Genomic DNA, 71,761 nt, shown 5'->3' with positions numbered 1-71,761 from the left:
TTGTTAATTCTGTTCTCTTGGTCATCTGACACCCACCTCCATCCTGCCTCACTCAGGCTGCTCTCTGCTTACAAGGCCTCTTCTTCCTGTCCAGCAAGCTCAACTCCTCCCCATCTGCCTCCAGGATACCCTCACCAGCAGCCACACCACCCAACCTCTCTCCTGCACACGCCCACATCTGAGTGTCCACTTGTCACATGGCATCAACTGCCTACAGGGTGTCCCTCTCATAGGAACCTAAGCTTCTCTAGGAAGGGAGGACTCAGACTTCTCTCCTGCCTCCAGCTGCTGAGCACAGAACCTGGGACAGATTAACAGCTCGAGTACTTGACAAGTTTTTTTTAATTTTATTTATTTCAAAGAGGAAGATAGAAGAATAGAGAGATAGAAACATCAATGATGAGTGAGAATCTTTGATTGGCTGCCTCCTGCATGCCCCTCACTGGGGATTGAGCCTGCAACCCTAGCATGTGCCCTTGGCCGGAATCAAACCTGCAGGGACCCCTCAGTCTGCAGGCTGATGCTGTAGCCACTGAGCCAAACCAGCTAGGGCAACAAGTTTTTTAAATCATTTACATCTAGGAGATAAACCTTACTACGGATACAATTTAGAATTTATTTGCAGTGGTACTGGAGAGGTGACAATAAAATGTTTGAGAACCTTTAGATAAAACACTATCCTGAACACACTTTAGCAGTTTCCATTGATTTGAGAAGTATCCATTGATTTGCAAAGAGCCCAACAATTCAGCAATAATCAAATACTGACATAGCCTGAACTATGTTTTGACAATTCTATTCCTTAAAATAAGGCCAATAACTACTCATTGTAAATAGTTGAGAATAACAGTAGCATTTTTGAATATCAGAAAATACTAATAACTTTAATATGCTTGGTTTTGTTGTTTTTAAAAACTAATTCAGATGAGCCACCCTTCCTCATTTCATAGAAAATAGCCTTCTTCATGCTGTCACACTTCCCCATCAGCATCACCCACAAATGCACAAAAGATTGGGCAGGGGAATAATCTACTTGATGCCTTTTAAAATACAGAGCATTTTAACATTGCCAGTAGCGTATAATCAGAAAGATCCATATTTTGTATAAAACACCATTTTGCTTGTTTTAATGCTTTCACTGCAAAGCCACTTTTTCCTTATCAATCAGAAGTTCAGGACCATATATATTTTTGAAAAGTATCACTATTTTAAGGAATAAATCCTCCTTCAATCTAGAATAATTAGGAAACTAGAAGAGGTTGAGAACACCTACAAATGAGGTCCATGCTATTGGTATCCACCCATTATAGTTTGTAGGAATCACAGCAGACAATTTAATATCAAACTATTAATTTCTTACTTAACTCTTCAACTGTTACTTACATCATCGTTCTTCCTCTTGTCTTGTTCTAAGAAAAAAACAAATTAACTGATCAATTCTGATACAAATGCCATAGAAAATAACAGTGGCTGATTATCTGAGAAACTACCACATACAAAAAGAGCAAAATTTTATTTCATTTCAAATACTTTACAATAAAATTTATAATTTGGAATACCTGGAAAGATGAGCCCCCTAAAGTAAAATCTAAAAACTTAGTGTTACTTTTTTACCTAACGTATCACCTATATTTGGTACAAATGAGAGGCTCTCCATGTACAGAGAAAAAGGGCAAATCCATTCAGACCAGGTGAGAAATGAAGCTGATGAAAAAGTTTGCCTGTAGCATATCTGAACCTCTACCCAGGAGTGGCGTCTGATTGTACATTTATACCCACCTCACTTGAACCACCAGGATCTAAGAGTTGATGCTCTGAGAACCAGGTTCTGGCCAGGCACTAGTCCCCAGGCTCATGAGCTTCCCTGGAAATGTCCAGAACCACTTTTTGGTAATCAACTAAAATACCTCACTAAAAACCAATGTGTCTTTACTCAATTGGAAAGTAACCTATTGAAATGTACATTTTAAAATGAGTGCTGCCTTAGTAGTCCTGGCTGGTGTTGCAGTTTGTTGGGCATCGTCCCTACACCCAAAGGTTGCCAGTTTCATTCCCCGTCTAGGCCACATGCCTGTGTTTTGGGCTCAGTCCCTGCTGGGGGTGGTGTGTAGGACGCAGCAGATCGATGTTACTCTCTCACATCAATGTTTTCTCTCTCTGTCACTCTCCCTCTCCCTCCAAAAATCAATAAACTATATTTTTTTCTTTCTTTTTTTTAATCCTCACCCGAGGATATTTTTTCCATTGCTTTTTAGAGAGAGTGGAAGAGAGAGGGAAAGACAAAGAGAAACATCAGTGTGAGGGAAACGCATCAATGGGTTGTCTCCGGCACAAGCCCTGACCATGGCCCAGGCTGGGGGGAAGCCTGCAACCGAGGTATGTGCCCTTGACTGGAATTGGACCCGGGACCCTTAAGTGCAGGCCAATGCTCTACCCACTGAGCCAAACCAGTTAGGGTTCAAAAAACTATTTTTAAAAAATATTTTTAAAAAGAAAATGAGCATGGTAACCTAATTTCCTGTGGCTACAGCACCCAGCATCATTTTGCTCTCACAAAGGCCAGGAAAAGAAGAAAAGCTCTGAATAGGGTCTTGGCTGTGCTGTTCCCCACACCGCCTCCTCTGGTGTGGGGTGGGCACCACAGAAACAGTCCCTTATGAGTGAAGAGAGGGCCAGGGCATAGCTTTTCCTTTACTGTCTCCACTCTACCGTGAGGCATCCATGGCTCTGGAAACAACTGAGAAACATAGCCATCCTAACCAAAAGCGATTAGCTTAAAACAAGAAAAACACACACACACACAGAGGACACCCCATGCTTTATTGTGCGGCATTACTTCAAATACAATGGAACCCTCATTCCTTGTACTTCTGTCCTAATCAACTGAAACACCTGCTCACGTGTGGCATTCCCAGCAGGTAAACTCAATCGAACAAAGCACTGAGGAAGGTCAGCAGGCAAGCAGGAGGGTCAAAATGCTACCTTGCTGCTCAGGTAGTAAAGAGGGGAAAGATCCGGCCGCAAGGGCGAGAGCAGCAGGGGTGGGGGACCAGGTGCCCATCCCTAGGAAAGCTGGCTCCACCTGGAAGGAGCCCCAGGCAGTGAGTCCCTCCCAGGGGAGTGTGGGGGCAGCGGAGGACAGAGGTACCCCAAAGAGCAGAAGGGAATTGCTGCCTCTTACCTTTGGGCGTCGCCGGGGCGCTGATGTTCTTCAGGTGGTGGCGCTTGAGGGCTCTGGAAGTTGACTCAGACTTCGGGGTAGCAGGCACTGTTTCTACTGCCCCTGTGTCCCTAGCAGCCGCCTCATGAACCTCAGACTCACACTTGGACTTAACGTGCCTGGAGCCCCGATCCAGCTTGGGGCTGGCACTGGGACTGCGACTGGCCTTCAGGCAGCAACTCTTGGAGTTGCCCATGGTTCACCTCCTCTCCTCCCTGGTGTTGCTGATTCGCTCCCACCCCGCTCCCCGCCACCCCCCACCCACAACCCTCAGCAGTCCCTCCCCCCAAGGAAGGTTCGGCCTGCAGGCAACCCCAAGGCTTCACCGCACAAGCAGATAGGGATCACCCACTGTTTGCTTGGCCTCTGGGCTGCCAGGCCCCAGGTGGGGCTCAGGGCCCAGCCACCCCCCCGAAACTGCACCTCTCTGGATGACTCCTTTGTGAGGACAGCAACCAACACGACTTGTTGAAAACGGATCTGGATCCGACAAGCGCTGAGAGCTACAACCACAGTGGGAAGAGAGCACAGCCAAAGCTCCTTCTCCCTCCACAGTTGCTTCTCAACTGAAGTCTGTTGTCCTGGCTGCTGCCAGCCAATCAGAACACATTCCGCAGTTGCCTGGTTACAAGGGACCAATCAGACCCAATGTTCCACCATGCTGGAACCCACAAAGAAGTCAGAGATTTAATTTACAACCCCTTCCCCTAGACTTGGGTTTACATTCATTGCATGCATCCTGGAGTTCTCCATTCCTGAGGGAAGTGCAAGCAGGCCAGTGTCATTAGCTCCTGGGTTTCACCAGGTCTGACAGCCGACTCATTGATGCATTGCTCTCTGGACTTAGTTACACCTTCATTGTTGACCATTTTTGTAACTAAATTCTCCTTCTCTATCTACATGTTAGCTTTTGCCTGCACCTTGCCCTGGTCCTACTCTCAGTACAGAGCTATGACTGTGTGTCTTAAATGGGACTCAAGGAAACATCACCCCTCTCCTGCCTCATAAGTAAAATAGGAACCAACCCATCCATCCAGTTCAGCAACACAGGGCTTCACCAGTTTGCTTTCCTACCTCTGGTTTTCCCTCTCATGGCAGGAGTTTCCTGATTCTCCCCCCACCCCCCGCCCCAATAACAATGGTTAAAATTCAACTGTCACATACACAATTGGGAACCTCAAAGAGGGGTACCATAATCCTAATTTGATGAAGATGATGGTGTTATGCCCAGAGTTCGGGGTCCCCAATAATCCACCACCAGGGAGCCTTTTCCAATGCAAAAGAAAAGGGTCTTTTATTCAAGCCCGTGACTTGGTACCCCCCCCCCCCCCCCCCGCCCCGCCTCCATTACTGGATGCAAGAGAGAGCCCCGAGTTCCAAGAGAACAAAGAATTTATAGGGCTTGGGGTTGGGGGGTGGGGGCACACTCTGACCACTGATTTGGTTGATTCCAGTTGGTTGAGTGAGGGCTGGAGGCTATTGACCCAAGGGCAGTGTGCAGCTAGGGTCTGGTTACACAAAGACAGGGGCGTGGCTAGCATACTCTTGGCCTTGGGCTAGTTTTCCCCACTTTCCCATTGGCAGAGATAAGGGCAGGCTGAGTAACTGATACATTCTGCGGCTTTTTCTTGGAAGAGGGGTTAAGGACACAGCTATCAGTCCTGTTCTGTCCTTTCAATGGTAATGATAGTTAACATTTGCCCAAACCCATTCCAAGAGAGGTATTCATTTTAATGTCCAAAAACAATCCTCAGTTTACAGATTTTACCAAAGAAGTTGAGACACAGCAATAAAGCCACACTTTCAAGTTCACACAATTATTCAAGGACAAGGCCAGGATTTAACCCCACATCCCGTGGATCCCCCCAGACACTTCCTCATGTTTATCAGAAAATAATGGCAGAAGTAAAACATGAGAGGTAGTGACATTATGTCAGGAAATTGTTAAGGAAGAACAATTTTCTTGTGTGTGTGTGAATTTTAAAATATATTTTCCTTCATTCAACATTAAGTCTCCTCAATATGCCAGACACTGTATGTGTGAAACACTTGTGCCCTCACTGCGGCCAGAGGGAGGACATGTTTTTCATGGACACAAAGACAGAACCAATTCCACAGGAGTTGTCCTATGCAGTTGGATATTAGCTCCCTTCCAGGAGAACTTTCTTGACCTTTAAAGCTCACCCAACCTTGCAGGGGCTGACTGGCATGTGTGCGCGCCCTGTGTCTCAAGGAAACCAAGTAGATCTGAGATTGTCATTGGTCAAGGAGACTGCAGAGGCTGATGGGGGTGTTGGGGCTGAATCCGTCTGGGCTGTCTCTGAGCATGACCAATTTTCTTTGTCCTCATCCCCTGCCGGCTGTTTCACAAGGATTTTTGCCTCCATCTCACCTTGGTCCATTGGAGTTTTCTCTGTGGGCACAGGAAGGTTCAGCCCAGCCTTCGTTATGTCTTCTCTAAAGAAACTTGAGCAGCAGAACAAGTTACTCTGCCATCTGCCCCTGGGTTCCCATGGATGCATGGGGAGTAGTGGTTAGGAGGAGCTCAATCCAAGCCACAGCAAGGAGGGACCTGGGCAGGGACACTCAGCCTGTCCCTTCTCTATGTGACCTTCAGACCATACTCTGTATTGTTCCTGGTGCATTTTCTGATTTTGACTTGGACTTGAAGGACTCCTGGGCTAAGTTCCCTGCATTTACAGTCCAGCTGGCCCTGGTTCAGTCATCTCTAGGCTGGGTCACAGTGGGTTTCCCTGGGCCTGGGGTAAAAAAAGAGCAGAAGACGGCTTGAACCAAAAGACATATGAAAACATGCTCAAAGTCACTAATTATCTGAGAGATGCAAATCAAAACAACAATGTGGTACCACCTCACACCTGTCAGAATGGCTGTCATCAACAAATCAACAAATGACAAGTGCTGGAGAGGATGCAGAGAAAAAGGAACCCTCGGCCACTGCTGGTGGGAATGCAGACTGGTGCAGCCACTGTGGAAAACAGTATGAAGTTTTCTCAAAAAACTAAAAATGGAACTCCCATTTGACCCAGTGATCCCACTTCTAGGAATATATCCTAAGAAAACAGAAACACCAATCAGAAATAATGTATGCACCCCTATGTTCATAGCAGCACAATTTACAATAGCTAAGATTTGGAAACAGCCTAAGAACCCATCAGCAGATGAGTGGATTAGAAAACAGTGGTACATCTACACAATGGAATACTACTCTGCAGTAAAAAAGAAGAAATTCTTACCATTTGCAACAGCATGGATGGAACTGGAGAGCATTATGCTAAGTTAAATAAGTCAGTCAGAGAAAGATAAATATCACATGATCTCACTCATTTATGGAATATAATGAACAACATAAAGTGATGAAGAGAAACAGATCCAGAGACAGAGAAGCATCGATCAGACCGTTGAACCTCAGAGGGAAGGTAGGGGAGTGGAGGGGTAAGTGGGAGAGATCAACCAAAGAACTTGTATGCATGCATATAAGCCTAACCAATGGACACTGACAACAGGGGGTGAGGGCATGAGCAGGGGGGTCAGGAGGGGGTAATGGGGGGATAAGGACACATATGTAATACTTTAATCAATAAAGAAATTAAAAATAAAAAAGACGGCCTGAAATATGAACTCCAGAATCCAGGGAGGCCCATGTGGCCCCAGTCTGTAGCTGAGGTGAGGTGCTGGGGCCAAGGTGGAGGCCTCACTGTGGAAGAAAGGGCCCTGTAGGTTGTCTGTACCCCACCCCAGCCCCATTCTAGACCAAACAACTGAGCTAACTATTCACCCCAGGCCTTCAGCACTCACTGAGTTTCCTGCAGGTGAGAACCAAATCATCTTCCTAGTCACCTGACTTCTGTTGCTCAAATCTGAGAGGCATTTCCATGTAATATAGGACACAAGGATGAGCCCAGAGAGGGAGACCCCCACCTTGGCCTGACTCAGAAGCACCTTTGTTGGGAGTGGGTCAAGAAATGGTGGTCTGGACCCCTCCAGGGTCAGTTCCAGGTCCTGGAGGAGAGTCCAGGAGTAAACTAAGGGGGCAGGGCTTTTAGTTTCTTAGCTATGCAGCGCTTTCCTGAGCAGGCATCAGAAGCTGAGCTAAACTTGGCCTGGAACGTGCTGGAGCCAGACACTGAGTGAATGCCTCACAGCGCAGGGCCAAGCTTAGGGAGCACAGAGAGGCACATAGAGGGATAGATGGAGACCCTGGCCAGGTCAGCGCTTGTGTCCTATAGCTGCTGGCCTTTCTCATGTCCCAGCTCTTGGTCTGCAGTGGGGCTCCACGGGGCCCGAGGGCCTGGACAGGGGAACTGGGCCAGCTGTGCTTCTGCACCTCTGGGCACACAGAGCTCCCAGTGCAGACCTCCTCTCCAGAGACCTAGCTTCCACAAGCTGGCATGGGGTTGGGGCCTGGCCAAGCAAAGGGCCCTCTCATCTTGAAATGCATAGACTGGAGAGTACACACTGGGGCTCTGTGCAGCGCCAGCATGGCCAAGGGTAAACCCGAGGAGGGGCAGTGAAGGACTTAGAAAAGACAGACAAAGAGAATACAGCTGGGGCTCGGTGGATCTTCCATGCCTGGATGAGGACACAGAAAGATGCTGCCTGTAAGCTTAGCCTTTATTTTATAGTCAGAAACAAACAAGATTGTGGTCAACATAGTTACAATGTTCTTGTGAGTTTTACTTGTTTTGTCAGCACTTGCTGCATCTCCCACAGCCCCTTAGCTACCTAGGAATGATCTAGGGAGCTTCATAAGGTCAAGCTTAATTATGCTAACAGGACCTTGCCCTCTAAGCTGGACTTGTTTGTGGCTCTGCCATAGGTCAATCCGAGGCTTAACCCTATAGCCACTCCCTACAGGGCTCAATGTGTTTTTACCCCTCAATTCCTTGGGCGCCCCGGAGTGAGGGACTCCCTTATTTGCTGCCCACCACCATGCTTCCTACAGCACTGCAGGCCCAGCTCTTCTTGTTCTTCCTAACATGGCCCTCTCCCAAAAGGGTTCCCCTGAATCCTGTGTCTCCTGCTGCACCTCCTGCCTGCTGGACCCGTTGGGAATTGGCAGTTCTGGGGCCCAATGGCCCTGCTGTCCTGCAGGATTTTGTGTGTGCTGTGTGAAATTGAGCCATGATTGTTGTTGGCAGGTCAGGAGATGGGACTGACCCTCAGGCTGACTGGTTGTGAGGACTGGCTGTGACTACAGTGGATGGGCTGTTGTGGGAGGGCTAACACCAAGGAGTGGGATTCACCTTAGTGGGGCTCTGGTGCCAGCCTAGTCCACTCTTGTATGTGTCACTGTGGCGCTAAATGGCTGGTGCTCTGGAGTGCTCTAAGCTGGCCACCCGGTGTGTTGGTATTTGGGCCTCTTGGGAAGGCCTCTGGTGAAAGCCAAGGTCAGCAGATTTCTGTACTGGGCCTGGGGCTACATGGTGGGAGCTAAAAAGCAATCTACAGTTGGTAGCTGCCTGTGCTGGGCTCGGATTTGCTTGGGCGAGGCTCTGCTGCAAATCGATGCCAGCTGCCACTTGTGCCCCAAGCTTGGACCACTTAGCAGGACATACAGTGCACTGTGAGGCCAGCGGCTGCTTGTTTGGGCTTTATGACCTTTCAGAGGTTTTAGGAAAGCCCACAGCACAGGCAGAGGCCAGCTGTGTGTGAGGAAGAGCTGGTGAAGGAGGTTCTGGCCTGTGTGAGTTGCATGGAGCCCAGTCTCATGGAATCACCAGGTGAGGCAAGTGGTGTTACCAGGTTGATGGAGACTCAGACTTGGCACTGCCTGTGCCTGCAGGCAGGGTGGGGAGAGAGCTTAACAAAGAAACCATGGCCTCCACCAGCACTTCTGTCCCAGACAGAGCCGTCCGTCCTGCCCTCACTCTGAAGCCAGACAATTCAGTTTCTCTCTGTTTGTCCGTTATGCTCTTTTCAATCTACTGTCCCCTTGGTGCTGCTTAGAGCAGGGGTTGGGAGCCAGTGAGACTGTGCTCTGGCCCTTTAAGAGGACACCTGAGTCTCTAGCAGTCTCCACCTCATCCATACAGAATCTCCATTGATTTTCACAGCAGGATGTTGTGGGGACTCCTCTTCTTGGCACTGGTGCTCCCGGATGGGAAACCTATTGTGGGGCTGGGACCCATCACTCAACAGGAAAGACCTCCGAAGCAGATTCCCCAGCACCACATGTGGCTGTGGGACCAGCCTGATTATGTCCCTGCCCCTCCTACCAGTCTCCATATGGCTTCTTCTGCATTTCCTTAGTTACAGGACTTCTGTTCAGGAAGTCTTCAGGATCTTTCAAGGGTGGTTGTTCCATAATATAGGTGTAATTTTGATGTTATGGGAGGAGGCAAGCACAATGTATACCTTGCCATCTTGAACACAAATCTCCTTACCTACTATTCTCTGACAGGTTTGTCAGTTTCTGAGAGTGATGTGTTACACAATAACTGAGTACCTATGGCATTTCTATATTCCCTAACTTTAGGTACTTTTCATTGAACCTTTCTCCTCTTTGTTTCATCTAACTAACCATCTTGAATTTTGGTAGAATGTGTATTTAATATCTTTTTTTCAAATGAATACTAATTTTTATATACTTTGTTTTTATCCTTCTCATGACCACTGTTATGATTTTCTGGGTTCACATTTCTAATTCCTGATGCACATTTTTTATTGGTTCTCTCAATAAAGGCCTAAGGGAGGTCAATTTTGAGACTCTATATGTTAGAAAATGTCTTTATCTCTTTCTTTGATGGGTAGCTTGGGTAGGTGTTTAGTTTCTTAGCAATTATTTTTCCTTCCTTACTATTTAATATTTCTTAGCCTCCATATATTTATGGGAACAACATGGAATTAAAGCCCCAAGGATGGTAGTATAACTGAGACAATGCATTCTGAACATGTCAATCATGTTGCTTGGCAGATATGAAGTTGTCAATAATGGTAGCTCTTATTATCATTATTATAATCTATAGAAGTACATTCTCAGAGGATGACTGCTATAAGACTGAGGAGCAGAAGTTCACACCAAAACATACATACATACATACATACATACATATATAAATAAATGGAATGGTTGGCATCAGTTGGGAATTAATTTTTAGCCCTTTGGTATCTTCAGCTGCGGTCATCTGCAAAAGGTGTAGAGATCATACAATCTGTTTCTACAAATGCAGAACAGGATGGCACAGCTGGCCCCATACCTGCAATGCTTTGATCTGCTTATTGGGGGTGGGGGGCACCTGCTATATCTGTCTTGTTGAATTCTGTGCATAGAAATATGAAAAAAGACTCATTCTCTCATATTTCCCCCGAGTTTTATTCACCTGTACATCCAAAGTAGACAGCATCTTTCTACTACTAGAGTGTTACTCTAAATTCAGTCTTCCTAGAAATCTAGTCATCTCAGGTTCCAAGTCCCAGGGCTGAATGCAGAGTTATGTCTAAGCCATTCCTTCCATCCTGGCTTATTTTCCATCTTGGAGAACCATGAGGAAAGGGGTTCCAGAGAGGCAGGTTGATCTGGAAGTCCTGGTGAGTCTGAACTTCAGAGAATGAAGTGGAGCAAAGGGCACTTGAGATGCCTGGGCGTCAGGGGTGGGAAAATGGAGGCACAGAGGTAAGTGTGGTTGCTGACACAGGTCAGGGGAGGTGTGCTGCAAAGTTTCCTAAGAAGGGAAACCTCGCGCTGAAGAGCATGCAGTGTTATACTGCGGCAATTTCTGCTCCAGTTTAGCCAACTGTGGAGTTCCTGAGAGATAAAGGGACATGAATCCACAAGACAAGCCGGAGCTAGCAGTTGCCTTCAGGACTTAATGAAGGGGAAGAATTTTATCTAGTTTCCTGTGAACCAGACAGGGGCCATGTTAAGACGGCCCAGAGAAGGTGACAGATCAGTGTGGTTGATTTCTGGTCCAGCCAAGCTCCTTTGGGCCTTGGATGGGAACAGGGGCCTCAAGCAGATCTAGTCATTGCAGCTTCCTCAGGTCTAGGTGTGGCAGGTACTGGGTATCATTGCTGAACCTCAAAATCTCCCTCCTTCTTCCGCAGGCACACGGTGACCTGTGAAGGTGAGGACGGGGACTCAGAATGGACTGTCTGGCTGTCCAAGTATGAGAGAATGCTAGGGAACAAGATGTCCAATTCCACAGAGAGCAGACATGTTCCTCTGCTTTAAACTTTAAAAAAAATTGATTTCAGAGAGAGGGAGATAGATAGAGTGATAGAAGCATCAATGATGAGAGAGAATCATTGATCTGCTGCCTCATGCACAACCCCTACTGGGAACTGAGCCTACAACTGAGGCATGTGCCCTCACAGGATTCAAACCATGACCTCCTGGTTCCTAGGTCGAAACTCAACCATTAAGCCACACCAGCCAGGCTTCCTCTCCTTTTTAAATGTAGTTTTCTCCATCAGTCTTTTTCCCCTTTCCCTTTCTCCTCTTTTAACTCTTTCTGTCTTTCTCTCCCCCTTTTCACTCTCATTTGTTCTACCTTTTCCCTCTAGTATCCATTTATAATCCTCCTCCTTCCCTTTCTCCTTCTCCCGACACTGTAGCTTAATTGTTATAATTGATATACAATAAGCTGCGTACATTTAATGTGAATGATTTGATAATTTAAATTATAACTTATTGAACTGTTACCACATTCAAGGTAAGGAATGCCCATCACCCCAAAGTGTCCTCAGGCTCCTGTGTAATTCCTCCTCACCTGCCATTTGCAGACACATTCTTATTCCCAGGCGACTGGAGACCTGATTTCTGTCCCTATAGAATAGCTAGTATTTTGTAAAGGTTGTTTATACATGGGATCATACAGTCTGTTCTTTACCTAACTTCTCTCTCTCGGCATCGTTTGAGATTTACATGCCATTGCGTGTATTATTAATTCTGTCCTTTTTATTGCTGAGGAAGATCACATGGTGGGCTGTGTCACGGTTTGCTTATCCTTCACCTGTTGGTGGACATCTTGGTTGTTTTCCATTTGGGGACCAGAACATACAAATCTCTCATGGGCATCTGTGTACAAGTCTCTTTGCCTAGATGTATGGTTTACTTCCCTTGGATAAATTGCTAAGAGTGGAATGGCTGTAGGTGTATGTAACTTACAGAAGCAGCAGCACTAAGCTACTTTTTATAAGCACTACATGGGCACAAGCCATTCTCACATGTAGTGGTAACTCTACCACCATGATAAACTCAAGACTTTCAGTTACATTTTCCCAAGGACTGCTGTTGTTAAGAAAAGAAATAGGCAAGCCACACACAGACTGGGAAAATATTTGCATAATATGTGTCTATCAGAGGACTTGTATTTCTAATATAGTCATACAGCAAGTAACACAAGGGTATGACCTGAGAAAGGTGCCCTTGGGGGATTGCTCATACAGCATGTTACATTATAAAAAACACACACAATTAAATCAAGCACAAGCAAAATGATGAAATCAAGAGATGTAGTTAACATGGATGTATGAGGCTGCTGCGGGTGTGACAAACCATACTGCTTTACTGCCAACATTTTTATAAGTAGAAAAGTTCACTCTAAAATAGTAATAAAGCCCTGGCTGGTTTGGCTCAGTGGATAGAGCGTCAGCCTGCAAACTGAAGGGTCCCAGGTTGCATTCCAGTCAAGGGCATGTACCTTGGTTGCGGGCACATCCCTAGTAGGGGGTGTGCAGGAGGCAGCTGATCGATGTTTCTCACTCATCGATGTTTCTAACTCTCTATCCCTCTTTCTTCCTCTCTGTAAAAAAATCAATAAAATATATTAAAAAATAAAAATAAAATAGTAATAAAAAGTATGGTATAGTAAATACCTGACCAGTAACACAGTCCTTTATTATCATTATCAAGTATTATGGCCTGTACACAATTTATACTTTGATGCAATTGGAAACGCAGGAGGTGTGTTTGCCTCAAACGCTTGAGTAATGTGCTTTGCCAGAACCTTATTAAGGCTATGATGTTACTAGGTGTTAGGAATTTTTCAGCTCTATTATAATCTTACTAGAGGCCCAATGCACAAAAAATTGTGCACTCGGGGGGGGGGGGGGGGAGGAAGGGGGTCCCCCCCAGCCCGGCCTGTGCTCTCTCATAGTCTGGGACCCCTCGGGAGATAATGACCTGCTGGCTTAGGCCTGGTCCCGGGTGGCAGATGTCATGCCCAATCCCTAGGTGCAGCCCCTGGTCAGGCTCAGAGCAGGGACAATTGGGGAGATGGGGCGCTGCCCTCTGTCATGCTCAGAGCAGGGCTGATCGGGAGGTTTCGATGCCACCCTCAGTCATGCTCAGGGTAGGGCCGATTGGGGGGTTGGGGCACGGCCCCCTGTCACACTCAAGGCAGGGTCGATGGGGAGGTTGTGGCATCACCCCCTGTCACACACAGAGCAGGGCGGATCAGGGGGTTGGGGCGCTGCACCCTGTCACTCACAGAGCAGGGCCGATCAGGGGGTTGGGGTGCTGCCCCCCATCACACACAGAGCAGGGCCGATCAGGGGGTTGGTGTGCCGCACCCTGTCAAACACAGAGCCGCAGGGTGATCAGGGGGTTGGGGATCTCCCCCCTGTCACACACAGAGCCACAGGGCAATCAGGGGATTGGGGAGCTCCCCCCTATCAGGCACAGAGCAGGGCTGATCAGGGGGTTTGGGCGCTGCCCCCTGTCACACTGATCCTGGTGCCAGGAGCCTCGCTGCTCTGCTGATCCCGGTTCTGGAAGGCATATTACCCTTTACTATATAGGATAGAGGCCTGGTGCATGGGTAGGGGCTGGCTGGTTTGCCCTGAAGGGTGTCCTGGATCAGGGTGGGGGTCCCCACTGGGGTGCCTGGCCTCTCTGGTTGAGGGGCTGAGGGCTGTTTTCCGGAAGCGGGTGACTGAACCTCCCAACCGCTCCTTTCTTTCTTTCTTTTTTTTTTTTTATTCTGGGCCAGCTTTAGCTCTGAGGCCTCGCTGCTGAAAACATCGATACAATGTTGTGGTCCGGCTGGCTGAAGCCAGGCTGAATGAAAGCCGGTTTCTGGGGTTTTGTTTAGCATCTTATTTGCAACATAGTACATAGTTGCTTAGAGTTGCAGCTGAGAGGCCGGCAGTGGCAGGCAGGGAACGTTGGAGTTCCCTGTCACTGGAGCAAGCAAGCCTCCATGTTCGCTTCAGTGCACTGCGGCCGGCCGCCATCTTGGCTGACAGTTAATTTGCATAAGCATATGCTGATTAGCCAATGGGAAGGGTAGTGGTCGTATGCTAATTACCATGTTTCTCTTTTATTAGTGTAGATGAGGTCTTTGGCAAAACAACTTCAATTGCAACATAGTCTAGTAGTTTGAAGAACTATGCAGGGACCACTGATCTTCAAACCCCAAAATATACATAAGCCAACCTGTGTTATAATAAAAAAATCATATTTTTCTTGGCCGTTGGCTCATAACCACAGGTGGACCACTGATGGCCAGAATGCCACCCAGGGGGCTGCCACTCAGTACTGAGGCTGAGGCCCCCATGCTTAACAGTCAAGGTTCACACACAAAATTACAGCTAGACAAACAGGAAGGAGCAGGCACCTCTGTAGCAGTATGGCTCCTATGCAAGTTTCTTCAAGTAATACTACTTCAAATCAAGAACACGATTAGTAAGACACCCCACAAGAGGTGGGCAAGAAGAAAAGCAAACAATACACCAAATTTCAAATACCAAAACCAAAAGGTGCTCCCACCAAACCCCACACCTGGGAACTGGGGTTTTTCTTAGTCCCTGAGCCGTGCCTGTCACCAGGCAGTGCCTACTGATCCCCAGGGAATCGTAAGGATTCAAAGAACCCCAAATGGCGAGCAGTGGCTCCTGGTTGTGCACACCAGACGTTACCCAGCTCCGGAGTCCGGGAGACCCCCGTTTCCGTTCACCAGCGAAGCGTTTCAGGTGCCAGATGCCCTGAGAGGGAGAGCAAGACGTCCATGAGTTGAAGAGCTCTTGGCAGCTGCTAGGAAGTTCCTGCCACCCCTGCCATGGAGTCAGCCTGCCACAGCCCTCTGGGACCCAGGCTGGGCCCACCGTGACTTACCAAGGTCCTGGCCCGATCCCCATATCACCTACTTTACCAGTTTTAACCATAACACAAGTTCAGGAGCCTGGGGCCGCAAAAGCCAAACTCACGAGACAGATGTTGGTAAAAAAGGAACGTGGTATATTCAAGTGCAGACAAATAAGAAGATGGGGAGGCTCTTGTCACAAAGTCTGTCTCAGCATCTCAGTGCAGGCTGGGCTTTTCATGAGGAAGGAGAGGGAAAGCAAACAAAGATATCAAGGGGAGGGGACGGAAAAGTTCTCTGCATGAGTCCTGCACAGTCCATCCAGCACATCTGGAAACTGGTCAAGCGATGGTCTTGCGTGTGTCCTCCTGGTCTCGGTCCTCCTGGTCTTGGTCCTCCTGGTCTCCGTCCTCCTGGTCTCGGTCCTCCTGGTTCTGCGGTTGAAGGCCAGCAAAACTCCTGGAACTGGGATGATTGAAGGTCGGCACCTGTATCTTCTGAAGTTAATTCCTAGGATTTTTTTTTCATCCTCACCCACAGGTATGTTTTCCATTGATTTTTATAGAGAGCGCAATGGAAGGAAGGAGCGGGAGAGAAAAATAATCAAGATTAGAGGGACACATATATTGCCTCCTGCACGCACCCCAACTGGGGCAGGGTTCAAATCTGCAACCCTGTCACGTGCCTTGACCGGGAAATGAATCCATGACACTTTGGTTCAAGTGTGGACGCTCTAACCACTGACCAGCACCAGCCAGGGCAGTTCCTAGGAATCTTACACAAGCATGCTGTTAGTCTACAAGCTACGTATTAGGCGGAGTCAGCATTTATAGAAACAATGCCAAAAGGATGGCGATACATGTGGGAAATTCAGTAGTGGTGGAGGTGAGACATGAAGGAAATGGAATAAGAGGGCTAGACCCACCTATTGGGCAAAGACGAGGAACATTTAGAAAGTAACACTGAATCGAGATCCTTGGTGAAAAGGGAAACTTGCATGAAGAAAGGTCTCAGATCAGTGCCAGCCTGGATGCTCCAGGTGTGCCCAGCGGACACCTGAGGGCCTGTAGTCCTGGGCAGCTTCTGCTGTAAATGAGCGACAACTCCCCACCCTTCCCTTAGAAAACGCTCTTAAAGCCAATGATGTGACAAGTGACAAAAAGAGCTTAGAAAGTCTTGGTTATGTCCTATACAGTCAGACACAGTGTTGTTTTTGAAAGATAATTCCTACCATTACCCTGTTTAGGGGTCATATAATTGAGGGAACCTCATCTAAGAGATGTAGATAGATATCAGAACCTGCCAATGAATTGCCCCTGGGCTGAATTATGTATTTGAAGAAACTGTACTTTGGAATTAATGAAAATAAAATTTCGGAAAAGATACAGAAAGGAAGTGTCACTTTCTGCTTGTTATAAAGCACAGGGATTACTTTTAAAGGTGAATTTGATAATAACTGTGTGGAGGGTGCCTTCCGATGACACCTAAGAAGGTGATGATGACAGTCCAGAGTAACCTCCTACTTCCTAGCTTTCTTTTTTTTTGCCAAATTCAACACACATGAAAGATAAGATATTTAAAACATTTCTACACATACAGAATTTCATAAAGTGAGAATCATGTTGTCAAATAGGAAGAGATTTGTGTTTACTTTAAAAGGTAAAAACTGAAAACATTGATGCTCTAGGAGGTGTTAATGGCTAATGTCTGTGCACGGCCTCAGAACAGATGGCGACACACCAATTGTGCTAATAACATGGTCTGAGAGTCCTGTTTAGGAAACTTTTTGAACTCAAAATGCAGCTGAGGCCACGCTCCCCACTCCAAAAGCTTCAAGAGCAGAACTGCTCCCGCTCCCAACAGTAGGACTCTGGATAGAATGCAGCAAGTTTGTTTTCTGAAAAGAAACACCTGGGGGTCATCACAGAAGATGGAACTCAAAACTACAGTTATACCCGTATGAAATGATGTCCAAGAATTCCCGCGTGCACTGATGCGGACTGAGGTCCGAATGACCATGGGCTGGAACTCTAGTGTCCATACCAGGATGGAGGCCACAATGAGGGCTCACACCAGGCAAGTGGCCGGACCTCAGACCGCTGGTTAAGAGCAGCATCCTGGGAGAGCTGGCCCCGCTGTGACAAGAGCACTAGACAGTCCACATCCAGGGTCTAAAAGAGTTTGTGCCTTAGGAGCTGTGTGCATAAGAAGGGGTCTCCTCTGAGAAATTAAAACCCGACGCCAACGTGTAAGATCTGAACTAGTACTGGTCATGTGGTTTGAAATTCTGAAGGCCAGATATTAGTATAAAAATGTGAACTGAATGGGATGGAAATCCCAAGAGCTGTGACAGAAGCAGATGCACAGTCTCTCTAGGGGACACTTTTATGAGTCAAGGCACATGGAATATCTAAAACACCAATGCACCTTGCTAAAGCTGTGCTCACAATTAAATCTATAGACTGCATGAGGGAATGATCCACCGTGCGGGAGATTCAGGACACAATATATTGGAGATTGGCACCCCAAGAACTTGAGATGATAGAGAATAAAATAATCAAGGGATGACAAATAAGAAAACACAAGAAGATAAAGATGAAATGAACCAGTTGCTTAGTAAAGGAAAGAGGAGTTAGAATGTGATATAGACATATTCCCACAACTCGCTAACTTATAATGGATTCAAATAGAAACCAAAAATTGCAGTTAAGTTTTTTGATTGTTATACTTTGGAATAAATTACCTATAGGAGTTATGGGAACTGAATCATCTGACTCTCCTAAGAGTATATTTAAAACCACCTGATGGATTTAGTTTAGAGCATAAATGCATACACTTTTTGTAGATTTTGGAGCTGCGGTATGAATACATTTTCCATAGAAATGTTTTGCTAGTTTTTACCTTTCTTCTCATTCTCAAAATAACACCTCTTTATTTTTTGAGACAAATTCTGAAATGTGAAAATGAAGAAAAAATAAGCATAGTCTCACTACCCTGAACGATGATTAATATTTTACTACATACCCTTCCATTCCTTGCTGTACAGCGTCTTCTTCTGGAGGTGAAATTACAGTAAAATACAATGTAGTATACCCTTTATTTTATAAATTTACATTTTGGCATAATTATTTCCCGATACTATGAAAACTTATCAATAAAATTTAAGTGAATACATAATATTCCTCATGGATATACCATTTATTTCATTTTGCATGTTTAGATTGCTTCAATTTTTATTATTAAAGCTATGTAGGAAATATTGTTGCATAAATTTTTATAGGGTTGATTATGTCCTTAGGCTCTATCTAGGGATTTATTTTTTATTTTTTATTAAATTTATTGGGGTGATATTGGTAAATAGGATCACGCAGACTTCAAGTGAACATCTCTATGATACATGATCTGTACATTGCATGTGTGCCTACCACCTAAAGTCAAATCATCTTTTGCCACCATGTATTTGGTTCCCTTTACCCTTTACTATCCCAACTCTGTTCCCTCTGGTAACCACCATACCGTTGTCTGTATCTGCTTACCTGTATGAAACTTCAGAAAAGGAAATGAACAGTTAAAACAAAAAACAACAATTTCTTTTGCAATTGCAATCAAAAGAATAAAATACCTAAGAATAAACTGAACAAAGGATGTGAAAGACTCATATACCAACAGTATTATTAAAGGAGATTGAAAAAGGTACAATAAATGGAAAGATAATTCATATTCATGAATTGGAAGAATCGACACAGTTAAAATGGCCATATTACCCATAGGAATATGCAGATTTAATGCAATTCCCATTAAAATCCCAATGTCATTTTTTAAAGAAATCGAACAAAGCGTCATCAGATTTGTATGGAACCACCCATGACCTTGAATAGCCAAAGTAATCCTGAAAAAAAAGAATGAAGCCAGAGGATTCATGCTATGTGACTTCAAATTATATTACAGAGCTATGATCATCAAAACAGCATGATATTGGCAGAAAAACTGTCACAGAGATCAACGGAACAGAATTCAGAGCCCAGAAATAAAACCAGGTGTATATGGGCAAATTTTGGCAAAGGAGCCAACAATGGAGGAAAGAAATCTTTTCAATAAACTGTGTTGGAAGACTTAGAGAGCCACATGCAAAAGAAAGAAAGTAGATTGCAGTTTGTTCTCATGCACAAAAATTTATTCAAAGTGGATCAAAGACCTAAATATAAGACCTGAAACAATAAATTATAAAGAAGAAAACATAGGCAACACATTTATGGAGCTTGGTTGTAGAGAACATTTAATGAATTTGACCCCAAAGGAAAGGGAAGTGAAGGCAAAAACCAGTGAGTGGGGCCGCATCAAACACAAAAGTTTCTGCACAGCAAAAGAAAACAACAACCAAACAAAGAGGCAACCGACCAAATGGGAGATGATATTTGCAAACACAGCTCCCACAAGGGGTTAATACCAAAATACATAAAGAAATCATAAACTCAACACCAAGCAAACAATCCAATTTAAAAATGGGTAGAGGACCTAAACAGACACCTCTCCCAAGAAGACATACAAATGGTCAACAGATATAAGAAAAGAAGTTCCACCTCATTAGCTGTTAGGGAAATGCAAATAAAAACGATAATGAGATCGCACCTCACACCTGTTAGGATGGCTATGCTCAACAAGACAAGTAGTAAGTGGTGCAGAGGTTGTGTAGAGAAAGGAACTCTCACTCACTGGTACAGCCACTATTGAAAACACTATGGTGGTTCCTCACAAAATTAAGAATAGTTACCACATGATCCAGGAATCCCTCTTCTGGGTACCTACCTGGTAACCTGGTAAAGGGATGGAAAAAGATATCCCATGCAAATGGAAATAAAAATAGAGCATTTTATCCAAAAGCAGAAGAATAACAATCTTTTCAAGTGCACATGCAACATTTTCTAGAATACACAACATGTTAAGACACAAAACAAGTCTTAATAAATTTAAGAAGGTTAAGATTATATCAAGCATCTTCTCTGACCATAATTATATGAAACAAGAAATCTGCCCCAAGAAAAAAATGTAGAAAACACACAAAGTCATGGAAGTTAAATGACATGTTAGTAAACACTGAATGGGTTAACAATGAGATCAAGGAAGAAATCCAAAGTTACCTTGAAACAAATGGAAATGAGCACACAACAAGCCATAATCTACAGGACACAGAGAAAGCAGGCCTCCCTCAGAAACCAAGAAACATCTCAAATAAACTTAACCAAGCAGGTAAGAGACCTGTATCGGAAAACTATAGGGCACTGCAGAAAGCGACGGAGGAAGATGCAAATAAGTGGAAGAATACCATATACCATTTCATGGGTTGGAATAATTAATGTCATTAAAATGTCCACAGTACCCAAAGGAATCTATAAATTCAATGCCATTCCTATTAAAATATCAATGGCATATTTTGCAGATCTAGAACAGACATTCCAAAATTATATTTGGAACAAAAAAAGATCCAAATAGCCTTAACAACCTTTCGGAAGAAGAACAAATTGGAGGGATGATAATACCAGATATCAAACCATACTACAAAGCCGCTATAATCAAAACAACCTGACATTGGCACAAGAACAGGCATAGAGATCAATTGAACTGAAACGGGTGCCCACGTCTTTAAGGGCAATTAATATTTATCAAAGGAGGCTAAAGCACACAATGGAGTAAAAAGAGTGTCTTAACAATTAGTGTTAGGAATATTGTAAAGGCACAGGCAAAAAAAAAATGAAACTAGACCACTAGACCACTAACTTACACCATACACAAGAATAAACTCAAAATGGATAAAAGACTTAAATGTAAGTTACAAAACCATAAAAATCCTGTTACATAGGCAGTAACACATTTTTCCTATGTGTCTCCTAGAACCAGGGAAACCTAGGGAAAAATAAATAAATGGGACTACATCAAACTAAAGAACTTCTGCACAGCAAAAGAGACCATCAACAAAAGGGAAAGGGAACCCACTGTATGGGAGAACATATTTGCCAATAATATGTCTGATACGGGGTTAATTTCCAAAACATATAAAGAACTCATGCAACTTAACACCAGGAAGACAAACAATTCAAATTAAAAATGGGAAAAGACCTGTAGAGACACTTCTCCAAAAAGGACATACAGATGGCTGATAGATTTATGAGAAAATACTATAACGTCACTAGTTATCAGAGAGATGCAAATTGAAACCACAATGAGGTATCACATCACACCTGCCAGAATGGCTATCATCAATAAATCAATAAACAAGTGTTGGCGAGGATGTGGATAAGAGGGAACCCTTATGCACTGTTGGAGGAAATGCAGACTGATGCAGTCACTTTGGAAAACATTATGGAGTTTTATTAAAAAAACTAGAGCCTGGTGCACGAATTCGTGCACTGGTGGGGTCCCTAGGCCTGGCTGGTGATCAGGGCCTATCAGAGCTGGACCGATCGGGGACTGATGGCCAAGGGCAGGGATGGGGCATGGGAGGTTAGCTGCTGCCATAAGGAGGGAGCCGGCCCTCAGACTGCCTGGGAAAGAGCCGTGTCCCCTACCACCTGCCCTGGTTCCCTGTCCCAACCTGGGAACGAAGGCCCTGGCGGGGTTGGGAGAGGAGGTGATGGTCGCTGGCTGGGCAACAGCCCAGGTGCCCCTCAGTAGATGAGGGGATAAAAGTGTTTTGGTACATTTACACAATGGGACACTACATGCCATGAAAAGAAGGATGTCTTACCTTTTGTGACAGCATGAGTGGACCTGGAGATTAGTACGCTAGGTGAAATGAGCCAGTTAGAGGAAGACGAACACCACATGATCTCACTTACATGTGGAATCTAATGAACAAAATGAACTGATGAATAGAAACAGAGGCATGGGTACGTGGAACAGACTGACAGCTGGCAGAGGGATTGGGGGAGGCGGGACTGGGTGAAAGAAGATGAAGGTATTAACCTAAGAACATATATGCATAACCCATTGACACAGACAACAGTGTGGAGATGGCCAGAAGGAATGGGGCTGGGGGCTCAGTGAAGGTGGGCAAAGAGGGGAGAATGGGGACAGCTGTGAAAGTGTCAACAATGAAATTAAAGTAAAAAAGAGCTACCATTTAGTCCTTGTTAAGTGTACAATTCTGTGGCACTAAGTATATTTATAACGCCTTGACCTCACCACTGTCCATTTCCAGAACTTTTCATCATGCCAGTGTTGGCGAGGAAGTGAATAAAGCGAACTCATTTTTTTTTCATATTTTAGTGCCATTTTAAAATGAGAAAATGATTTTATATTTACCCATCTAGTTATTGTTTCTAGAGACGTTCATTCTCTCGAGTAGCATCAGATTTCTCTGGGTCCCATCATTCTTCTGTGGGAGGGACTTCTTTTCACAATTTTGTGGTGGTTTTGCAGGGAACGAATATTCTGAGGTTTTATATAACAGAAAAAGTCTGTATCATTAAAAGATTTCTATGTTAACATTTCTCCTTCAGCCCTTTATAGGTGTGGCTCCATTGTCTTCATTTTGGTTACTATCTTGAAAAACATTTTGTATCACCATTTCCTCCTCCTCCACCCTGCTTTGGGGATTCCAATTGTATATATATTGGGCTGCTCTAAGTTGGCCATAGCTCACTGATACTGTTATTTTTTTCTTCATCTTCTCTCTTATTTTGTGTAGTTTTCTGTTATGTATTTACATTCACTAATCTTTTCTTTCTATGGTATTTAGTCCACTGTTAATCCCATTCCGTGTTTTCATCTCAAGCTCTTTCATCTCTGGGAGTTTGATTCATGTCTTTTTATTCCTTCCCTGTCCCACCTTAACATGCCCATACTTTCTTATATGGTTCTAACAACTCTTTAATGTCCCTGTCTGCTGTCTTGTTCAAGTGACTGATTTTTCTTCTCATTATAGATAATATTCTCCTTGCTTCTTTATGTGTCCAATAGGTTTTCTTTCCTTTTTTTGTTTCTTTTTTTGTTTCCTTGTTTGTTTCTTTTTTATGGGTAAGCATGTTGTCTATCTTTAAAATTTATCTTTATTGTTGAAAGTATCACAGATGTCCCCTTTTCTCTTCCATTGCGACGACCCTTTTCCCCCACCCTCCACCCCCTCCCTGCCTGGGAGTTTTTTTATTGGCTGACAGACATTATGAATTTCACATTGTTGGCGCTGGATATTTGGGTGTGTGTGTGTGTGTGTGTGTGTTTAATATGTTTTTGAGTTTTGTTCTAGGTCTATTACTTTCAACTTGTTTGCTGCAAAAAAAATTATAACATGCAATACCTGACTATTTAATAGGGAGCACTGACCTCTTTCCCCTTAGATTGTCAAAATAAAATCAAATCAAAATAAAAGGCAACAGTCAACAGACTGAAAACTGTCTGGAGTGAGTGAATAAAAATTATATATGTTGTTTTTGTCAGATAGGCAGAAAATATGTTTTTTAGTGTGTGCGCAGAATTTTTGAAATTAGTTTACGTATTCCATGAGTTGAAAATGTTTGAAAATCGCTCCTGTATATTTTAGTTATAATTCCAGTTTGGTCCTCGGATCTCCATTTCAAAGAACTATTTTTAAAAGAGGACATTTCCATAAAAATACAAGGTATTCCCTTAAAGTCTTAGTGAAATTTAATCTTTGGCACTTGTAGAAGTATAAATGATACAGATTTATAAGACCTCATTTGGAAGTTTAAATTTTTTTAAACTTGTTTAGTTTGGTAAATTTTAAATATTTAGATTTAATATTAATCGTTTTGGACCCCTCTTAAAGATGCAAATATTGGCAGAAACAAAAATGTTCACTCTTAAAATTTTAATATTTTTAGCCAATTGTGGCTGAAACAAAAATTTAATATTTAAAACTAAGTATTTTTGTTTCAAACAAACATAGCTGAATCAAAAATGTTTGATATGTTTAATATTTAAATATTAAACTATTTTGTTTCATCCAATGACGGCTGAAACAAATATAATGTTTAATATTTAAATATTAAATTTCTTTGTTTCAGCCAATCGTCGCCATCTCCAAGAGGGGGCTGAAACAGAAAATTAAAAGCTTAATATTTACAACTTACAAAACTGAATAACTTTAAGAGAAATGTAATTAAACTTTTATTATTATTTTTAATTTTTATTGGTGAGAGTATTTCAGATGTCCCTTTTATCCCCCCATTGTCCCCTTTCACCTGGTTCCTGCCCTGCCCCAGGCCTTCACCACCCTATTGTCTGAGTCCTTAGGTAATGCATGTAGGCATGTAAGATCTTCAGACAATCTCTTCCCACCCCCACTCCCCCCTTGCCTCTGAGTTTCTCCAGTCTGTTCCATGTTTTCATGCCTCTGGTTCTATTTTATTCATCAGTTTATTTTGTTCAGTAGATTCCTTGTTTGTTTATTTTGATTTTTAGATTCAATTGTTGGTAGGTATGTATTTATTGCCATTTTATTGTTCATAGTTTTGATTTCTTCTTCCCTTTCTCCCTCTCCCTCCCCCACCCCCTCCTCCTCTTCCCCCTCCTCCTTGGTGGGTAGAGAAATCTCAGTTGTAGATCCTTGTTATTCATCACTCTGAATATTTCTTGCAACTCCTTCTGGCAAAGTTTCTGTTGAGAAATCAGACAGTCATATGGGTGCTCCCTTGTAGATAACTAACTGTTTTTCTCTTGCTGCTTTTAAGATTCTCTCTTTGTCTTTAACCCTTGGCATTTTAGTTATGATGTGTCTTGGTGTGGGGCTCTTGGGTTCTTCTTGTTTGGGACTCTCTGTGCTCCCTGGACTTGTAAGTCTATTTATGTTTCCAGGCAGGGGAAGTTTTCCGTCATTATTTCTTCAAATAGATTTTGAATAACTTGCTCTCTCTCCTCCTGCAGCCACCCCATGATGTGAATGTTCGTACGGCTGAAGTTGTCCTAGGGGCTCCTGACACAATCTTCATATTTTTGGAATCTGTTTTCTTTTTGCTCTTCTAATGGGTGCCAGGCCATCCAGTTCCATGCCTTTGTCCCTCCTACCAGTCTCAATCTTCTACTCTCTAGATGTAGGACTTCCATTCAGCCAGATTTCAGGTGGTGCTGGCTGACGGTTGTCCTGTAACTTAGTTGTAATTTTGCTGTCGCTGTGGGAGGCGGCGATTACCCACATTTTCCTGACAGCCATCTTGGATCTCTCTGGCAAAGTTTTCTAATTAGATTTTAAATGGTGTTTTATAATTCTGTAGCATTTATACTTCTGCAGGGGTGCCTTGGATGCCAAAGCACACAATATCAAAGTTTAAAATTTCACTAAGATTTGCGGGAAACCTCTTGTTTATTCCTGGTTTTTATTTTAATTTTAATTAATTAATATTTATTTGCTAATCCTCACACTAGGATATTTTCTCCATTAATTTCTAGAGAGAGGGGGAAGGGAGGGATGAAGAGAGGGAGGGACAGGAGAAGACAGGGAGGGAGGAGGGACAGAGAAAGAGAAACATCTGTATGAGAGAGACATTAACTGTTGCCTCTTACATGGGCCCGGACTGGGGTCAGGGATCAAACCTGCAGCCCAGTTACACACTCTTGGCTGGGAATCGAACCCAGGACCCTGAGGTGAATGGGCTGATGCTCTAACCCCCGAGGGAAGCCGGCCAGGGACCTCCTGTATCTCTTTAACTGCTTGTTACCACTGCTTTTGAGTAGGAGAGGTGGCATTTCTGTAGTTTTTGTAGAGGAGGGTCTCATGATGTTACAACCCTTCATTTTCCTTAGAGTGCTTGGCTTTGGTGTGTTGCATGCCAATAACATTGTCGGCGCTAAGAGATCTTTCTATAGCAGCTCTGCCCAGGTCTTTTTCTTGACCGCCTCTGGAAATAGCCTAGGAAAGGAAACCCAATACAAAGAAAGCACAATTAAAAAATAAAAGGGTTCCAAGCTTTAAAAAAAGCATCATTGAGAGCCACATGTTCACACTCCTTCACATAGTGTATAGTTCCTGCCCCTTTGGGTAGCTGAGGTCTACACTGCTAGGTTCTGTGGATGCCTGTTTCTGCAAATTCACAAAGGGAAGTCCTTTAAGGGCTATAATTAGATTGCCAGAGCAAGGGAATTTAGAATTATTTAAATTTTGGGTTCTCAATGTTATCAAAGAACAGTACCATCTGTTGCCTGAACATTTGTTCCGTAAACATACTAAACAGACGCTTGGGCACAATCAGTGTTTTGTGAGGTATTCAAATTCTATGCAATCTTCACTAGTTACTATCTACTCCCAGCAAACTGTAATGAATGGGCATGTGCTGAACTTCACTGGAAGGTAGGGAAGGTCTAATGACTGAAGCATCAGAAGGACCTATTTCACTTGCACGATAATTATGGTAGAAACACATTTTACTCTAAAGTGCCACGAAGGTACCACAGAAAGCATCCATTTTAAATGTGTCCATTTCAGTTGTGAATAATTTTTTCAAGAAAACCCGACTGAGAGACCTAGAGGGCTCCTGCCCTGCAGGGGCGGGTTTCAATGGTGACTCTTCTGGACATTCTGAGAGCAGCACCCTAGTAAGGGAGGTGTTGCAATAGTGCCCTCTTGTGGACATCCTTAGAACAGCAACCTAGTCATCAATTGTGCCAGCCTGAAAAGAAAACCCAAATGACAGTTCTAGAGGGCTCTTGCCCTGCAGGGCAGTTGAAATAGTGCCCTCTTGTGGAAATTCTGAGAACAGCACCCTAGTAATGAATTCTGCCAGTCTGAAAAGAAAACCCAAAGGATAGACCTCAAGTGCTCTAGATCTTGGACGGAGGTGTTGTAATAGTGCCTCTAGTGGACATTCTGAGAATCGCACCATAGTAATAGGTTAGTTGCAACAGTGCCCTCTTGTGCACATTCTGAGTACAGCACCCTAATACGGGAGGTGTTGCAATAGGGCCCTCCTGTGGACATTCTCAGAACAGCACGCTAGGAATCAATTATGCCAGTCTGAAAAGAAAACCCAAACAATTGACCTAGAGATCTCTAGCCCTTGCAGGGAGGTATTGCAATAGTGCTGTCTTTTAGACATACTGACAACAGCACCCTAATAAGGGATTAGATGCAATAGTGCCCTCTTGTGCAAATTCAGAGTATAGCACCCTAGTAAGGGAGGAGTTCCACTAATGCTCTCTTGTGGACATTCTGAGAACAGCACCATAGTAGAGGAGGAGTTGAACAGTGAAAAAAAAGACATATGATGTGAAAGAGATAAAAAGCTCTTATTTAATGTATTAATTTTGTAAAGCTTTTCATTTTCCTAATCATTGTTTAACAGAATTTATCAACAGATATTGGCTTAGGTGACAGACAGAAAACCCCACTTAGTGATTCCACAGCCTTACCTCTGGATTCTGTGCTCTACTTGGCAAAAAGGTTCAAATAGATCGTGCACATTTTTTCTCTCGGCTATCATTAGAAGTTCAAAGTAATATCTGGCATACACTCTGCCAGTGATCTGAATATTAAACCGAATTAAACGTAAAAAATATATTTCTATCTTATTCCTAGGGGAGGAGGAGACAAAACCGACACAGAACATTTTAGTCATCTGGGCTACCTTCAAAAATGTCACTCTGCGCTACAAGAATGACTCTACATTGTGTTTTGAAACAAGTAAAGGTTACCCAGCTGTACTAAGACTCTAACCATCAAACCAGGTGCAGCTCTTTGAGGTCCCTCCTGCATCCCAGCACTTGGAGTTGGGAGGAGTGTGAAGGGGTGACCACCCCCTTTTGCTCTGCTTCTGCTGACTTGGGGGCTCAGAGTCTCTTGAGTGCGACTGTGGATTCATGCTCCTGACTCACTGACCAGGGCCCGCTGTAGTGTTCAGATGAAAGGAGTGATGTATGCTGCTCCTGGGCCCTAACCAACTTGCAGGCATTTTCACCAGGCCCATCACAGGCAGGGGCTTGTGGAAGTAGAGAAGTACCAACAAATGAAGTGAGCACATCACCACCGCCGTGAAGGGACCCATGGGAAGCCACCACTACTATCTGAGGGGGCACCACTCTTGAGGCAACAAGGATTCCTCAAGTATTAATTAATTAATTAGTTAGTTAATTAATTAAATCAGCCACATTTGATGGAAAGGGGACCCATCCCCCACCCAGTGCATGGGACCAACAGCAGAGGACAAAAGGGAAGTTTCTGTTCACCTTATTCCTCCTGACAGGACAGGCTGCACTTTTTAAACTATGAAAAGCAGAAACAGGAAACATAGATGACCTGGCTGGACTAAGCCCCCTTTAGGACTGGACCTCTGACGGGCACGGAGTCAGACTCCACCCGTGTTCTCCCACGTGGGGCTGCGTCCTGCCCTGCTCAGCACCCCTGTCCCTGCCCGAGCAGAGGGGAGCCTGCCCAAAGGGGTGAGTTCAATAAAGTGGGAAAGGAAATTTGGGAGCAGCGCTCACATATCATCGACGGGAATGATGTTGTTGATGAGCTGGCAGTAGTCCATGCCCCACAGAGCCTGTTTGCCCCAATACTCATAGGCAAGAAGGGCAGATCCCAGAAGTATTCTTCTCCAGTTAATGGGAGATATGTCAATGTTTGAACAGTCCAAAAGCCTTTCCATGAAAATCTGTAAAAGTAGAGCACTGGTCTTTCACTTTAGCTCAGTGTAAACTCTTGATTAGAAGTGTTAGAAATGACAGATTTAATCCATTTTTGAAATTCTTTTTTTTTCTTTGTTAATACTCATGGGAGGATATTTTTTCATTGATTCTTAGAAAGAGTGGAAGGAAGAGAGGTGGGGGAGAGAGAGAGATTCACAGAGAGAAAAACATCTATATGAGAGAGACATCGATTAGCTGCCCCCCCCCCCCAACACACACTTGCCTGTTTGGGGAGGGGAATCAAACTTGCAATCCAGGTTGGGCCCTTGACCAGGAATCAAACCCGTGACCCTTTGGTGTGCGGGCTATTGCACTATCCACTGAGCCACCTGGCAAGGGTGAAATTCCTTCTATCCTTACGTTCTACAGACACTGCTTGGCCAGCCAAAGCCAGAGGCCATCCCATTCTCTCTTTCACCACTTTAGTCTGCCCCTGGCGCTGTCCCTCCACTGAAACGGCTATTGCTAAGGGCCTCAGAGCCTTCGAAATACAAACAGAGCTCTTCATCTCACTGCCCGCTCCCCCGCCATCCCTAACAGCATAGAGGGCACGGCCACTTGCCTAGTTGCTGGGACCACAAACCTCCACTTGAGCCAGCCTGCTCCGATTTGCTAGCAAGTCTTGCCTCCCCTTCTCCGTGGGAATCTGACCGCTTTCCAGTGCATTGGGCACCTCTCACCTGCATGACTCTCACTGACTCCTGACTTTACTGCCTCCACTCGGACTTCCAACAACAGTCTCTTCTCCCCAGGAGCCAGAGGAGCCTCTTCCCTTAAGAGCACTTCACCCCCAACTCAATGTCTGCCGAAGGTTTCCCATCAGGCAAATCTAATGTAACTTCTTCCCATGGCCTGCAAGCCTCCAGGCCTATGAGATAGGATCCTGCCCGTGTGTGACTCATCTTCTTTCCTCATCCCACACTCTGACCACACGGCCACACCGCACTGTTCCCTGAACACACAAACCCTGTGCCCGGCTCAGCAGCGTGCCTCAGCCCCTGCCCACAATGCCAGAGCTCATCTTCCTCAGCTCAGCCAGGTCACGGTTCCAATGTTTCCTCTTTAAAGAGGCTCCTCTGACCTTTCTGCCGAAAAGAGTAAACCCCTGTGGTCACCTCATCGCTTCATCCTGCTTTATCTTCTTGGTGCTCACACCACCTGAAGTGTTCATCTCTTTAAAAACACTCACTAAAAAACTACCTATGTCTTCCCTACTAGAATATAAGCTCTTGGGGTTGGGAGGGAAGTTGGGGGAAGAAACTGAAATCTCCCCTCATGTCTTTAATAGCAATTGTTTGCGATGGATACAGCAATGGTAACACTTTCAATCCCAACGATTATTTAGCTCCACTGTGTGTGTCTTACTCCCCTTCATAGCTTCTCTTAATAAAGTTCTGAGGATCATGTCAGGAACCTACTTTGACTTGCAAAGCAGGACCATCGCCTGAGCCCGGGACAGAGAAGCAGCCTCTGGAAGAGCTGTCTTACCAAGGTCACAATCGCACATTCAGCGGTGAGGTGTTCAGCACTGAAAAGAGTGCAGACAAATCTGTAGACACTCTTCAGTTCAGGGTCACGCAAAAAATGGTCCGTTGTAATGATTTCGTGCTGAAAAGAGAAACAAGGCAACATAAGTACCCACTGAAGGAAAATACATAAGAACTCTCATGCTAGCAGCTCCTACTTTGCCCACCTGTCCCTAAAATAATTTTGATTAGGTAACATATATTTTAGCCTTTTTAAAAAATAATGACACTTTTTTTTTTTTTTTCAGAGTGTAAGGGAGAAGGAGAGCGAGGTAGAAACATCAATAATGAGAGAGAATCATTGATCAGCTGCCTCCTGCACACCCCCTACTGGGGGATGAGGCCCTCAACCCAGGCATGTGGTTTTGACCAGAATCGAACCCAGGACCCTGTAGTCCACAGGCCGATGGCTCTATCCATTGAGCAAAACCAGCTAGGGCTCTTTTAGTCTTTGAAGTATAAACAATGATCTTAAACAACACTGATTCTATACTCACCAGTTACAGTTACTGATACAGGCACAACCTGCATACAGTTACGTATGTCTCCCATTCCCCCCTCCACAGAAGTCTACCGAAATGTAATCCATGTGTAGGCTCACAGGCATGTTGACCCCCATGTCACTCTTCCCTGCAACCAGCTCTGAAAACACATGTTCATGTTCCTGTGACCCCGAGACTCTGGCTGTGCCGTGCTCCACAGGAGGCACCAGCTACCTGTCGCTGCAGAGCTTCAGAGGAGGGAAGTAGGAAATTCCTGTCATTTTAATTGGTTTAAAATTTAAGTAGCTGCCTCAGTTTTTTCAAAGAGTCTTAACATACCTAAAGGTCTATTTACAGACGTTTATATTGTTTGGTGCTCCTGAAATTTTTCTTTAAGAACGATACACTTACTCATTTGGGGCACATCTACTCACTTTAGCTCCCTGACTATACAAAGCTGTGGCTCAGTTCTTACTGACGTGGCCCTCACACAGGACTCCCTTTGTAAAATCATTAGAGACAACATGCAGTGGGAAGAAGACTGAAAAGAAGATGTTTTGACTTCAAGCTGGAGGGAGTCATTTTCTTCTAATAATTCATTTCAAAGCAGATCAGTATGAAAGAAACACCACAGTATGAGAGACAAATAGAACCTCAATAAAACTGACACTTACTCTGAAGGGGTGCTTTCTCTCATCGAAAATATCGAACGATTTATTTCCAACTCTATGAAACAAGAAGATGCATTTGAAAACTTTACTCAGAAAATGTTAGTATCTCAGTAACACATCATCTAGGTTTGAGAGGGGGTTCGGGGGAAGCTTAACTTTCAACAAAGCAGTTTGACAAACTGACTCTGTAAGAGGGTTTCCTGACTTCTTTTTACTCAGTACATCAAACCCTGTGCAATGTTTTCTGCAATGACCAGCTAGCGTTGCCTTCAAAACCACTGACCCTCCCTGACAGGCAATGCTGGAAAACCAAATGTATTTCCATCCCTCCAGCTCACACTGGAATACACAAGAACACTTTATAAAGCAGTAGTGCTGGGCTACAATGTGTTTAGAATTTTAATTCATGTGGATATCACATTCATGTTAATTTCCTGTTTTTCCACTTGTTATTTTCCTGTATTACATTCTTTTTTTTATATTTTATTGATTTTTTACAGAGAGGACGGGAGAGAGATAGAGATAGCTACATGAGGCTGGGTCTTCCTAATACTTCTTCAAAGCAAAGGATTAAGATGACTGAAGTAGTGGCAAATGATTGAAGACAGAATATCCATGAGAATCAGGTGTCTTCTATTAAGCCAGACATTTAAAAAATTTGCAAAAATGTAGATTAATGATACATGTCCACTCAAATTTTGGTGCAGAAAATAATTATTTTTCATATTGTCTTTTATAGTATACCCTGTAGTGGGCAAGACAATCTGCCACAACAAAGAATTATCCAGCTCAGAATTTCAGTAACACTATAAAAACTGTTTAAACATACAGTGGATTTATTTTTTGAAGATCCATTTTAATTTCTAATACAGTAAATATCAAATAACCCACTTAAACAAATACTCTTTGGGATCCTTAATAACTCAAGTGTTATGGGTCTTAGGACAAAAACAATTCATTCACTTTAATCCTATGTAATAAAAGGGTCACATGCAAATTGTTCCCTCGACCAGGAGTTCAACTAGAGTTTGACCAGGGGGCAGGGCTGGCCCGCCAACCACCTGGGGTCTCTCCCGTGGCCGGCCCAGCCCAACTGGCCCTGATTGGGGCTGGCCGGCTGGACCCTACCTGTGCACGATTTGTGCACCCGGCCTGTCATAATATAATAAAAAGCACTTTACAGCTTGCTTCAAAAATGTCTACAGCTACTACCTAACACTCAATTTGATATGTTATACATTTACTAGCTAGAATAACAATACAGGTTTTAAAACTCACCTGTACTTTATGATGTGATGTATGGAGAAAGTCATGCTGTGGAAGAAAAAAGAATTGTAACAATTGGTTTTATTATGTTAGGTTTGAGGACAATTGTTAATGGGTCGCGGGCGGGGGAGCGGGAAGACCATCCCAACTGCCCAGTGGTCTTGAAATCTTCATTCCCATCAGTATCATATGGGCACTTTGCCCCTTGTTTTAGCTATTTTGCAATTTCACATACTCGAGACTGTACACCTACTTTGGCCCCACCCTGTACATGTTAGTACACACTCCCCCATCATTTGCCCTTGTACTCATAGGACCTTTCATCCTGTACATGTTATATGTATTTGTGCACATACTTAAATTTAAGCCATACAGTAGTTGTGCTTTTAAAAAAGTTGTGAGTCCCTGCGTTTCAGTTGATTTATTTCACTATCTACCTACACACACATTTCCATTATTTTCCTACAATTAAATAAAATGCTCTGTACCAAAAAAAGTTTAACATCACTTTTACATAATTATTAGGAAATTGAGTAGCAAGTGTAAGAGCCCAAAACATCAGTAGATTTGGTTATCCTGACACAAGCAATGCTAACAATGCATCGCAATGCTCCACAGTGTAATATTAATAACATTTACTTGCAAAGTAGATTAAATGTAATCATGCCTCACAGTTTTCCTCATCTTGTCAAAGGTTGTGACATTGAGAGACTGTTGGGGGTGGTGGTGAAATGCATGTATTTAGAGACAAACATTTTTAGAAAAGTTGCATAAGTGATTCTAGTAAAGACTGCACCCCATTGGGAACAATGTACCATGATGCACATTTTTCAAAATCATTCTTAAAACTCAGTTAGCTCTATGAATTTTCTCAGTAAACCCTTACTTCACCAATAGTGAATCTACTGAATGACCATTTTCTTTCTTTCTTTCTCTTCCTTCCTTCCTTCCTTCCTTCCTTCCTTCCTTCCTTCCTTCCTTCCTTCCTTCCTTCCTTCCTTTCTTTCTTTCTTTCTTTCTTCTTTCTTTTTCGGAAGAGGAGAACTGAGTTTAATAATTTTGTTTCCACTTGACTGTGATTGGAAACCTGGCTCCATAGACGGGGCCAGGAGAAGGTGAGCTGCTATGGAAGAGAGAATCTGCCAGGTCCCCAAACGCAAAGGGGATATGACAGAACCAAGCAGTCCACAGAGTGGACAGTGAGAAAGAACCAGTCATCAACAGAAGCCAAACCTCTGAGAAGCATGTGGGAGAGTCGGTCCATGGCGACAGTTGCTCTGGGAACAGGGACCTTCCTGCGCGGGGATGCCTAAGGCCTAGGCTACACAAAGGGCGTCTGAGACGGACATTCCTGATGGACATTGTACGAAATCTGGCCCTTAGAATAACTGAGAAATAGCCCGAAAAGATCATCCTTGAAACTGTAATAAAGAAAGTGTCTTAAACTGGTAAAACTGACAACTCAGTGAGCTATTTTTGCTGTCATCCTACCATAAGAAAAAAGCAGAAATACATTTGTCTCAGCAATCTGTGAAAAGCAGGGAACCGCATCATAAGAGCGTAGAAAGAGTCTATAAATGGGAGAGGCCAAGAAAAAGCTCTCTCCAAAATGTCCACAAAGATACATATGCCCGTTAGAAGAAAAAGTAAGAATATACACATCATCAATCACATCCGAGAATAAGAAAGTTAGGATTGATAGATTTAGATTGAATGACTACTCTAAAGTAGGGCAACTCATCTGCATCATTTCTCAGATTCCTTGGGCAAGTCATGAGCATTCCGAAGGGATCAACACCTGCAAATTCCTTGTCCTGGATCATGGGTTCAGCTTCCAGAGGAGAGAAGAACAGGCCTTGCCTGTGAGTCCTTTACTTTATAAAAGAAAAAACCAACCAAACAAAACCCAGCCAAGTCATTTTGTGCGCCTAGCTAATCCCTTCCCCTCGATTATCATAAAAACAGAAACATCCCTTGCCAAAAGGGCTGAGTTTTTCCTCCTAAAAGACATTCATACCATACATCATATTTGCAAAGCAGTTTAAACACACTGCCTGCTATTAGCACTGTTTGTTTGTTTGTTTGTTTGTTTTTAATAAAAGGGATGCGTATCTGAGTGTAAGAACTGGAAGATTCTCCCCAGAGTTTAAAGCAGCGGTTCCCAACCTGTGGGTCGTGACCCCTTTGGGGGTCGAACAACCCTTTCACAGGGGTCGCTTAAGACCACCAGAAAACACATATATAATTACATATTGTTGTTGTGATTAATCACTATGCTTTAATTATGTTCAATTTGTAACAATGAAAATACATCCTGCATATCAGATATTTACATGATGATTCATAACAGTAGCAAAATTACAGTTATGAAGTAGCAACGAAAATAATTTTATGGTTGAGGGTCACCACAACATGAGGAACTGTATTAAAGGGTCTTGGCATTAGGAAGGTTGAGAACCACTGGTTTAAAGGATTAATAAGATGCTGATTCAAGTTCTTGAAGATGGAAATGGAAGGCAAATGGCATCATCAGAGGCTGGGAACTAGTTACAAACAGCAGGGCATCCCCTGAGCTGGGCGGGGGCTGAGCACCACCGCACCCCATGTCACCATTTTGAGTGTTTCTGCCAATGCTTAGTTAAGAGTAGGACTTCTTTAAGAGACTAAAAGAAATGCAATTAAGTTTTTATTGAAGACTATCCAGTGGCAAGAACACCTGAGCATTGTACCATGTCGTAGACATTAGTCAAGAATTTACTCAGACTGCCTTTCACACTGCATTCGTCAGGCAGCCTTCAGCCTGCTGTGAAAGCGCCTTGCAGGGCTGGTCCTGAGTCCTAACAGGGCTTAACTTTAGATCGCAGCCCACCACCTGTGTTCCTCATATTTTACTATCAAGAAGTTCGGCCACATAGCTTAAAAAAAAAAAAGAAGAAGAAGTCCAAACTGTTTCCATTCTGAGGCCAAATTATGGTGTGATGCTAATTTGCATAAAGCGTTTGCCTCTCCATGCGTCCTGCTGAAATCTAGGGTCCATCCCAAGGAAAAAGCTCATACATCTGTCTAATTGCAGCAGAAGTGGGCGGGTGTGGCTCTGAATGACCATTTTCAAATGGGAGGACAGCAAATGGAAATTTACTGTACTTCCTGAATTAGACTAATTTGGAGAAAGAAGCATGAAACCTACTTGTCTGAGCAAGGCTAACCTTTACAACTACGTTTGAATTATTCTGTAACATCAGAAATCTTTTGAATTCAAAAGAAGCTACAGAATGCATCCAAAGTTGAGTAGTGTTATTCTTTACTCCAGGATTTAGTGTTGGCTGAATACAAACACTCAGTGATTACTCAATAGGTCCAAAAGCTCAGGAGTTGAGAGAGAGATGGGGCTCAGCTTTTGCTGAAACACAATTTGATCTCAACTACTGTTATAAGTGAGAGAAGAAAGTTATATTATTATAATTGTGAACTTGCTGTTTTTTAACTAAAGTAGAAGTTACTAATAATTTAATTAGCAAAAAAATGGCACATTATGAAAATGACATTTTATAGCTTATTATCTTTTTCAGGCTGAAAATACAATTGTAGGTGAATATACTAATACTGTCAGGGAGCATTTCCTAAACCGTGTTCTGGAGAATCAGCCCTCATATTGCAGACACTGAGAATGTACCTTGGACAACACCATGGGAGCCAGGAAGCTGGACAGAATATGCATTTTCTCTCTTAAATAAGCTTAGGGTTTTCATCTTAGGGTGTTTTTAAAGTTCATCTCCCATGGTAGGCTATGGGGCAACTAATAAACACTTTCCATCATCATAACACTGTTCCTGGTTGCTTAAGTATAAACCTGTCTATGGCTATGTTTCCAAAAATTACTTCTTTCACTTTTTTCTTTTGTTATATATCTCCTATATATTAGAGAGGAATATGCAAATTGACTGTCACCACCACAAAGATGACTGCACCACAATGGAAGCTGAGTTCCCGTAGGGAGCCTTAAGGAGCAATCAGCAGGGACCTGAGGCTGCGATCCCCTTTTACCGCCCCCGTGGAACTTGGCAGGGGACCTCAAGGCATGTCCCCCTGCTCCAATCTGGGCTGGGGGACCTGAGGCTGCTCCCCCGACCCAGTGGGGCTTGACAAGGCTGGGACTGGCAGGGTCTGGACCTAGCCCAATGAGGGTGGGGGGCGGCGACCGGGTCTGGATCTCACGCAATCTTGAGGCACACGTGGGTGGGTAGGGACTTGACTCTGGGTTCCATGGGGCGCCACGGACTCTGACAGGAGGAAGATTTTCATATACATTTTACTAATATTCTTTCATCTCTGACATTTGTATTGTAGATAAAGGGCAAAAAGCAATATTAAAATATTTTCTCTAATTAATTTCCTTTTAATGTGCACAAATTTCATGCACCGGGCCACAAGATGCTGTATCTTGAAGATATATTTATACATATGTATACATATATAATTAAATTTTATATATCTACGAAATTACAACTTCAGTTGAAGAAATTTTACCTACAAAGGAATTAGCTTGAAAAGTTGTTCCTTAAAGACTGATGTGATACATCCCACTTTGGGGGTAGGAAGGAAAAGTACATTTTAATACAGACATAGTGTAGAAAAATGTATGATGGGAAAATCTGACACAATCCAATTAACTTGTAATGCAGACACACTCTGGAGCCAGTGGGGGAGAAACTATTTCTTCTTGCAAGAATAGCTTCCAAAGTGCTGTGCACTGTTTTAGGACCATGTGCCCTAAAGAAATACGTTTTAATAGAAACACCCAATAAAAAGCACTTCTCCTTTCCATTATGGTCAAAAATGCCTTAAAAACAGAAAAACACACACGATATTTTGGGGGGATTTCATATTTGCTAACTGGTTTTCCCTTCTTCCATCCACTCTAATGGTTACATGGAAATTGAAATTTCATATTTAGGTCCTTGAAATCAATACATAATAGACACCAGTTTCTTAACCTGGTTACTGAGAAGGACAACACAGTGGCTGAGACTATGGGTCAGTAGGATGCTCTCAGCAGAAGGGGGTCTGTCACTCAGCCTGCGGCAACCTAGAGGTACTCACGCTCGGATGGTGGTTTTAAAGTCCGGCTGCCTGATGGTATCGTCAGAGAGAAACACTGTGGGACACGACCCATATCCTTTAGTAAGGCGCCCTGGACACTCCTGACGTAGAGGGAAAGAGAGGCAGATGTCACAGTACGTATGCTGAACCTATAAAAGTGTCTGTTTTTTTCTCTTGGTTAAAATGTCAAACAATTAAGCATGAAGGTTTTTCTTACAGTCCATGAACTGCATGAGTGTGATATCATGTGCGGCTCTATGTAAACCCAGTAGATAATCTAACTTCTACAGACGAGATTTGAGGAATGGCTTATAAAATATTCCCTTTCATAAGTACCTATCATCAAACCTGCCAAACCCCTATTAAACATGCCCTTTATAATAGTGTAAAACGTTTAGAATTAGACTTCAGTGCTTTTCTTCCTTAAGAGAGCAAACGTAGCTAAGATTTCCTATTTCTCTTGTTCATTTATTACACTTAAATGCAATGCATTAAATAATAAAAATTCACAGCCATTTTATTGCAGTAAATGAAAGCCAATAATGAATATTAATTCAGGAGACAGAGAGACAAAACAAGCATGTTTGGTCAGAGGTGTGTGTGTGCCAGGGCTGCCCATTTGCTAACAAGCTGGGGGCCACAGGTCTCTCTGAGCCTCACTTTCCCAAAAACCAGATAAAACAGCTTTCAGAATTAAGCTCTCACTTCATGTTTAAGGAAGACTATCATTACATTTCTCAAGTGAGAACCCCAGAGAATAGTTTCCATTCATTTCTACATGTTGTTAATTCTGTTCTCTTGGTCATCTGACACCCACCTCCATCCTGCCTCACTCAGGCTGCTCTCTGCTTACAAGGCCTCTTCTTCCTGTCCAGCAAGCTCAACTCCTCCCCATCTGCCTCCAGGATACCCTCACCAGCAGCCACACCACCCAACCTCTCTCCTGCACACGCCCACATCTGAGTGTCCACTTGTCACATGGCATCAACTGCCTACAGGGTGTCCCTCTCATAGGAACCTAAGCTTCTCTAGGAAGGGAGGACTCAGACTTCTCTCCTGCCTCCAGCTGCTGAGCACAGAACCTGGGACAGATTAACAGCTCGAGTACTTGACAAGTTTTTTTTAATTTTATTTATTTCAAAGAGGAAGATAGAAGAATAGAGAGATAGAAACATCAATGATGAGTGAGAATCTTTGATTGGCTGCCTCCTGCATGCCCCTCACTGGGGATTGAGCCTGCAACCCTAGCATGTGCCCTTGGCCGGAATCAAACCTGCAGGGACCCCTCAGTCTGCAGGCCGATGCTGTAGCCACTGAGCCAAACCAGCTAGGGCAACAAGTTTTTTAAATCATTTACATCTAGGAGATAAACCTTACTACGGATACAATTTAGAATTTATTTGCAGTGGTACTGGAGAGGTGACAATAAAATGTTTGAGAACCTTTAGATAAAACACTATCCTGAACACACTTTAGCAGTTTCCATTGATTTGAGAAGTATCCATTGATTTGCAAAGAGCCCAACAATTCAGCAATAATCAAATACTGACATAGCCTGAACTATGTTTTGACAATTCTATTCCTTAAAATAAGGCCAATAACTACTCATTGTAAATAGTTGAGAATAACAGTAGCATTTTTGAATATCAGAAAATACTAATAACTTTAATATGCTTGGTTTTGTTGTTTTTAAAAACTAATTCAGATGAGCCACCCTTCCTCATTTCATAGAAAATAGCCTTCTTCATGCTGTCACACTTCCCCATCAGCATCACCCACAAATGCACAAAAGATTGGGCAGGGGAATAATCTACTTGATGCCTTTTAAAATACAGAGCATTTTAACATTGCCAGTAGCGTATAATCAGAAAGATCCATATTTTGTATAAAACACCATTTTGCTTGTTTTAATGCTTTCACTGCAAAGCCACTTTTTCCTTATCAATCAGAAGTTCAGGACCATATATATTTTTGAAAAGTATCACTATTTTAAGGAATAAATCCTCCTTCAATCTAGAATAATTAGGAAACTAGAAGAGGTTGAGAACACCTACAAATGAGGTCCATGCTATTGGTATCCACCCATTATAGTTTGTAGGAATCACAGCAGACAATTTAATATCAAACTATTAATTTCTTACTTAACTCTTCAACTGTTACTTACATCATCGTTCTTCCTCTTGTCTTGTTCTAAGAAAAAAACAAATTAACTGATCAATTCTGATACAAATGCCATAGAAAATAACAGTGGCTGATTATCTGAGAAACTACCACATACAAAAAGAGCAAAATTTTATTTCATTTCAAATACTTTACAATAAAATTTATAATTTGGAATACCTGGAAAGATGAGCCCCCTAAAGTAAAATCTAAAAACTTAGTGTTACTTTTTTACCTAACGTATCACCTATATTTGGTACAAATGAGAGGCTCTCCATGTACAGAGAAAAAGGGCAAATCCATTCAGACCAGGTGAGAAATGAAGCTGATGAAAAAGTTTGCCTGTAGCATATCTGAACCTCTACCCAGGAGTGGCGTCTGATTGTACATTTATACCCACCTCACTTGAACCACCAGGATCTAAGAGTTGATGCTCTGAGAACCAGGTTCTGGCCAGGCACTAGTCCCCAGGCTCATGAGCTTCCCTGGAAATGTCCAGAACCACTTTTTGGTAATCAACTAAAATACCTCACTAAAAACCAATGTGTCTTTACTCAATTGGAAAGTAACCTATTGAAATGTACATTTTAAAATGAGTGCTGCCTTAGTAGTCCTGGCTGGTGTTGCAGTTTGTTGGGCATCGTCCCTACACCCAAAGGTTGCCAGTTTCATTCCCCGTCTAGGCCACATGCCTGTGTTTTGGGCTCAGTCCCTGCTGGGGGTGGTGTGTAGGACGCAGCAGATCGATGTTACTCTCTCACATCAATGTTTTCTCTCTCTGTCACTCTCCCTCTCCCTCCAAAAATCAATAAACTATATTTTTTTCTTTCTTTTTTTTAATCCTCACCCGAGGATATTTTTTCCATTGCTTTTTAGAGAGAGTGGAAGAGAGAGGGAAAGACAAAGAGAAACATCAGTGTGAGGGAAACGCATCAATGGGTTGTCTCCGGCACAAGCCCTGACCATGGCCCAGGCTGGGGGGAAGCCTGCAACCGAGGTATGTGCCCTTGACTGGAATTGGACCCAGGACCCTTAAGTGCAGGCCAATGCTCTACCCACTGAGCCAAACCAGTTAGGGTTCAAAAAACTATTTTTAAAAAATATTTTTAAAAAGAAAATGAGCATGGTAACCTAATTTCCTGTGGCTACAGCACCCAGCATCATTTTGCTCTCACAAAGGCCAGGAAAAGAAGAAAAGCTCTGAATAGGGTCTTGGCTGTGCTGTTCCCCACACCGCCTCCTCTGGTGTGGGGTGGGCACCACAGAAACAGTCCCTTATGAGTGAAGAGAGGGCCAGGGCATAGCTTTTCCTTTACTGTCTCCACTCTACCGTGAGGCATCCATGGCTCTGGAAACAACTGAGAAACATAGCCATCCTAACCAAAAGCGATTAGCTTAAAACAAGAAAAACACACACACACACAGAGGACACCCCATGCTTTATTGTGCGGCATTACTTCAAATACAATGGAACCCTCATTCCTTGTACTTCTGTCCTAATCAACTGAAACACCTGCTCACGTGTGGCATTCCCAGCAGGTAAACTCAATCGAACAAAGCACTGAGGAAGGTCAGCAGGCAAGCAGGAGGGTCAAAATGCTACCTTGCTGCTCAGGTAGTAAAGAGGGAAAAGATCCGGCCGCAAGGGCGAGAGCAGCAGGGGTGGGGGACCAGGTGCCCATCCCTAGGAAAGCTGGCTCCACCTGGAAGGAGCCCCAGGCAGTGAGTCCCTCCCAGGGGAGTGTGGGGGCAGCGGAGGACAGAGGTACCCCAAAGAGCAGAAGGGAATTGCTGCCTCTTACCTTTGGGCGTCGCCGGGGCGCTGATGTTCTTCAGGTGGTGGCGCTTGAGGGCTCTGGAAGTTGACTCAGACTTCGGGGTAGCAGGCACTGTTTCTACTGCCCCTGTGTCCCTAGCAGCCGCCTCATGAACCTCAGACTCACACTTGGACTTAACGTGCCTGGAGCCCCGATCCAGCTTGGGGCTGGCACTGGGACTGCGACTGGCCTTCAGGCAGCAACTCTTGGAGTTGCCCATGGTTCACCTCCTCTCCTCCCTGGTGTTGCTGATTCGCTCCCACCCCGCTCCCCGCCACCCCCCACCCACAACCCTCAGCAGTCCCTCCCCCCAAGGAAGGTTCGGCCTGCAGGCAACCCCAAGGCTTCACCGCACAAGCAGATAGGGATCACCCACTGTTTGCTTGGCCTCTGGGCTGCCAGGCCCCAGGTGGGGCTCAGGGCCCAGCCACCCCCCCGAAACTGCACCTCTCTGGATGACTCCTTTGTGAGGACAGCAACCAACACGACTTGTTGAAAACGGATCTGGATCCGACAAGCGCTGAGAGCTACAACCACAGTGGGAAGAGAGCACAGCCAAAGCTCCTTCTCCCTCCACAGTTGCTTCTCAACTGAAGTCTGTTGTCCTGGCTGCTGCCAGCCAATCAGAACACATTCCGCAGTTGCCTGGTTACAAGGGACCAATCAGACCCAATGTTCCACCATGCTGGAACCCACAAAGAAGTCAGAGATTTAATTTACAACCCCTTCCCCTAGACTTGGGTTTACATTCATTGCATGCATCCTGGAGTTCTCCATTCCTGAGGGAAGTGCAAGCAGGCCAGTGTCATTAGCTCCTGGGTTTCACCAGGTCTGACAGCCGACTCATTGATGCATTGCTCTCTGGACTTAGTTACACCTTCATTGTTGACCATTTTTGTAACTAAATTCTCCTTCTCTATCTACATGTTAGCTTTTGCCTGCACCTTGCCCTGGTCCTACTCTCAGTACAGAGCTATGACTGTGTGTCTTAAATGGGACTCAAGGAAACATCACCCCTCTCCTGCCTCATAAGTAAAATAGGAACCAACCCATCCATCCAGTTCAGCAACACAGGGCTTCACCAGTTTGCTTTCCTACCTCTGGTTTTCCCTCTCATGGCAGGAGTTTCCTGATTCTCCCCCCACCCCCCGCCCCAATAACAATGGTTAAAATTCAACTGTCACATACACAATTGGGAACCTCAAAGAGGGGTACCATAATCCTAATTTGATGAAGATGATGGTGTTATGCCCAGAGTTCGGGGTCCCCAATAATCCACCACCAGGGAGCCTTTTCCAATGCAAAAGAAAAGGGTCTTTTATTCAAGCCCGTGACTTGGTCCCCCCCCCCCCCGCCCCGCCTCCATTACTGGATGCAAGAGAGAGCCCCGAGTTCCAAGAGAACAAAGAATTTATAGGGCTTGGGGTTGGGGGGTGGGGGCACACTCTGACCACTGATTTGGTTGATTCCAGTTGGTTGAGTGAGGGCTGGAGGCTATTGACCCAAGGGCAGTGTGCAGCTAGGGTCTGGTTACACAAAGACAGGGGCGTGGCTAGCATACTCTTGGCCTTGGGCTAGTTTTCCCCACTTTCCCATTGGCAGAGATAAGGGCAGGCTGAGTAACTGATACATTCTGCGGCTTTTTCTTGGAAGAGGGGTTAAGGACACAGCTATCAGTCCTGTTCTGTCCTTTCAATGGTAATGATAGTTAACATTTGCCCAAACCCATTCCAAGAGAGGTATTCATTTTAATGTCCAAAAACAATCCTCAGTTTACAGATTTTACCAAAGAAGTTGAGACACAGCAATAAAGCCACACTTTCAAGTTCACACAATTATTCAAGGACAAGGCCAGGATTTAACCCCACATCCCGTGGATCCCCCCAGACACTTCCTCATGTTTATCAGAAAATAATGGCAGAAGTAAAACATGAGAGGTAGTGACATTATGTCAGGAAATTGTTAAGGAAGAACAATTTTCTTGTGTGTGTGTGAATTTTAAAATATATTTTCCTTCATTCAACATTAAGTCTCCTCAATATGCCAGACACTGTATGTGTGAAACACTTGTGCCCTCACTGCGGCCAGAGGGAGGACATGTTTTTCATGGACACAAAGACAGAACCAATTCCACAGGAGTTGTCCTATGCAGTTGGATATTAGCTCCCTTCCAGGAGAACTTTCTTGACCTTTAAAGCTCACCCAACCTTGCAGGGGCTGACTGGCATGTGTGCGCGCCCTGTGTCTCAAGGAAACCAAGTAGATCTGAGATTGTCATTGGTCAAGGAGACTGCAGAGGCTGATGGGGGTGTTGGGGCTGAATCCGTCTGGGCTGTCTCTGAGCATGACCAATTTTCTTTGTCCTCATCCCCTGCCGGCTGTTTCACAAGGATTTTTGCCTCCATCTCACCTTGGTCCATTGGAGTTTTCTCTGTGGGCACAGGAAGGTTCAGCCCAGCCTTCGTTATGTCTTCTCTAAAGAAACTTGAGCAGCAGAACAAGTTACTCTGCCATCTGCCCCTGGGTTCCCATGGATGCATGGGGAGTAGTGGTTAGGAGGAGCTCAATCCAAGCCACAGCAAGGAGGGACCTGGGCAGGGACACTCAGCCTGTCCCTTCTCTATGTGACCTTCAGACCATACTCTGTATTGTTCCTGGTGCATTTTCTGATTTTGACTTGGACTTGAAGGACTCCTGGGCTAAGTTCCCTGCATTTACAGTCCAGCTGGCCCTGGTTCAGTCATCTCTAGGCTGGGTCACAGTGGGTTTCCCTGGGCCTGGGGTAAAAAAAGAGCAGAAGACGGCTTGAACCAAAAGACATATGAAAACATGCTCAAAGTCACTAATTATCTGAGAGATGCAAATCAAAACAACAATGTGGTACCACCTCACACCTGTCAGAATGGCTGTCATCAACAAATCAACAAATGACAAGTGCTGGAGAGGATGCAGAGAAAAAGGAACCCTCGGCCACTGCTGGTGGGAATGCAGACTGGTGCAGCCACTGTGGAAAACAGTATGAAGTTTTCTCAAAAAACTAAAAATGGAACTCCCATTTGACCCAGTGATCCCACTTCTAGGAATATATCCTAAGAAAACAGAAACACCAATCAGAAATAATGTATGCACCCCTATGTTCATAGCAGCACAATTTACAATAGCTAAGATTTGGAAACAGCCTAAGAACCCATCAGCAGATGAGTGGATTAGAAAACAGTGGTACATCTACACAATGGAATACTACTCTGCAGTAAAAAAGAAGAAATTCTTACCATTTGCAACAGCATGGATGGAACTGGAGAGCATTATGCTAAGTTAAATAAGTCAGTCAGAGAAAGATAAATATCACATGATCTCACTCATTTATGGAATTTAATGAACAACATAAAGTGATGAAGAGAAACAGATCCAGAGACAGAGAAGCATCGATCAGACCGTTGAACCTCAGAGGGAAGGTAGGGGAGTGGAGGGGTAAGTGGGAGAGATCAACCAAAGAACTTGTATGCATGCATATAAGCCTAACCATTGGACACTGACAACAGGGGGTGAGGGCATGAGCAGGGGGGTCAAGAGGGGGTAATGGGGGGATAAGGACACATATGTAATACTTTAATCAATAAAGAAATTAAAAATAAAAAAGACGGCCTGAAATATGAACTCCAGAATCCAGGGAGGCCCCTGTGGCCCCAGTCTGTAGCTGAGGTGAGGTGCTGGGGCCAAGGTGGAGGCCTCACTGTGGAAGGAAGGGCCCTGTAGGTTGTCTGTACCCCACCCCAGCCCCATTCTAGACCAAACAACTGAGCTAACTATTCACCCCAGGCCTTCAGCACTCACTGAGTTTCCTGCAGGTGAGAACCAAATCATCTTCCTAGTCACCTGACTTCTGTTGCTCAAATCTGAGAGGCATTTCCATGTAATATAGGACACAAGGATGAGCCCAGAGAGGGAGACCCCCACCTTGGCCTGACTCAGAAGCACCTTTGTTGGGAGTGGGTCAAGAAATGGTGGTCTGGACCCCTCCAGGGTCAGTTCCAGGTCCTGGAGAAGAGTCCAGGAGTAAACTAAGGGGGCAGGGCTTTTAGTTTCTTAGCTATGCAGCGCTTTCCTGAGCAGGCATCAGAGGCTGAGCTAAACTTGGCCTGGAACGTGCTGGAGCCAGACACTGAGTGAATGCCTCACAGCGCAGGGCCAAGCTTAGGGAGCACAGAGAGGCACATAGAGGGATAGATGGAGACCCTGGCCAGGTCAGCGCTTGTGTCCTATAGCTGCTGGCCTTTCTCATGTCCCAGCTCTTGGTCTGCAGTGGGGCTCCACGGGGCCCGAGGGCCTGGACAGGGGAACTGGGCCAGCTGTGCTTCTGCACCTCTGGGCACACAGAGCTCCCAGTGCAGACCTCCTCTCCAGAGACCTAGCTTCCACAAGCTGGCATGGGGTTGGGGCCTGGCCAAGCAAAGGGCCCTCTCATCTTGAAATGCATAGACTGGAGAGTACACACTGGGGCTCTGTGCAGCGCCAGCATGGCCAAGGGTAAACCCGAGGAGGGGCAGTGAAGGACTTAGAAAAGACAGACAAAGAGAATACAGCTGGGGCTCGGTGGATCTTCCATGCCTGGATGAGGACACAGAAAGATGCTGCCTGTAAGCTTAGCCTTTATTTTATAGTCAGAAACAAACAAGATTGTGGTCAACATAGTTACAATGTTCTTGTGAGTTTTACTTGTTTTGTCAGCACTTGCTGCATCTCCCACAGCCCCTTAGCTACCTAGGAATGATCTAGGGAGCTTCATAAGGTCAAGCTTAATTATGCTAACAGGACCTTGCCCTCTAAGCTGGACTTGTTTGTGGCTCTGCCATAGGTCAATCCGAGGCTTAACCCTATAGCCACTCCCTACAGGGCTCAATGTGTTTTTACCCCTCAATTCCTTGGGCGCCCCGGAGTGAGGGACTCCCTTATTTGCTGCCCACCACCATGCTTCCTACAGCACTGCAGGCCCAGCTCTTCTTGTTCTTCCTAACATGGCCCTCTCCCAAAAGGGTTCCCCTGAATCCTGTGTCTCCTGCTGCACCTCCTGCCTGCTGGACCCGTTGGGAATTGGCAGTTCTGGGGCCCAATGGCCCTGCTGTCCTGCAGGATTTTGTGTGTGCTGTGTGAAATTGAGCCATGATTGTTGTTGGCAGGTCAGGAGATGGGACTGACCCTCAGGCTGACTGGTTGTGAGGACTGGCTGTGACTACAGTGGATGGGCTGTTGTGGGAGGGCTAACACCAAGGAGTGGGATTCACCTTAGTGGGGCTCTGGTGCCAGCCTAGTCCACTCTTGTATGTGTCACTGTGGCGCTAAATGGCTGGTGCTCTGGAGTGCTCTAAGCTGGCCACCCGGTGTGTTGGTATTTGGGCCTCTTGGGAAGGCCTCTGGTGAAAGCCAAGGTCAGCAGATTTCTGTACTGGGCCTGGGGCTACATGGTGGGAGCTAAAAAGCAATCTACAGTTGGTAGCTGCCTGTGCTGGGCTCGGATTTGCTTGGGCGAGGCTCTGCTGCAAATCGATGCCAGCTGCCACTTGTGCCCCAAGCTTGGACCACTTAGCAGGACATACAGTGCACTGTGAGGCCAGCGGCTGCTTGTTTGGGCTTTATGACCTTTCAGAGGTTTTAGGAAAGCCCACAGCACAGGCAGAGGCCAGCTGTGTGTGAGGAAGAGCTGGTGAAGGAGGTTCTGGCCTGTGTGAGTTGCATGGAGCCCAGTCTCATGGAATCACCAGGTGAGGCAAGTGGTGTTACCAGGTTGATGGAGACTCAGACTTGGCACTGCCTGTGCCTGCAGGCAGGGTGGGGAGAGAGCTTAACAAAGAAACCATGGCCTCCACCAGCACTTCTGTCCCAGACAGAGCCGTCCGTCCTGCCCTCACTCTGAAGCCAGACAATTCAGTTTCTCCCTGTTTGTCCGTTATGCTCTTTTCAATCTACTGTCCCCTTGGTGCTGCTTAGAGCAGGGGTTGGGAGCCAGTGAGACTGTGCTCTGGCCCTTTAAGAGGACACCTGAGTCTCTAGCAGTCTCCACCTCATCCATACAGAATCTCCATTGATTTTCACAGCAGGATGTTGTGGGGACTCCTCTTCTTGGCACTGGTGCTCCCGGATGGGAAACCTATTGTGGGGCTGGGACCCATCACTCAACAGGAAAGACCTCCGAAGCAGATTCCCCAGCACCACATGTGGCTGTGGGACCAGCCTGATTATGTCCCTGCCCCTCCTACCAGTCTCCATATGGCTTCTTCTGCATTTCCTTAGTTACAGGACTTCTGTTCAGGAAGTCTTCAGGATCTTTCAAGGGTGGTTGTTCCATAATATAGGTGTAATTTTGATGTTATGGGAGGAGGCAAGCACAATGTATACCTTGCCATCTTGAACACAAATCTCCTTACCTACTATTCTCTGACAGGTTTGTCAGTTTCTGAGAGTGATGTGTTACACAATAACTGAGTACCTATGGCATTTCTATATTCCCTAACTTTAGGTACTTTTCATTGAACCTTTCTCCTCTTTGTTTCATCTAACTAACCATCTTGAATTTTGGTAGAATGTGTATTTAATATCTTTTTTTCAAATGAATACTAATTTTTATATACTTTGTTTTTATCCTTCTCATGACCACTGTTATGATTTTCTGGGTTCACATTTCTAATTCCTGATGCACATTTTTTATTGGTTCTCTCAATAAAGGCCTAAGGGAGGTCAATTTTGAGACTCTATATGTTAGAAAATGTCTTTATCTCTTTCTTTGATGGGTAGCTTGGGTAGGTGTTTAGTTTCTTAGCAATTATTTTTCCTTCCTTACTATTTAATATTTCTTAGCCTCCATATATTTATGGGAACAACATGGAATTAAAGCCCCAAGGATGGTAGTATAACTGAGACAATGCATTCTGAACATGTCAATCATGTTGCTTGGCAGATATGAAGTTGTCAATAATGGTAGCTCTTATTATCATTATTATAATCTATAGAAGTACATTCTCAGAGGATGACTGCTATAAGACTGAGGAGCAGAAGTTCACACCAAAACATACATACATACATACATACATACATATATAAATAAATGGAATGGTTGGCATCAGTTGGGAATTAATTTTTAGCCCTTTGGTATCTTCAGCTGCGGTCATCTGCAAAAGGTGTAGAGATCATACAATCTGTTTCTACAAATGCAGAACAGGATGGCACAGCTGGCCCCATACCTGCAATGCTTTGATCTGCTTATTGGGGGTGGGGGGCACCTGCTATATCTGTCTTGTTGAATTCTGTGCATAGAAATATGAAAAAAGACTCATTCTCTCATATTTCCCCCGAGTTTTATTCACCTGTACATCCAAAGTAGACAGCATCTTTCTACTACTAGAGTGTTACTCTAAATTCAGTCTTCCTAGAAATCTAGTCATCTCAGGTTCCAAGTCCCAGGGCTGAATGCAGAGTTATGTCTAAGCCATTCCTTCCATCCTGGCTTATTTTCCATCTTGGAGAACCATGAGGAAAGGGGTTCCAGAGAGGCAGGTTGATCTGGAAGTCCTGGTGAGTCTGAACTTCAGAGAATGAAGTGGAGCAAAGGGCACTTGAGATGCCTGGGCGTCAGGGGTGGGAAAATGGAGGCACAGAGGTAAGTGTGGTTGCTGACACAGGTCAGGGGAGGTGTGCTGCAAAGTTTCCTAAGAAGGGAAACCTCGCGCTGAAGAGCATGCAGTGTTATACTGCGGCAATTTCTGCTCCAGTTTAGCCAACTGTGGAGTTCCTGAGAGATAAAGGGACATGAATCCACAAGACAAGCCGGAGCTAGCAGTTGCCTTCAGGACTTAATGAAGGGGAAGAATTTTATCTAGTTTCCTGTGAACCAGACAGGGGCCATGTTAAGACGGCCCAGAGAAGGTGACAGATCAGTGTGGTTGATTTCTGGTCCAGCCAAGCTCCTTTGGGCCTTGGATGGGAACAGGGGCCTCAAGCAGATCTAGTCATTGCAGCTTCCTCAGGTCTAGGTGTGGCAGGTACTGGGTATCATTGCTGAACCTCAAAATCTCCCTCCTTCTTCCGCAGGCACACGGTGACCTGTGAAGGTGAGGACGGGGACTCAGAATGGACTGTCTGGCTGTCCAAGTATGAGAGAATGCTAGGGAACAAGATGTCCAATTCCACAGAGAGCAGACATGTTCCTCTGCTTTAAACTTTAAAAAAAATTGATTTCAGAGAGAGGGAGATAGATAGAGTGATAGAAGCATCAATGATGAGAGAGAATCATTGATCTGCTGCCTCATGCACAACCCCTACTGGGAACTGAGCCTACAACTGAGGCATGTGCCCTCACAGGATTCAAACCATGACCTCCTGGTTCCTAGGTCGAAACTCAACCATTAAGCCACACCAGCCAGGCTTCCTCTCCTTTTTAAATGTAGTTTTCTCCATCAGTCTTTTTCCCCTTTCCCTTTCTCCTCTTTTAACTCTTTCTGTCTTTCTCTCCCCCTTTTCACTCTCATTTGTTCTACCTTTTCCCTCTAGTATCCATTTATAATCCTCCTCCTTCCCTTTCTCCTTCTCCCGACACTGTAGCTTAATTGTTATAATTGATATACAATAAGCTGCGTACATTTAATGTGAATGATTTGATAATTTAAATTATAACTTATTGAACTGTTACCACATTCAAGGTAAGGAATGCCCATCACCCCAAAGTGTCCTCAGGCTCCTGTGTAATTCCTCCTCACCTGCCATTTGCAGACACATTCTTATTCCCAGGCGACTGGAGACCTGATTTCTGTCCCTATAGAATAGCTAGTATTTTGTAAAGGTTGTTTATACATGGGATCATACAGTCTGTTCTTTACCTAACTTCTCTCTCTCGGCATCGTTTGAGATTTACATGCCATTGCGTGTATTATTAATTCTGTCCTTTTTATTGCTGAGGAAGATCACATGGTGGGCTGTGTCACGGTTTGCTTATCCTTCACCTGTTGGTGGACATCTTGGTTGTTTTCCATTTGGGGACCAGAACATACAAATCTCTCATGGGCATCTGTGTACAAGTCTCTTTGCCTAGATGTATGGTTTACTTCCCTTGGATAAATTGCTAAGAGTGGAATGGCTGTAGGTGTATGTAACTTACAGAAGCAGCAGCACTAAGCTACTTTTTATAAGCACTACATGGGCACAAGCCATTCTCACATGTAGTGGTAACTCTACCACCATGATAAACTCAAGACTTTCAGTTACATTTTCCCAAGGACTGCTGTTGTTAAGAAAAGAAATAGGCAAGCCACACACAGACTGGGAAAATATTTGCATAATATGTGTCTATCAGAGGACTTGTATTTCTAATATAGTCATACAGCAAGTAACACAAGGGTATGACCTGAGAAAGGTGCCCTTGGGGGATTGCTCATACAGCATGTTACATTATAAAAAACACACACAATTAAATCAAGCACAAGCAAAATGATGAAATCAAGAGATGTAGTTAACATGGATGTATGAGGCTGCTGCGGGTGTGACAAACCATACTGCTTTACTGCCAACATTTTTATAAGTAGAAAAGTTCACTCTAAAATAGTAATAAAGCCCTGGCTGGTTTGGCTCAGTGGATAGAGCGTCAGCCTGCAAACTGAAGGGTCCCAGGTTGCATTCCAGTCAAGGGCATGTACCTTGGTTGCGGGCACATCCCTAGTAGGGGGTGTGCAGGAGGCAGCTGATCGATGTTTCTCACTCATCGATGTTTCTAACTCTCTATCCCTCTTTCTTCCTCTCTGTAAAAAAATCAATAAAATATATTAAAAAATAAAAATAAAATAGTAATAAAAAGTATGGTATAGTAAATACCTGACCAGTAACACAGTCCTTTATTATCATTATCAAGTATTATGGCCTGTACACAATTTATACTTTGATGCAATTGGAAACGCAGGAGGTGTGTTTGCCTCAAACGCTTGAGTAATGTGCTTTGCCAGAACCTTATTAAGGCTATGATGTTACTAGGTGTTAGGAATTTTTCAGCTCTATTATAATCTTACTAGAGGCCCAATGCACAAAAAATTGTGCACTCGGGGGGGGGGGGGGGGGGGGGAGGAAGGGGGTCCCCCCCAGCCCGGCCTGTGCTCTCTCATAGTCTGGGACCCCTCGGGAGATAATGACCTGCTGGCTTAGGCCTGGTCCCGGGTGGCAGATGTCATGCCCAATCCCTAGGTGCAGCCCCTGGTCAGGCTCAGAGCAGGGACAATTGGGGAGATGGGGCGCTGCCCTCTGTCATGCTCAGAGCAGGGCTGATCGGGAGGTTTCGATGCCACCCTCAGTCATGCTCAGGGTAGGGCCGATTGGGGGGTTGGGGCACGGCCCCCTGTCACACTCAAGGCAGGGTCGATGGGGAGGTTGTGGCATCACCCCCTGTCACACACAGAGCAGGGCGGATCAGGGGGTTGGGGCGCTGCACCCTGTCACTCACAGAGCAGGGCCGATCAGGGGGTTGGGGTGCTGCCCCCCATCACACACAGAGCAGGGCCGATCAGGGGGTTGGTGTGCCGCACCCTGTCAAACACAGAGCCGCAGGGCGATCAGGGGGTTGGGGATCTCCCCCCTGTCACACACAGAGCCACAGGGCAATCAGGGGATTGGGGAGCTCCCCCCTATCAGGCACAGAGCAGGGCTGATCAGGGGGTTTGGGCGCTGCCCCCTGTCACACTGATCCTGGTGCCAGGAGCCTCGCTGCTCTGCTGATCCCGGTTCTGGAAGGCATATTACCCTTTACTATATAGGATAGAGGCCTGGTGCATGGGTAGGGGCTGGCTGGTTTGCCCTGAAGGGTGTCCTGGATCAGGGTGGGGGTCCCCACTGGGGTGCCTGGCCTCTCTGGTTGAGGGGCTGAGGGCTGTTTTCCGGAAGCGGGTGACTGAACCTCCCAACCGCTCCTTTCTTTCTTTCTTTTTTTTTTTTTATTCTGGGCCAGCTTTAGCTCTGAGGCCTCGCTGCTGAAAACATCGATACAATGTTGTGGTCCGGCTGGCTGAAGCCAGGCTGAATGAAAGCCGGTTTCTGGGGTTTTGTTTAGCATCTTATTTGCAACATAGTACATAGTTGCTTAGAGTTGCAGCTGAGAGGCCGGCAGTGGCAGGCAGGGAACGTTGGAGTTCCCTGTCACTGGAGCAAGCAAGCCTCCATGTTCGCTTCAGTGCACTGCGGCCGGCCGCCATCTTGGCTGACAGTTAATTTGCATAAGCATATGCTGATTAGCCAATGGGAAGGGTAGTGGTCGTATGCTAATTACCATGTTTCTCTTTTATTAGTGTAGATGAGGTCTTTGGCAAAACAACTTCAATTGCAACATAGTCTAGTAGTTTGAAGAACTATGCAGGGACCACTGATCTTCAAACCCCAAAATATACATAAGCCAACCTGTGTTATAATAAAAAAATCATATTTTTCTTGGCCGTTGGCTCATAACCACAGGTGGACCACTGATGGCCAGAATGCCACCCAGGGGGCTGCCACTCAGTACTGAGGCTGAGGCCCACATGCTTAACAGTCAAGGTTCACACACAAAATTACAGCTAGACAAACAGGAAGGAGCAGGCACCTCTGTAGCAGTATGGCTCCTATGCAAGTTTCTTCAAGTAATACTACTTCAAATCAAGAACACGATTAGTAAGACACCCCACAAGAGGTGGGCAAGAAGAAAAGCAAACAATACACCAAAATTCAAATACCAAAACCAAAAGGTGCTCCCACCAAACCCCACACCTGGGAACTGGGGTTTTTCTTAGTCCCTGAGCCGTGCCTGTCACCAGGCAGTGCCTACTGATCCCCAGGGAATCGTAAGGATTCAAAGAACCCCAAATGGCGAGCAGTGGCTCCTGGTTGTGCACACCAGACGTTACCCAGCTCCGGAGTCCGGGAGACCCCCGTTTCCGTTCACCAGCGAAGCGTTTCAGGTGCCAGATGCCCTGAGAGGGAGAGCAAGACGTCCATGAGTTGAAGAGCTCTTGGCAGCTGCTAGGAAGTTCCTGCCACCCCTGCCATGGAGTCAGCCTGCCACAGCCCTCTGGGACCCAGGCTGGGCCCACCGTGACTTACCAAGGTCCTGGCCCGATCCCCATATCACCTACTTTACCAGTTTTAACCATAACACAAGTTCAGGAGCCTGGGGCCGCAAAAGCCAAACTCACGAGACAGATGTTGGTAAAAAAGGAACGTGGTATATTCAAGTGCAGACAAATAAGAAGATGGGGAGGCTCTTGTCACAAAGTCTGTCTCAGCATCTCAGTGCAGGCTGGGCTTTTCATGAGGAAGGAGAGGGAAAGCAAACAAAGATATCAAGGGGAGGGGACGGAAAAGTTCTCTGCATGAGTCCTGCACAGTCCATCCAGCACATCTGGAAACTGGTCAAGCGATGGTCTTGCGTGTGTCCTCCTGGTCTCGGTCCTCCTGGTCTTGGTCCTCCTGGTCTCGGTCCTCCTGGTTCTGCGGTTGAAGGCCAGCAAAACTCCTGGAACTGGGATGATTGAAGGTCGGCACCTGTATCTTCTGAAGTTAATTCCTAGGATTTTTTTTCATCCTCACCCACAGGTATGTTTTCCATTGATTTTTATAGAGAGCGCAATGGAAGGAAGGAGCGGGAGAGAAAAATAATCAAGATTAGAGGGACACATATATTGCCTCCTGCACGCACCCCAACCGGGGCAGGGTTCAAATCTGCAACCCTGTCACGTGCCTTGACCGGGAAATGAATCCGTGACACTTTGGTTCAAGTGTGGACGCTCTAACCACTGACCAGCACCAGCCAGGGCAGTTCCTAGGAATCTTACACAAGCATGCTGTTAGTCTACAAGCTACGTATTAGGCGGAGTCAGCATTTATAGAAACAATGCCAAAAGGATGGCGATACATGTGGGAAATTCAGTAGTGGTGGAGGTGAGACATGAAGGAAATGGAATAAGAGGGCTAGACCCACCTATTGGGCAAAGACGAGGAACATTTAGAAAGTAACACTGAATCGAGATCCTTGGTGAAAAGGGAAACTTGCATGAAGAAAGGTCTCAGATCAGTGCCAGCCTGGATGCTCCAGGTGTGCCCAGCGGACACCTGAGGGCCTGTAGTCCTGGGCAGCTTCTGCTCTAAATGAGCGACAACTCCCCACCCTTCCCTTAGAAAACGCTCTTAAAGCCAATGATGTGACAAGTGACAAAAAGAGCTTAGAAAGTCTTGGTTATGTCCTATACAGTCAGACACAGTGTTGTTTTTGAAAGATAATTCCTACCATTACCCTGTTTAGGGGTCATATAATTGAGGGAACCTCATCTAAGAGATGTAGATAGATATCAGAACCTGCCAATGAATTGCCCCTGGGCTGAATTATGTATTTGAAGAAACTGTACTTTGGAATTAATGAAAATAAAATTTCGGAAAAGATACAGAAAGGAAGTGTCACTTTCTGCTTGTTATAAAGCACAGGGATTACTTTTAAAGGTGAATTTGATAATAACTGTGTGGAGGGTGCCTTCCGATGACACCTAAGAAGGTGATGATGACAGTCCAGAGTAACCTCCTACTTCCTAGCTTTCTTTTTTTTTGCCAAATTCAACACACATGAAAGATAAGATATTTAAAACATTTCTACACATACAGAATTTCATAAAGTGAGAATCATGTTGTCAAATAGGAAGAGATTTGTGTTTACTTTAAAAGGTAAAAACTGAAAACATTGATGCTCTAGGAGGTGTTAATGGCTAATGTCTGTGCACGGCCTCAGAACAGATGGCGACACACCAATTGTGCTAATAACATGGTCTGAGAGTCCTGTTTAGGAAACTTTTTGAACTCAAAATGCAGCTGAGGCCACGCTCCCCACTCCAAAAGCTTCAAGAGCAGAACTGCTCCCGCTCCCAACAGTAGGACTCTGGATAGAATGCAGCAAGTTTGTTTTCTGAAAAGAAACACCTGGGGGTCATCACAGAAGATGGAACTCAAAACTACAGTTATACCCGTATGAAATGATGTCCAAGAATTCCCGCGTGCACTGATGCGGACTGAGGTCCGAATGACCATGGGCTGGAACTCTAGTGTCCATACCAGGATGGAGGCCACAATGAGGGCTCACACCAGGCAAGTGGCCGGACCTCAGACCGCTGGTTAAGAGCAGCATCCTGGGAGAGCTGGCCCCGCTGTGACAAGAGCACTAGACAGTCCACATCCAGGGTCTAAAAGAGTTTGTGCCTTAGGAGCTGTGTGCATAAGAAGGGGTCTCCTCTGAGAAATTAAAACCCGACGCCAACGTGTAAGATCTGAACTAGTACTGGTCATGTGGTTTGAAATTCTGAAGGCCAGATATTAGTATAAAAATGTGAACTGAATGGGATGGAAATCCCAAGAGCTGTGACAGAAGCAGATGCACAGTCTCTCTAGGGGACACTTTTATGAGTCAAGGCACATGGAATATCTAAAACACCAATGCACCTTGCTAAAGCTGTGCTCACAATTAAATCTATAGACTGCATGAGGGAATGATCCACCGTGCGGGAGATTCAGGACACAATATATTGGAGATTGGCACCCCAAGAACTTGAGATGATAGAGAATAAAATAATCAAGGGATGACAAATAAGAAAACACAAGAAGATAAAGATGAAATGAACCAGTTGCTTAGTAAAGGAAAGAGGAGTTAGAATGTGATATAGACATATTCCCACAACTCGCTAACTTATAATGGATTCAAATAGAAACCAAAAATTGCAGTTAAGTTTTTTGATTGTTATACTTTGGAATAAATTACCTATAGGAGTTATGGGAACTGAATCATCTGACTCTCCTAAGAGTATATTTAAAACCACCTGATGGATTTAGTTTAGAGCATAAATGCATACACTTTTTGTAGATTTTGGAGCTGCGGTATGAATACATTTTCCATAGAAATGTTTTGCTAGTTTTTACCTTTCTTCTCATTCTCAAAATAACACCTCTTTATTTTTTGAGACAAATTCTGAAATGTGAAAATGAAGAAAAAATAAGCATAGTCTCACTACCCTGAACGATGATTAATATTTTACTACATACCCTTCCATTCCTTGCTGTACAGCGTCTTCTTCTGGAGGTGAAATTACAGTAAAATACAATGTAGTATACCCTTTATTTTATAAATTTACATTTTGGCATAATTATTTCCCGATACTATGAAAACTTATCAATAAAATTTAAGTGAATACATAATATTCCTCATGGATATACCATTTATTTCATTTTGCATGTTTAGATTGCTTCAATTTTTATTATTAAAGCTATGTAGGAAATATTGTTGCATAAATTTTTATAGGGTTGATTATGTCCTTAGGCTCTATCTAGGGATTTATTTTTTATTTTTTATTAAATTTATTGGGGTGATATTGGTAAATAGGATCACGCAGACTTCAAGTGAACATCTCTATGATACATGATCTGTACATTGCATATGTGCCTACCACCTAAAGTCAAATCATCTTTTGCCACCATGTATTTGGTTCCCTTTACCCTTTACTATCCCAACTCTGTTCCCTCTGGTAACCACCATACCGTTGTCTGTATCTGCTTACCTGTATGAAACTTCAGAAAAGGAAATGAACAGTTAAAACAAAAAACAACAATTTCTTTTGCAATTGCAATCAAAAGAATAAAATACCTAAGAATAAACTGAACAAAGGATGTGAAAGACTCATATACCAACAGTATTATTAAAGGAGATTGAAAAAGGTACAATAAATGGAAAGATAATTCATATTCATGAATTGGAAGAATCGACACAGTTAAAATGGCCATATTACCCATAGGAATATGCAGATTTAATGCAATTCCCATTAAAATCCCAATGTCATTTTTTAAAGAAATCGAACAAAGCGTCATCAGATTTGTATGGAACCACCCATGACCTTGAATAGCCAAAGTAATCCTGAAAAAAAAGAATGAAGCCAGAGGATTCATGCTATGTGACTTCAAATTATATTACAGAGCTATGATCATCAAAACAGCATGATATTGGCAGAAAAACTGTCACAGAGATCAACGGAACAGAATTCAGAGCCCAGAAATAAAACCAGGTGTATATGGGCAAATTTTGGCAAAGGAGCCAACAATGGAGGAAAGAAATCTTTTCAATAAACTGTGTTGGAAGACTTAGAGAGCCACATGCAAAAGAAAGAAAGTAGATTGCAGTTTGTTCTCATGCACAAAAATTTATTCAAAGTGGATCAAAGACCTAAATATAAGACCTGAAACAATAAATTATAAAGAAGAAAACATAGGCAACACATTTATGGAGCTTGGTTGTAGAGAACATTTAATGAATTTGACCCCAAAGGAAAGGGAAGTGAAGGCAAAAACCAGTGAGTGGGGCCGCATCAAACACAAAAGTTTCTGCACAGCAAAAGAAAACAACAACCAAACAAAGAGGCAACCGACCAAATGGGAGATGATATTTGCAAACACAGCTCCCACAAGGGGTTAATACCAAAATACATAAAGAAATCATAAACTCAACACCAAGCAAACAATCCAATTTAAAAATGGGTAGAGGACCTAAACAGACACCTCTCCCAAGAAGACATACAAATGGTCAACAGATATAAGAAAAGAAGTTCCACCTCATTAGCTGTTAGGGAAATGCAAATAAAAACGATAATGAGATCGCACCTCACACCTGTTAGGATGGCTATGCTCAACAAGACAAGTAGTAAGTGGTGCAGAGGTTGTGTAGAGAAAGGAACTCTCACTCACTGGTACAGCCACTATTGAAAACACTATGGTGGTTCCTCACAAAATTAAGAATAGTTACCACATGATCCAGGAATCCCTCTTCTGGGTACCTACCTGGTAACCTGGTAAAGGGATGGAAAAAGATATCCCATGCAAATGGAAATAAAAATAGAGCATTTTATCCAAAAGCAGAAGAATAACAATCTTTTCAAGTGCACATGCAACATTTTCTAGAATACACAACATGTTAAGACACAAAACAAGTCTTAATAAATTTAAGAAGGTTAAGATTATATCAAGCATCTTCTCTGACCATAATTATATGAAACAAGAAATCTGCCCCAAGAAAAAAATGTAGAAAACACACAAAGTCATGGAAGTTAAATGACATGTTAGTAAACACTGAATGGGTTAACAATGAGATCAAGGAAGAAATCCAAAGTTACCTTGAAACAAATGGAAATGAGCACACAACAAGCCATAATCTACAGGACACAGAGAAAGCAGGCCTCCCTCAGAAACCAAGAAACATCTCAAATAAACTTAACCAAGCAGGTAAGAGACCTGTATCGGAAAACTATAGGGCACTGCAGAAAGCGACGGAGGAAGATGCAAATAAGTGGAAGAATACCATATACCATTTCATGGGTTGGAATAATTAATGTCATTAAAATGTCCACAGTACCCAAAGGAATCTATAAATTCAATGCCATTCCTATTAAAATATCAATGGCATATTTTGCAGATCTAGAACAGACATTCCAAAATTATATTTGGAACAAAAAAAGATCCAAATAGCCTTAACAACCTTTCGGAAGAAGAACAAATTGGAGGGATGATAATACCAGATATCAAACCATACTACAAAGCCACTATAATCAAAACAACCTGACATTGGCACAAGAACAGGCATAGAGATCAATTGAACTGAAACGGGTGCCCACGTCTTTAAGGGCAATTAATATTTATCAAAGGAGGCTAAAGCACACAATGGAGTAAAAAGAGTGTCTTAACAATTAGTGTTAGGAATATTGTAAAGGCACAGGCAAAAAAAAAATGAAACTAGACCACTAGACCACTAACTTACACCATACACAAGAATAAACTCAAAATGGATAAAAGACTTAAATGTAAGTTACAAAACCATAAAAATCCTGTTACATAGGCAGTAACACATTTTTCCTATGTGTCTCCTAGAACCAGGGAAACCTAGGGAAAAATAAATAAATGGGACTACATCAAACTAAAGAACTTCTGCACAGCAAAAGAGACCATCAACAAAAGGGAAAGGGAACCCACTGTATGGGAGAACATATTTGCCAATAATATGTCTGATACGGGGTTAATTTCCAAAACATATAAAGAACTCATGCAACTTAACACCAGGAAGACAAACAATTCAAATTAAAAATGGGAAAAGACCTGTAGAGACACTTCTCCAAAAAGGACATACAGATGGCTGATAGATTTATGAGAAAATACTATAACGTCACTAGTTATCAGAGAGATGCAAATTGAAACCACAATGAGGTATCACATCACACCTGCCAGAATGGCTATCATCAATAAATCAATAAACAAGTGTTGGCGAGGATGTGGATAAGAGGGAACCCTTATGCACTGTTGGAGGAAATGCAGACTGATGCAGTCACTTTGGAAAACATTATGGAGTTTTATTAAAAAAACTAGAGCCTGGTGCACGAATTCGTGCACTGGTGGGGTCCCTAGGCCTGGCTGGTGATCAGGGCCTATCAGAGCTGGACCGATCGGGGACTGATGGCCAAGGGCAGGGATGGGGCATGGGAGGTTAGCTGCTGCCATAAGGAGGGAGCCGGCCCTCAGACTGCCTGGGAAAGAGCCGTGTCCCCTACCACCTGCCCTGGTTCCCTGTCCCAACCTGGGAACGAAGGCCCTGGCGGGGTTGGGAGAGGAGGTGATGGTCGCTGGCTGGGCAACAGCCCAGGTGCCCCTCAGTAGATGAGGGGATAAAAGTGTTTTGGTACATTTACACAATGGGACACTACATGCCATGAAAAGAAGGATGTCTTACCTTTTGTGACAGCATGAGTGGACCTGGAGATTAGTACGCTAGGTGAAATGAGCCAGTTAGAGGAAGACGAACACCACATGATCTCACTTACATGTGGAATCTAATGAACAAAATGAACTGATGAATAGAAACAGAGGCATGGGTACGTGGAACAGACTGACAGCTGGCAGAGGGATTGGGGGAGGCGGGACTGGGTGAAAGAAGATGAAGGTATTAACCTAAGAACATATATGCATAACCCATTGACACAGACAACAGTGTGGAGATGGCCAGAAGGAATGGGGCTGGGGGCTCAGTGAAGGTGGGCAAAGAGGGGAGAATGGGGACAGCTGTGAAAGTGTCAACAATGAAATTAAAGTAAAAAAGAGCTACCATTTAGTCCTTGTTAAGTGTACAATTCTGTGGCACTAAGTATATTTATAACGCCTTGACCTCACCACTGTCCATTTCCAGAACTTTTCATCATGCCAGTGTTGGCGAGGAAGTGAATAAAGCGAACTCATTTTTTTTTCATATTTTAGTGCCATTTTAAAATGAGAAAATGATTTTATATTTACCCATCTAGTTATTGTTTCTAGAGACGTTCATTCTCTCGAGTAGCATCAGATTTCTCTGGGTCCCATCATTCTTCTGTGGGAGGGACTTCTTTTCACAATTTTGTGGTGCAGTTTTGCAGGGAACGAATATTCTGAGGTTTTATATAACAGAAAAAGTCTGTATCATTAAAAGATTTCTATGTTAACATTTCTCCTTCAGCCCTTTATAGGTGTGGCTCCATTGTCTTCATTTTGGTTACTATCTTGAAAAACATTTTGTATCACCATTTCCTCCTCCTCCACCCTGCTTTGGGGATTCCAATTGTATATATATTGGGCTGCTCTAAGTTGGCCATAGCTCACTGATACTGTTATTTTTTTCTTCATCTTCTCTCTTATTTTGTGTAGTTTTCTGTTATGTATTTACATTCACTAATCTTTTCTTTCTATGGTATTTAGTCCACTGTTAATCCCATTCCGTGTTTTCATCTCAAGCTCTTTCATCTCTGGGAGTTTGATTCATGTCTTTTTATTCCTTCCCTGTCCCACCTTAACATGCCCATACTTTCTTATATGGTTCTAACAACTCTTTAATGTCCCTGTCTGCTGTCTTGTTCAAGTGACTGATTTTTCTTCTCATTATAGATAATATTCTCCTTGCTTCTTTATGTGTCCGATAGGTTTTCTTTCCTTTTTTTGTTTCTTTTTTTGTTTCCTTGTTTGTTTCTTTTTTATGGGTAAGCATGTTGTCTATCTTTAAAATTTATCTTTATTGTTGAAAGTATCACAGATGTCCCCTTTTCTCTTCCATTGCGACGACCCTTTTCCCCCACCCTCCACCCCCTCCCTGCCTGGGAGTTTTTTTATTGGCTGACAGACATTATGAATTTCACATTGTTGGCGCTGGATATTTGGGTGTGTGTGTGTGTGTGTGTGTGTGTGTGTGTGTGTGTGTTTAATATGTTTTTGAGTTTTGTTCTAGGTCTATTACTTTCAACTTGTTTGCTGCAAAAAAAATTATAACATGCAATACCTGACTATTTAATAGGGAGCACTGACCTCTTTCCCCTTAGATTGTCAAAATAAAATCAAATCAAAATAAAAGGCAACAGTCAACAGACTGAAAACTGTCTGGAGTGAGTGAATAAAAATTATATATGTTGTTTTTGTCAGATAGGCAGAAAATATGTTTTTTAGTGTGTGCGCAGAATTTTTGAAATTAGTTTACGTATTCCATGAGTTGAAAATGTTTGAAAATCGCTCCTGTATATTTTAGTTATAATTCCAGTTTGGTCCTCGGATCTCCATTTCAAAGAACTATTTTTAAAAGAGGACATTTCCATAAAAATACAAGGTATTCCCTTAAAGTCTTAGTGAAATTTAATCTTTGGCACTTGTAGAAGTATAAATGATACAGATTTATAAGACCTCATTTGGAAGTTTAAATTTTTTTAAACTTGTTTAGTTTGGTAAATTTTAAATATTTAGATTTAATATTAATCGTTTTGGACCCCTCTTAAAGATGCAAATATTGGCAGAAACAAAAATGTTCACTCTTAAAATTTTAATATTTTTAGCCAATTGTGGCTGAAACAAAAATTTAATATTTAAAACTAAGTATTTTTGTTTCAAACAAACATAGCTGAATCAAAAATGTTTGATATGTTTAATATTTAAATATTAAACTATTTTGTTTCATCCAATGACGGCTGAAACAAATATAATGTTTAATATTTAAATATTAAATTTCTTTGTTTCAGCCAATCGTCGCCATCTCCAAGAGGGGGCTGAAACAGAAAATTAAAAGCTTAATATTTACAACTTACAAAACTGAATAACTTTAAGAGAAATGTAATTAAACTTTTATTATTATTTTTAATTTTTATTGGTGAGAGTATTTCAGATGTCCCTTTTATCCCCCCATTGTCCCCTTTCACCTGGTTCCTGCCCTGCCCCAGGCCTTCACCACCCTATTGTCTGAGTCCTTAGGTAATGCATGTAGGCATGTAAGATCTTCAGACAATCTCTTCCCACCCCCACTCCCCCCTTGCCTCTGAGTTTCTCCAGTCTGTTCCATGTTTTCATGCCTCTGGTTCTATTTTATTCATCAGTTTATTTTGTTCAGTAGATTCCTTGTTTGTTTATTTTGATTTTTAGATTCAATTGTTGGTAGGTATGTATTTATTGCCATTTTATTGTTCATAGTTTTGATTTCTTCTTCCCTTTCTCCCTCTCCCTCCCCCACCCCCTCCTCCTCTTCCCCCTCCTCCTTGGTGGGTAGAGAAATCTCAGTTGTAGATCCTTGTTATTCATCACTCTGAATATTTCTTGCAACTCCTTCTGGCAAAGTTTCTGTTGAGAAATCAGACAGTCATATGGGTGCTCCCTTGTAGATAACTAACTGTTTTTCTCTTGCTGCTTTTAAGATTCTCTCTTTGTCTTTAACCCTTGGCATTTTAGTTATGATGTGTCTTGGTGTGGGGCTCTTGGGTTCTTCTTGTTTGGGACTCTCTGTGCTCCCTGGACTTGTAAGTCTATTTATGTTTCCAGGCAGGGGAAGTTTTCCGTCATTATTTCTTCAAATAGATTTTGAATAACTTGCTCTCTCTCCTCCTGCAGCCACCCCATGATGTGAATGTTCGTACGGCTGAAGTTGTCCTAGGGGCTCCTGACACAATCTTCATATTTTTGGAATCTGTTTTCTTTTTGCTCTTCTAATGGGTGCCAGGCCATCCAGTTCCATGCCTTTGTCCCTCCTACCAGTCTCAATCTTCTACTCTCTAGATGTAGGACTTCCATTCAGCCAGATTTCAGGTGGTGCTGGCTGACGGTTGTCCTGTAACTTAGTTGTAATTTTGCTGTCGCTGTGGGAGGCGGCGATTACCCACATTTTCCTGACAGCCATCTTGGATCTCTCTGGCAAAGTTTTCTAATTAGATTTTAAATGGTGTTTTATAATTCTGTAGCATTTATACTTCTGCAGGGGTGCCTTGGATGCCAAAGCACACAATATCAAAGTTTAAAATTTCACTAAGATTTGCGGGAAACCTCTTGTTTATTCCTGGTTTTAATTTTAATTTTAATTAATTAATATTTATTTGCTAATCCTCACACTAGGATATTTTCTCCATTAATTTCTAGAGAGAGGGGGAAGGGAGGGATGAAGAGAGGGAGGGACAGGAGAAGACAGGGAGGGAGGAGGGACAGAGAAAGAGAAACATCTGTATGAGAGAGACATTAACTGTTGCCTCTTACATGGGCCCGGACTGGGGTCAGGGATCAAACCTGCAGCCCAGTTACACACTCTTGGCTGGGAATCGAACCCAGGACCCTGAGGTGAATGGGCTGATGCTCTAACCCCCGAGGGAAGCCGGCCAGGGACCTCCTGTATCTCTTTAACTGCTTGTTACCACTGCTTTTGAGGAGGAGAGGTGGCATTTCTGTAGTTTTTGTAGAGGAGGGTCTCATGATGTTACAACCCTTCATTTTCCTTAGAGTGCTTGGCTTTGGTGTGTTGCATGCCAATAACATTGTCGGCGCTAAGAGATCTTTCTATAGCAGCTCTGCCCAGGTCTTTTTCTTGACCGCCTCTGGAAATAGCCTAGGAAAGGAAACCCAATACAAAGAAAGCACAATTAAAAAATAAAAGGGTTCCAAGCTTTAAAAAAAGCATCATTGAGAGCCACACGTTCACACTCCTTCACATAGTGTATAGTTCCTGCCCCTTTGGGTAGCTGAGGTCTACACTGCTAGGTTCTGTGGATGCCTGTTTCTGCAAATTCACAAAGGGAAGTCCTTTAAGGGCTATAATTAGATTGCCAGAGCAAGGGAATTTAGAATTATTTAAATTTTGGGTTCTCAATGTTATCAAAGAACAGTACCATCTGTTGCCTGAACATTTGTTCCGTAAACATACTAAACAGACGCTTGGGCACAATCAGTGTTTTGTGAGGTATTCAAATTCTATGCAATCTTCACTAGTTACTATCTACTCCCAGCAAACTGTAATGAATGGGCATGTGCTGAACTTCACTGGAAGGTAGGGAAGGTCTAATGACTGAAGCATCAGAAGGACCTATTTCACTTGCACGATAATTATGGTAGAAACACATTTTACTCTAAAGTGCCACGAAGGTACCACAGAAAGCATCCATTTTAAATGTGTCCATTTCAGTTGTGAATAATTTTTTCAAGAAAACCCGACTGAGAGACCTAGAGGGCTCCTGCCCTGCAGGGGCGGGTTTCAATGGTGACTCTTCTGGACATTCTGAGAGCAGCACCCTAGTAAGGGAGGTGTTGCAATAGTGCCCTCTTGTGGACATCCTTAGAACAGCAACCTAGTCATCAATTGTGCCAGCCTGAAAAGAAAACCCAAATGACAGTTCTAGAGGGCTCTTGCCCTGCAGGGCAGTTGAAATAGTGCCCTCTTGTGGAAATTCTGAGAACAGCACCCTAGTAATGAATTCTGCCAGTCTGAAAAGAAAACCCAAAGGATAGACCTCAAGTGCTCTAGATCTTGGACGGAGGTGTTGTAATAGTGCCTCTAGTGGACATTCTGAGAATCGCACCATAGTAATAGGTTAGTTGCAACAGTGCCCTCTTGTGCACATTCTGAGTACAGCACCCTAATACGGGAGGTGTTGCAATAGGGCCCTCCTGTGGACATTCTCAGAACAGCACGCTAGGAATCAATTATGCCAGTCTGAAAAGAAAACCCAAACAATTGACCTAGAGATCTCTAGCCCTTGCAGGGAGGTATTGCAATAGTGCTGTCTTTTAGACATACTGACAACAGCACCCTAATAAGGGATTAGATGCAATAGTGCCCTCTTGTGCAAATTCAGAGTATAGCACCCTAGTAAGGGAGGAGTTCCACTAATGCTCTCTTGTGGACATTCTGAGAACAGCACCATAGTAGAGGAGGAGTTGAACAGTGAAAAAAAAGACATATGATGTGAAAGAGATAAAAAGCTCTTATTTAATGTATTAATTTTGTAAAGCTTTTCATTTTCCTAATCATTGTTTAACAGAATTTATCAACAGATATTGGCTTAGGTGACAGACAGAAAACCCCACTTAGTGATTCCACAGCCTTACCTCTGGATTCTGTGCTCTACTTGGCAAAAAGGTTCAAATAGATCGTGCACATTTTTTCTCTCGGCTATCATTAGAAGTTCAAAGTAATATCTGGCATACACTCTGCCAGTGATCTGAATATTAAACCGAATTAAACGTAAAAAATATATTTCTATCTTATTCCTAGGGGAGGAGGAGACAAAACCGACACAGAACATTTTAGTCATCTGGGCTACCTTCAAAAATGTCACTCTGCGCTACAAGAATGACTCTACATTGTGTTTTGAAACAAGTAAAGGTTACCCAGCTGTACTAAGACTCTAACCATCAAACCAGGTGCAGCTCTTTGAGGTCCCTCCTGCATCCCAGCACTTGGAGTTGGGAGGAGTGTGAAGGGGTGACCACCCCCTTTTGCTCTGCTTCTGCTGACTTGGGGGCTCAGAGTCTCTTGAGTGCGACTGTGGATTCATGCTCCTGACTCACTGACCAGGGCCCGCTGTAGTGTTCAGATGAAAGGAGTGATGTATGCTGCTCCTGGGCCCTAACCAACTTGCAGGCATTTTCACCAGGCCCATCACAGGCAGGGGCTTGTGGAAGTAGAGAAGTACCAACAAATGAAGTGAGCACATCACCACCGCCGTGAAGGGACCCATGGGAAGCCACCACTACTATCTGAGGGGGCACCACTCTTGAGGCAACAAGGATTCCTCAAGTATTAATTAATTAATTAATTAGATAATTAATTAAATCAGCCACATTTGATGGAAAGGGGACCCATCCCCCACCCAGTGCATGGGACCAACAGCAGAGGACAAAAGGGAAGTTTCTGTTCACCTTATTCCTCCTGACAGGACAGGCTGCACTTTTTAAACTATGAAAAGCAGAAACAGGAAACATAGATGACCTGGCTGGACTAAGCCCCCTTTAGGACTGGACCTCTGACGGGCACGGAGTCAGACTCCACCCGTGTTCTCCCACGTGGGGCTGCGTCCTGCCCTGCTCAGCACCCCTGTCCCTGCCCGAGCAGAGGGGAGCCTGCCCAAAGGGGTGAGTTCAATAAAGTGGGAAAGGAAATTTGGGAGCAGCGCTCACATATCATCGACGGGAATGATGTTGTTGATGAGCTGGCAGTAGTCCATGCCCCACAGAGCCTGTTTGCCCCAATACTCATAGGCAAGAAGGGCAGATCCCAGAAGTATTCTTCTCCAGTTAATGGGAGATATGTCAATGTTTGAACAGTCCAAAAGCCTTTCCATGAAAATCTGTAAAAGTAGAGCACTGGTCTTTCACTTTAGCTCAGTGTAAACTCTTGATTAGAAGTGTTAGAAATGACAGATTTAATCCATTTTTGAAATTCTTTTTTTTTCTTTGTTAATACTCATGGGAGGATATTTTTTCATTGATTCTTAGAAAGAGTGGAAGGAAGAGAGGTGGGGGAGAGAGAGAGATTCACAGAGAGAAAAACATCTATATGAGAGAGACATCGATTAGCTGCCCCCCCCCCCCCAACACACACTTGCCTGTTTGGGGAGGGGAATCAAACTTGCAATCCAGGTTGGGCCCTTGACCAGGAATCAAACCCGTGACCCTTTGGTGTGCGGGCTATTGCACTATCCACTGACCCACCTGGCAAGGGTGAAATTCCTTCTATCCTTACGTTCTACAGACACTGCTTGGCCAGCCAAAGCCAGAGGCCATCCCATTCTCTCTTTCACCACTTTAGTCTGACCCTGGCGCTGTCCCTCCACTGAAACGGCTATTGCTAAGGGCCTCAGAGCCTTCAAAATACAAACAGAGCTCTTCATCTGCACTGCCCGCTCCCCCGCCATCCCTAACAGCATAGAGGGCACGGCCACTTGCCTAGTTGCTGGGACCACAAACCTCCACTTGAGCCAGCCTGCTCCCATCTGCTAGCAAGTCTTGCCTCCCCTTCTCCGTGGGAACCTGAGCGCTTTCCAGTGCATTGGGCACCTCTCACCTGTATGACTCACTGACTCCTGACTTTACTGCCTCCACTCGGACTTCCAACAACAGTCTCTTCTCCCCAGGAGCCAGAGGAGCCTCTTCCCTTAAGAGCACTTCACCCCCAACTCAATGTCTGCCGAAGGTTTCCCATCAGGCAAATCTAATGTAACTTCTTCCCATGGCCTGCAAGCCTCCAGGCCTATGAGATAGGATCCTGCCCGTGTGTGACTCATCTTCTTTCCTCATCCCACACTCTGACCACACGGCCACACCGCACTGTTCCCTGAACACACAAACCCTGTGCCCGGCTCAGCAGCGTGCCTCAGCCCCTGCCCACAATGCCAGAGCTCATCTTCCTCAGCTCAGCCAGGTCACGGTTCCAATGTTTCCTCTTTAAAGAGGCTCCTCTGACCTTTCTGCCGAAAAGAGTAAACCCCTGTGGTCACCTCATCGCTTCATCCTGCTTTATCTTCTTGGTGCTCACACCACCTGAAGTGTTCATCTCTTTAAAAACACTCACTAAAAAACTACCTATGTCTTCCCTACTAGAATATAAGCTCTTGGGGTTTGGGAGGGAAGTTGGGGGAAGAAACTGAAATCTCCCCTCATGTCTTTAATAGCAATTGTTTGCGATGGATACAGCAATGGTAACACTTTCAATCCCAACGATTATTTAGCTCCACTGTGTGTGTCTTACTCCCCTTCATAGCTTCTCTTAATAAAGTTCTGAGGATCATGTCAGGAACCTACTTTGACTTGCAAAGCAGGACCATCGCCTGAGCCCGGGACAGAGAAGCAGCCTCTGGAAGAGCTGTCTTACCAAGGTCACAATCGCACATTCAGCGGTGAGGTGTTCAGCACTGAAAAGAGTGCAGACAAATCTGTAGACACTCTTCAGTTCAGGGTCACGCAAAAAATGGTCCGTTGTAATGATTTCGTGCTGAAAAGAGAAACAAGGCAACATAAGTACCCACTGAAGGAAAATACATAAGAACTCTCATGCTAGCAGCTCCTACTTTGCCCACCTGTCCCTAAAATAATTTTGATTAGGTAACATATATTTTAGCCTTTTTAAAAAATAATGACACTTTTTTTTTTTTTTTCAGAGTGTAAGGGAGAAGGAGAGCGAGGTAGAAACATCAATAATGAGAGAGAATCATTGATCAGCTGCCTCCTGCACACCCCCTACTGGGGGATGAGGCCCTCAACCCAGGCATGTGGTTTTGACCAGAATCGAACCCAGGACCCTGTAGTCCACAGGCCGATGGCTCTATCCATTGAGCAAAACCAGCTAGGGCTCTTTTAGTCTTTGAAGTATAAACAATGATCTTAAACAACACTGATTCTATACTCACCAGTTACAGTTACTGATACAGGCACAACCTGCATACAGTTACGTATGTCTCCCATTCCCCCCTCCACAGAAGTCTACCGAAATGTAATCCATGTGTAGGCTCACAGGCATGTTGACCCCCATGTCACTCTTCCCTGCAACCAGCTCTGAAAACACATGTTCATGTTCCTGTGACCCCGAGACTCTGGCTGTGCCGTGCTCCACAGGAGGCACCAGCTACCTGTCGCTGCAGAGCTTCAGAGGAGGGAAGTAGGAAATTCCTGTCATTTTAATTGGTTTAAAATTTAAGTAGCTGCCTCAGTTTTTTCAAAGAGTCTTAACATACCTAAAGGTCTATTTACAGACGTTTATATTGTTTGGTGCTCCTGAAATTTTTCTTTAAGAACGATACACTTACTCATTTGGGGCACATCTACTCACTTTAGCTCCCTGACTATACAAAGCTGTGGCTCAGTTCTTACTGACGTGGCCCTCACACAGGACTCCCTTTGTAAAATCATTAGAGACAACATGCAGTGGGAAGAAGACTGAAAAGAAGATGTTTTGACTTCAAGCTGGAGGGAGTCATTTTCTTCTAATAATTCATTTCAAAGCAGATCAGTATGAAAGAAACACCACAGTATGAGAGACAAATAGAACCTCAATAAAACTGACACTTACTCTGAAGGGGTGCTTTCTCTCATCGAAAATATCGAACGATTTATTTCCAACTCTATGAAACAAGAAGATGCATTTGAAAACTTTACTCAGAAAATGTTAGTATCTCAGTAACACATCATCTAGGTTTGAGAGGGGGTTCGGGGGAAGCTTAACTTTCAACAAAGCAGTTTGACAAACTGACTCTGTAAGAGGGTTTCCTGACTTCTTTTTACTCAGTACATCAAACCCTGTGCAATGTTTTCTGCACTGACCAGCTAGCGTTGCCTTCAAAACCACTGACCCTCCCTGACAGGCAATGCTGGAAAACCAAATGTATTTCCATCCCTCCAGCTCACACTGGAATACACAAGAACACTTTATAAAGCAGTAGTGCTGGGCTACAATGTGTTTAGAATTTTAATTCATGTGGATATCACATTCATGTTAATTTCCTGTTTTTCCACTTGTTATTTTCCTGTATTACATTCTTTTTTTTATATTTTATTGATTTTTTACAGAGAGGACGGGAGAGAGATAGAGATAGCTACATGAGGCTGGGTCTTCCTAATACTTCTTCAAAGCAAAGGATTAAGATGACTGAAGTAGTGGCAAATGATTGAAGACAGAATATCCATGAGAATCAGGTGTCTTCTATTAAGCCAGACATTTAAAAAATTTGCAAAAATGTAGATTAATGATACATGTCCACTCAAATTTTGGTGCAGAAAATAATTATTTTTCATATTGTCTTTTATATTATACCCTGTAGTGGGCAAGACAATCTGCCACAACAAAGAATTATCCAGCTCAGAATTTCAGTAACACTATAAAAACTGTTTAAACATACAGTGGATTTATTTTTTGAAGATCCATTTTAATTTCTAATACAGTAAATATCAAATAACCCACTTAAACAAATACTCTTTGGGATCCTTAATAACTCAAGTGTTATGGGTCTTAGGACAAAAACAATTCATTCACTTTAATCCTATGTAATAAAAGGGTCACATGCAAATTGTTCCCTCGACCAGGAGTTCAACTAGAGTTTGACCAGGGGGCAGGGCTGGCCCGCCAACCACCTGGGGTCTCTCCCGTGGCCGGCCCAGCCCAACTGGCCCTGATTGGGGCTGGCCGGCTGGACCCTACCTGTGCACGATTTGTGCACCCGGCCTGTCATAATATAATAAAAAGCACTTTACAGCTTGCTTCAAAAATGTCTACAGCTACTACCTAACACTCAATTTGATATGTTATACATTTACTAGCTAGAATAACAATACAGGTTTTAAAACTCACCTGTACTTTATGATGTGATGTATGGAGAAAGTCATGCTGTGGAAGAAAAAAGAATTGTAACAATTGGTTTTATTATGTTAGGTTTGAGGACAATTGTTAATGGGTCGCGGGCGGGGGAGCGGGAAGACCATCCCAACTGCCCAGTGGTCTTGAAATCTTCATTCCCATCAGTATCATATGGGCA

The 71,761-nt window shown here is 43.8% G+C and overlaps 3 protein-coding genes across 4 annotated transcripts in view; all 3 read right to left on the bottom strand.

The window, feature by feature from the left end:
* LOC139009816 (cyclin-Y-like protein 1) overlaps positions 1 to 3,437 on the bottom strand; it is a 16,382-nt gene extending 12,945 nt beyond the window's left edge. For both annotated transcript variants that reach the window (XM_070413928.1, XM_070413930.1), the window contains exons 1-2: positions 3,182 to 3,437; positions 1,384 to 1,409 (exon numbers count right to left, since the gene is read on the bottom strand). In XM_070413928.1, coding sequence (XP_070270029.1) covers positions 1,384 to 1,409; positions 3,182 to 3,416 — 261 coding nt within the window. In that variant the 5' untranslated portion in view covers positions 3,417 to 3,437. The remainder of the gene's footprint in view (positions 1 to 1,383; positions 1,410 to 3,181) is intronic.
* Positions 3,438 to 26,010: 22,573 nt separating this feature from the next.
* LOC139009815 (cyclin-Y-like protein 1) lies at positions 26,011 to 42,161 on the bottom strand. The gene is made up of 9 exons (XM_070413927.1): positions 41,904 to 42,161; positions 40,106 to 40,131; positions 37,942 to 38,042; positions 32,854 to 32,889; positions 31,579 to 31,630; positions 30,385 to 30,504; positions 28,693 to 28,862; positions 27,622 to 27,783; positions 26,011 to 26,125 (listed from the first exon to the last, which is right to left on the bottom strand). The coding sequence occupies exons 1-9, from the start codon at positions 42,136 to 42,138 to the stop codon at positions 26,077 to 26,079; spliced, it is 951 nt and encodes a 316-aa protein (XP_070270028.1). The 5' UTR covers positions 42,139 to 42,161; the 3' UTR covers positions 26,011 to 26,076.
* A 22,239-nt stretch (positions 42,162 to 64,400) lies between these two features.
* Positions 64,401 to 71,761, bottom strand: part of LOC139009814 (cyclin-Y-like protein 1) — a 16,507-nt gene continuing 9,146 nt past the window's right edge. Inside the window, exons 4-9 of the mRNA XM_070413926.1 lie at positions 71,578 to 71,613; positions 70,303 to 70,354; positions 69,109 to 69,228; positions 67,416 to 67,585; positions 66,345 to 66,506; positions 64,401 to 64,848 (exon numbers count right to left, since the gene is read on the bottom strand). Of these exons, the coding sequence (XP_070270027.1) occupies positions 64,800 to 64,848; positions 66,345 to 66,506; positions 67,416 to 67,585; positions 69,109 to 69,228; positions 70,303 to 70,354; positions 71,578 to 71,613 (589 nt within the window). The 3' untranslated portion in view covers positions 64,401 to 64,799. The remainder of the gene's footprint in view (positions 64,849 to 66,344; positions 66,507 to 67,415; positions 67,586 to 69,108; positions 69,229 to 70,302; positions 70,355 to 71,577; positions 71,614 to 71,761) is intronic.

This window comes from Myotis yumanensis, unplaced genomic scaffold, assembly GCF_028538775.1.
Source record: "Myotis yumanensis isolate MYYU_CA2020_CCGP unplaced genomic scaffold, mMyoYum1.0.hap1 SCAF_5, whole genome shotgun sequence".
Lineage (NCBI taxonomy): Eukaryota > Metazoa > Chordata > Mammalia > Chiroptera > Vespertilionidae > Myotis > Myotis yumanensis.
Note: the sequence above shows the minus strand (reverse complement) of the source record. Positions and strands in the feature narration are given on the sequence as shown.

What these genes read in the sequence shown, in the direction of transcription:
- LOC139009815 (XM_070413927.1), bottom strand. Translation starts at nt 42,138, where the DNA reads ATGGGCAACTCCAAGAGTTGCTGCCTGAAGGCCAGTCGCAGTCCCAGT. An exon ending in AGAGAAAGCACCCCTTCAGA is followed by an intron (nt 30,505 to 31,578) that starts GTAAGTGTCAGT and finishes TTCTCTTTTCAG; the next exon opens with CACGAAATCATTACAACGGA. An exon ending in ATCATTCCCGTCGATGATAT is followed by an intron (nt 27,784 to 28,692) that starts GTGAGCGCTGCT and finishes CTCCTCCCCTAG; the next exon opens with GAATAAGATAGAAATATATT.